The 72,089-nt window shown below is 46.2% G+C and overlaps 1 long non-coding RNA gene across 2 annotated transcripts; it reads right to left on the bottom strand.

Annotated features, from left to right (window-relative positions):
- Window positions 1-19,976: 19,976 nt before the first annotated feature.
- LOC139570889 (uncharacterized) lies at window positions 19,977-42,939 on the bottom strand. 2 transcript variants are annotated; one of them, XR_011674186.1, is made up of 4 exons: window positions 42,779-42,939; window positions 36,154-36,425; window positions 23,595-23,814; window positions 19,977-21,782 (listed from the first exon to the last, which is right to left on the bottom strand). It is a non-coding gene; the product is annotated as an uncharacterized lncRNA (long non-coding RNA). The 2 variants fall into 2 exon arrangements; XR_011674187.1 differs by lacking the exon at window positions 42,779-42,939 and adding an exon at window positions 36,574-36,912.
- Window positions 42,940-72,089: the final 29,150 nt, after the last annotated feature.

Here is a 72,089-nt window from a genome sequence, read left to right as displayed (position 1 = left end):
ACCACGGGGAGAGAGAAGATACTGTAGGCAGGTTAGAGCGTTAGAGGCAGGTTATTGTTGTCTACCACGGGGAGAGAGAAGATACTGTAGGCAGGTTAGAGCGTTAGAGGCAGGTTATTGTTGTCTGCCACGGGGAGAGTGGAAGTTGTACATTAAAGGCTGTTAGACCATGTGCCATGGGTATAGAGGCCATGAGGTGAGAAGCCTGGAGAGGCCTGGCGCATCATGCTCATGTTGATTAATGGACTTCTCTCAGCCTACTGGAAGTTGGAGACTAGAGGCAGGTTAGACTGTGTGCCAGAGGCATTTGTAGAGCCAGGTTAGTGTGGGGCCTCAGGCCCAGGAACGGAGGCCTGGAGCATCATGCTCATGTTGATTAATGGACCTCAGACCCTGAGTGAGCAATTATACCAGGGCTCAGTGTTACTGAGCGAGCAGCAAGCAGCGTCTCCACACCACAGCAACAGCTTACCACCACGCTGGCAGCGGGGCTCCCCATCCAGCTCAGCATCACGCTGGCAGCGGGGCTCCCCATCCAGCTCAGCATCACGCTGGCAGCGGGGCTCCCCATCCAGCTCAGCATCACGCTGGCAGCGGGGCTCCCCATCCAGCTCAGCATCACCTTACAGCTGTTCTGTTATCTGCACCTTTATACCTTTACCTCCAATACACTCAGATCCAGAGGTTTATGATTATGAAATGAAGACAAGCTATTTCACAGGAAGCTTATCTACGATGATGAAACACTCTATAACTCTGGATTTCTGAGAAACTGCTGCTACTGAGGTTGATACGCATCATGATAAACTACGTGTCCCAAATGGCACCCTTTTCCCTTTATAGTGCACTACGTTTGGGGCTTCAACTTATTAGGGATTCTGCTACTGGGAAGAGGAGAGACAGAGAGAGACTGGTGATGCATGCTGGGTGCATGAGTTGAACTGTAGTAGGGCTTCTGCTACTGGGAAGAGGAGAGACAGAGAGAGACTGGTGATGCAGGATACATTCATTGCACAAAGTATTTGTTTGACTGCCCCTGTTCTCATTTAACACTGTGTTATGCATGAAGATGAGCAATGTCCCTAACAAATTCTATTTTATACATATGTATGAATGACTATGCTTCTCCCTAATCCCCATGAGACACAGAGAGAGGACTAGCTGGTTATATCCCCTGAGACACAGAGAGAGGACTAGCTGGTTATATCCTCTGAGACACAGAGAGAGGACTAGCTGTTTATATCCTCTGACACACAGAGAGAGGACTAGCTGGTTATATCCCCTGAGACACAGAGAGAGGACTAGCTGGTTATATCCTCTGAGACACAGAGAGAGGACTAGCTGGTTATATCCCCTGAGACACAGAGAGAGGACTAGCTGGTTATATCCCCTGAGACACAGAGAGAGGACTAGCTGGTTATATCCCCTGAGACACAGAGAGAGGACTAGCTGGTTATATCCCCTGAGACACAGAGAGAGGACTAGCTGGTTATATCCTCTGAGACACAGAGAGAGGACTAGCTGGTTATATCCCCTGAGACACAGAGAGAGGACTAGCTGGTTATATCCCCTGAGACACAGAGAGAGGACTAGCTGGTTGTATCCTCTGAGACACAGAGAGAGGACTAGCTGGTTATATCCCCTGAGATACAGAGAGAGGACTAGCTGGTTATATCCCCTGAGACACAGAGAGAGGACTAGCTGGTTATATCCTCTGAGACACAGAGAGAGGACTAGCTGTTTATATCCCCTGAGACACAGAGAGAGGACTAGCTGGTTGTATCCTCTGAGACACAGAGAGAGGACTAGCTGGTTATATCCCCTGAGACACAGAGAGAGGACTAGCTGGTTGTATCCTCTGAGACACAGAGAGAGGACTAGCTGGTTATATCCCCTGAGACACAGAGAGAGGACTAGCTGGTTGTATCCTCTGAGACACAGAGAGAGGACTAGCTGGTTATATCCCCTGAGACACAGAGAGAGGACTAGCTGGTTATATCCCCTGAGACACAGAGAGAGGACTAGCTGGTTATATCCCCTGAGACATAGAGAGAGGACTAGCTGGTTATATCCCCTGAGACACAGAGAGAGGACTAGCTGGTTATATCCCCTGAGACACAGAGAGAGGACTAGTTGGTTGTATCCTCTGAGACACAGAGAGAGGACTAGCTGGTTATATCCTCTGAGACACAGAGAGAGGACTAGCTGGTTGTATCCTCTGAGACACAGAGAGAGGACTAGCTGGTTATATCCCCTGAGACACAGAGAGAGGACTAGCTGGTTGTATCCTCTGAGACACAGAGAGAGGACTAGCTGGTTATATCCTCTGAGACACAGAGAGAGGACTAGCTGGTTATATCCTCTGAGACACAGAGAGAGGACTAGCTGGTTATATCCTCTGAGACACAGAGAGAGGACTAGCTGGTTATATCCTCTGAGACACAGAGAGAGGACTAGCTGGTTATATCCTCTGAGACACAGAGAGAGGACTAGCTGGTTATATCCTCTGAGACACAGAGAGAGGACTAGCTGGTTATATCCTCTGAGACACAGAGAGAGGACTAGCTGGTTATATCCTCTGAGACACAGAGAGAGGACTAGCTGGTTATATCCCCTGAGACACAGAGAGAGGACTAGCTGGTTGTATCCTCTGAGACACAGAGAGAGGACTAGCTGGTTATATCCCCTGAGACACAGAGAGAGGACTAGCTGGTTATATTCTCTGAGACACAGAGAGAGGACTAGCTGGTTATATCCTCTGAGACACAGAGAGAGGACTAGCTGGTTATATCCTCTGAGACACAGAGAGAGGACTAGCTGGTTATATCCCCTGAGATACAGAGAGAGGACTAGCTGGTTATATCCTCTGAGACACAGAGAGAGGACTAGCTGGTTATATTCCCTGAGATACAGAGAGAGGACTAGCTGGTTATATCCCCTGAGACACAGAGAGAGGACTAGCTGTCATGTCCTCTTGGGTTCGCCTCCTGAAAATTCTCCTGTTTGGAACACAGTGTGAACCAAGACGAGATTAGATAGATGCTATTTCAGAATCATATTAGCCTTTATATGATTGTAATCATTTTTTATCAAAAAGCCATGCGTCAGTTGTGAATAATGTGCTCGTCTAATGTATAATTTGTTGTGATACTGTATGTGTTTGATGCTACATGGATTTAAAATCGGGGAAGTCATTTCTTCAAAAGGTGTGCCACCCACAGGTACAGATAACATTCCATTACAGGACTAAGACCTTTCGAGAAAGATTTGTACAATAACCGCTTTTAAAAACATATGTTTGAAATTCTCTCTCTCTCTCTCTCTCTCTCTCTCTCTCTCTCTCTCTCTCTCTCTCTCTCTCTCTCTCTCTCTCTCTCTCTCTCTCTCTCTCTCTCTCTCTCTCTCTCTCTCTCATTCAATGGGCTTTATTGGCATGGGAAACATGTGTTAACATTGCCAAAGCAAGTGAGGTAGATAATACACAAAAGTGAAATAAACAATACAAATTAACACTAAACATTACACATACAGAAGTTTCAAAACAAGAAAGACATTACAAATGTCATATTATATATATACAGTGTTGTAACAATGTACAAATGGTTAAAGCACACAAGTTAAAATAAATAAGCATAAATATGGGTTGTATTTACAATGGTGTTTGTTCTTCACTGGTTGCCCTTTTCTTGTGGCAACAGGTCACAAATCTTGCTGCTGTGATGGCACACTGTGGAATTTCACCCAGTAGATATGGGAGTTTATCAAAATTGGATTTGTTTTCAAATTCTTTGTGGATCTGTGTAATCTGAGGGAAATATGTCTCTCTAATATGGTCATACATTGGGCAGGAGGTTAGGAAGTGCAGCTCAGTTTCCACCTCATTTTGTGGGCAGTGAGCACATAGCCTGTCTTCTCTTGAGAGCCATGTCTGCCTACGGCGGCCTTTCTCAATAGCAAGGCTATGCTCACTGAGTCTGTACATAGTCAAAGCTTTCCTTAAGTTTGGGTCAGTCACAGTGGTCAGGTATTCTGCCACTGTGTACTCTCTGTTTAGGGCCAAATAGCATTCTAGTTTGCTCTGTTTTTTTGTTAATTCTTTCCAATGTGTCAAGTAATTATCTTTTTGTTTTCTCATGATTTGGTTGGGTCTAATTGTGCTGTTGTCCTGTGGCTCTGTGGGGTGTGTTTGTGTTTGTGAACAGAGCCCTAGGACCAGCTTGCTTAGGGGACTCTTCTCCAGGTTCATCTCTCTGTAGGTGATGGCTTTGTTATGGAAGGTTTGGGAATCGCTTCCTTTTAGGTGGTTGTAGAATTTAACGGCTCTTTTCTGGATTTTGATAATTAGTGGGTATCGGCCTAATTCTGCTCTGCATGCATTATTTGGTGTTCTACGTTGTACACGGAGGATATTTTTGCAGAATTCTGCATGCAGAGTCTCAATTTGGTGTTTGTCCCATTTTGTGAAATCTTGGTTGGTGAGCGGACCCCAGACCTCACAACCATAAAGGGCAATGGGCTCTATGACTGATTCAAGTATTTTTAGCCAGATCCTAATTGGTATGTTGAAATTTATGTTCCTTTTGATGGCATAGAATGCCCTTCTTGCCTTGTCTCTCAGATCGTTCACAGCTCTGTGGAAGCTACCTGTGGTGCTGATGTTTAGGCCGAGGTATGTATAGTTTTTTGTGTGCTCTAGGGCAACGGTGTCTAGATGGAATTTGTGGTCCTGGCGACTGGACCTTTTTTGGAACACCATTATTTTGGTCTTACTGAGATTTACTGTCAGGGCCTAGGTCTGACAGAATCTGTGCAGAAGATCTAGGTGCTGTTGTAGGCCCTCCTTGGTTGGTGACAGAAGCACCAGATCATCAGCAAACAGTAGACATTTGACTTCGGATTCTAGTAGGGTGAGACCGGGTGCTGCAGACTGTTCTAATGCTCGCGCCAATTCATTGATATATATGTTGAAGAGGGTGGGGCTTAAGCTGCATCCCTGTCTCACCCCACGACCCTGTGAGAAGAAATGTGTGTGTCTTTTGCCAATTTTAACCGCACACTTGTTGTTTGTGTACATGGATTTTATAATGTCGTATGTTTTACCCCCAACACCACTTTCCATCAATTTGTATAGCAGACCCTCATGCCAAATTGAGTCGAAGGCTTTTTTGAAATCAACAAAGCATGAGAAGACTTTGCCTTTGTTTTGGTTTGTTTGGTTGTCAATTAGGGTGTGTAGGGTGAATACATGGTCTGTTGTACGGTAATTTGGTAAAAAGCCAATTTGACATTTGCTCAGTACATTGTTTTCATTGAGGAAATGTACGAGTCTGCTGTTAATGATAATGCAGAGTATTTTCCCAAGGTTACTGTTGACGCATATTCCACGGTAGTTATTGGGGTCAAATTTGTCTCCACTTTTGTGGATTGGGGTGATCAGTCCTTGGTTCCAAATATTGGGGAAGATGCCAGAGCTAAGGACGATGTTAAAGAGTTTTAATATAGCCAATTGGAATTTGTTGTCTGTATATTTGATCATTTCATTAAGGATACCATCAACACCACAGGCCTTTTTGGGTTGGAGGGTTTTTATTTTGTCCTGTAACTCATTCAAGGTAATTGGAGAATCCAGTGGGTTCTGGTAGTCTTTAATAGTTGATTCTAGGATTTGTATTTGATCATGTATATGTTTTTGCTCTTTATTCTTTGTTATAGAGCCAAAAAGATTGGAGAAGTGGTTTACCCATACATCTCCATTTTGGATAGATAATTCTTCGTGTTGTTGTTTGTTTAGTGTTTTCCAATTTTCCCAGAATTGGTTAGAGTCTATGGATTCTTCAATTACATTGAGCTGATTTCTGACGTGCTGTTCCTTCTTTTTCCGTAGTGTATTTCTGTATTGTTTTAGTGATTCACCATAGTGAAGGCGTAGACTCAGGTTTTCCGGGTCTCTATGTTTTTGGTTGGACAGGTTTCTCAATTTATTTCTTAGATTTTTGCATTCTTTATCAAACCATTTGTCATTGTTGTTCATTTTCTTCGGTTTTCTATTTGAGATTTTTAGATTTGATAGGGAAGCTGAGAGGTCAAAAATACTGTTAAGATTTTCTACTGCCAAGTTTACACCTTCACTATTGCAGTGGAACGTTTTACCCAGGAAGTTGTCTAAAAGGGATTGAATTTGCTGTTGCCTAATTGTTTTTTGGTAGGTTTCCAAACTGCATTCCTTCCATCTATAGCATTTCTTAATGTTACTCAGTTCCTTTGGCTTTGATGCCTCATGATTGAGTATTGCTCTGTTCAAGTAGACTGTGATTTTGCTGTGGTCTGATAGGGGTGTCAGTGGGCTGACTGTGAACGCTCTGAGAGACTCTGGGTTGAGGTCAGTGATAAAGTAGTCTACAGTGCTACTGCCAAGAGATGAGCTATAGGTGTACCTACCATAGGAGTCCCCTCGAAGCCTACCATTGACTATGTACATACCCAGCGTGCGACAGAGCTGCAGGAGTTGTGACCCGTTTTTGTTGGTTATGTTGTCATAGTTGTGCCTAGGTGGGCATATGGGGGAGGGAATGCTGTCACCTCCAGGTAGGTGTTTGTCCCCCTGTGTGCTGAGGGTGTCAGGTTCCTGTCCAGTTCTGGCATTTAGGTCGCCACAGACTAATACATGTCCCTGGGCCTGGAAATGATTGATTTCCCCTTCCAGGATGGAGAAGCTGTCTTCATTAAAGTATGGGGATTCTAGTGGGGGGATATAGGTAGCACACAGGAGGACATTTTTCTCTGTTAAGATAATTTCCTTTTGAATTTCTAGCCAAATGTAAAATGTTCCTGTTATGATTAATTTAATGGAGTGAGTTAGGTCTGCTCTATACCAAATTAGCATTCCCCCTGAGTCCCTTCCCTGTTTCACACCTGGTAGTTTGGTGGATGGGACTACCAGCTCTCTGTAACCTAGAGGGCAACCAGTGGGTCCGTCTCCTCTATACCATGTTTCTTGCAGGATGACAATGTCTGCATTACCGATTTCTTTGGTGAAGTCCGGGTTCCTGCTCTTTAGGCCAAAGGCAGATGACCTCAGACCTTGGATATTCCAGGATGATATAGTGAAGGCTTTTTGTTCCATAAAGTGTCCAATGTTGTTGGTCGGGGTTTGGCCTCAGGCCAGTAAGTGTGAGCAGAGCCTGCTGAGCATCTGGTACATGCCGTTGGCTTGGGCGAGTGTAAGAGTGGGGGTTGGGCCTGTTTGCCCGCTCACTACCTGGGCGTATGTGTGACTTCCATGTTGATGCCCTCTTTGCGGGGGTGGGGTGCATGGGGTGGGCAGGAGTGGCATGGGTCTGATCTGAGGGGGCCTAAATTGGGTGTGGGCATGGTTGATGTGGGGGGGGTGTGTAGGTCCAGGGGGGGGTCCTGGAGGTCTTGGAGGGTGTCTCGCTGGTCTGGGTGGGGTGTCTATTGATCTGTTGCTCCTGTGTGAAGTGTTGGGGCTTCGTTTGAGAGCGATGTCCTTTAGAGTCCGGGCAAAGGTGGGCACTGCTGCCTTGTAGAGGTGGACCTGGTCATAGAGGCTGTTCAAGTCCAGGGTGGAGTGGTGGGCCAGAAAAACATTTGGTTTTGAGGCACAGTCACGGGAAATGCTTGCGTTTACCCGCTGTATTGTAGCAGGGTGGAAGTCTTTTCGTGGTAGCAGGGTGGAGATGACCACTTGTGCGTTGGGGAAAGTAGAAGAAGCTTTTTCAATCACTCCCTTCAGTGCTGTGGCCACCCTTTCCTGCTGTGCTCTCAGGTCGTTTGTGCCTGTGTGTATTATTATGTGGCTAGGTGAGCCTAGTTTGTCCTCAGACAGAAGGTCTAGGGCGCGCTGGGTGTTTGGACACCAGAGTTTAGACACACTGTGTTTGGGAAAAAGTTTTTTTTCTTCTATATATTTCCCATTTGAGTCCATAAGAAGGACAATCTGTGTCTTGTGTTTGTCCTCAGTGGGTGTGGGGGGGTTGTCAGGAGGGCTATCAGGGTGGCTGACAGGGGGGGTGCTCAGAGGGGGTGAGAGCTGCTGGGCTTGGGGTTTTTCTTTTGTCTGTTCTGTTGTGATGTCGTTTCTATGGTCAGGGTCTGGTGTGGACTGTTCTGCTGTGGTGTCGAGACTTTTGTCGGGTGCTGAGGTGGGCTGTTCTGCTGGCGTCTCTGTGGGGATGGCCACCTCCCTAGTGGGTTGTTCTCTGTCACATGCCATCCCCCTCAACCTCTCCTCCAGCAGTCTGATCCTCTCCTCCATCCCCTTCTCCCTCTCCTCCTGTAGTCTGATCCTCTCCTCCATCCCCTTCTCCCTCTCCTCCTGTAGTCTGATCCTCTCCTCCATCCCCCTCTCCCTCTCCTCCTGTAGTCTGATCCTCTCCTCTAGTGCTCTGTTCTTCTCCTGCTCCTGCTCTTTCTCCTGTTGATGTTGTCTCACCACTGTCCATAGTGCAGATATGTCTTTCTCCACCTCCAGCTCTCCAGGTCTGGTTAAGGGGGTGTTGTTGTGCTGGACTGTTGTCTGGGTCTGTGCTGACTGGAGTGTGATCACATGCTGTTCCAGCTCCACCTGCCTTACCTCCAGCTGGGTGAATTTATCCTTCATTTCAATGAGGGAGAAGTACTCTGTACTGGGAGGTTGACTGTCTGCTGAGGGTTGCTCGTCTGTGGGGTTATATGGTGAAGAGGTTTGGTCTGACCCACTTGGGGTGGGGGTATCTTTATCAAGGGAGAGCTTCTCCTGCTGGGCTAATTCTTTGATTAGGTGAAAGTCCAGCTGAAACTGTTTGTGGTTGCCCTGTACCAATACTGTTCCAGACTTATAGAGATTTATATTAGCTGACTCCTCATCCTCATTGTCAAGAATCCTGAGTTTCCACCCCTCGTTAACCCCCCCTCTCTTAACAGAGGGGTAGTGTGCTAATATAGCACTGTGCCATGCCTGGGGATGGTTTGTGTGGAAGATAAGGTTGCTGATGTTCCCATTTTTGTAATAGTCAGCAAAAAGTGTCTCTTGATTTTCCATAAGGAGCTTCATTTTGTGATCTTTTCTTGTCTTGTCATTTTTTACATGCACAGGGTACTGTATTTTAATTACCTCTGAACAGCAGGAGGGAGCTTCTAAGGCCTCTCCATTTGGTTGGGGTAGACTATTCGACTCTCCTGCCATTGTTGGGCTAATGGGCTTTGACACCTCTCACTTGACACTTAAGTGCTAGTTGAAGCTGTATCAAGCTTGGCAGAATTATATTACTATTCAGTCCTTATAAAGTAGTGTCATGTATTTTTCTTCTTGGCTTTTGGAAATCAAATATAGTTTCAGACTAAACATTACTCACTCAGTTGCAGGTTGGGTGGTGTTCTCAGGTTTCTGTTGTTTTCCAGAGGATTTGCTGAATATAATAATTAATCCTTGGTAGATGTGAACCTTCCAGGTGATTCCGTAAATCCGTCCAAAATCAGGTTGTAGGTTTTGAGTTTTGATTTGAAGTGAAGGTTATGTTGTAGAGGGTAGCATCCTGTATGGGTTCCTGACAAAAAATCCAAGTTTATCTAACTCTAAATTTATCTTTTTTAAAGAAAATGCTGAAAAATGCAGGAGCTCATCTGATCGTGACCCACCTCTCTCTCTCTCTCTCTCTCTCTCTCTCTCTCTCTCTCTCTCTCTCTCTCTCTCTCTCTCTCTCTCTCTCTCTCTCTCTCTCTCTCTCTCTCTCTCTCTCTCTCTCTCTCTCTCTCTCTCTCTCTCTCTCTCTCTCTCTCTCTCTCTCTCTCTCTCTCTCTCTCTCTCTCTCTCTCTCTCTCTCTCTCTCTCTCTCTCTCTCTCTCTCTCTCTCTCTCTCTCTCTCTCTCTCTCTCTCTCTCTCCCCCCCCCCCCCCCCCCATATATATATATATATTGCTCCATGTCTCTATATTGCTCCATGTCTCTATATTGCTCCATGTCTCTATATTGCTCCATGTCTCTATATTGCTCCATGTCTCTATATTGCTCCATGTCTCTATATTGCTCCAACACGGTGAGATGGAAATTGAGTGGGAGGTAGAAGGGCAGGGGAGCCAGGTAAGATGTTAGAGTCTGGAAGTGGACCCCCCCACCCCCATTTTTTTTTTTTACGCCTCTCTCTCTATTTCAACAACAGTATTGTTAAAATATGTTATTTGTTTTGGGGTCCACTTCAACTCTAACATCTTACCTGGCTGTGACAGAGAGACAGAGAGAGAGAGAGAGAGACAGAGAGAGAGAGACTAAATTGAACCAATTTACCTTTCAAGCCAAAGTACCTGTTTCATGTCTCGAGGAACCAGAGTAAAGAGTGAGTTCATTCCCTGGTTCAGAGGAGTATTGATGGAGTTGAGAATGTCTCCAGACTGAACATTAAAAAGCCAAAAGCAGCCAAGGCCATCTTTTAGAAGTCAGAAGAGGCGGAGGCCACTTCAAGGGGACAGAGCTGTTTTTGTGGTCACTGCTTTGTGGTGGCTGTGGGTTTGATCTGAGTCCACGGAACAGATTAGGAGCAAGCCTCTCGACTCGTCATCCAACGGAATTATCTGTCACTGAATCACTTGACTCATCCTCTTTCAGGTGCACTTTAGCCTCAACACCATGGTTACATCTCTAGCCTCAACACCACGGTTACGTCTCTAGCCTCAACACCACGGTTACGTCTCTAGCCTCAACACCACGGTTACGTCTCTAGCCTCAACACCACGGTTACGTCTCTAGCCTCAACACCACGGTTACGTCTCTAGCCTCAACACCACGGTTACGTCTCTAGCCTCAACACCATGGTTACATCTCTAGCCTCAACACCATGGTTACATCTCTAGCCTCAACACCATGGTTACGTCTCTAGCCTCAACACCATGGTTACGTCTCTAGCCTCAACACCACGGTTACGTCTCTAGCCTCAACACCACGGTTACGTCTCTAGCTTCAACACCACGGTTACGTCTCTAGCCTCAACACCATGGTTACGTCTCTAGCTTCAACACCACAGTTACGTCTCTAGCCTCAACACCACGGTTACGTCTCTAGCCTCAACACCACGGTTACGTCTCTAGCCTCAACACCACGGTTACGTCTCTAGCCTCAACACCACGGTTACTGGTGGTTAATCTTTAAACCGATGTATATCACTTTTATCTTTATGAATGTTTATTATGACTATTTCTGTATTTTGAATTTGGCGCTCTGCAATTTCACCGGATGTTGTTGAGGTGGGTCGCTAGCGGAACGCCTATCCCATTACCTCGGACGTCAGCCAGCCTCAGCCCGGTCAATTCCTGCCAGCCTGCTCAGCGTGATATCAACCCAGAGCATATCGGACTGCTTTCTCTACCACATCTCCGGATTCCTACCGCAAGCTCTGAACCTTTACACCGGATAATCCCAGCTAGCTAGCTGCTATCCGAGTGGCTACTCCTGGCTAATGTCTCTGTCCCATCTCCCGGCTAGCCGAAGAGGTCCTTCGGCCATTTCTTGGGCTACAATACCTATTTTGCCAATTGGCCTGGACCCTTTTACTACTGACACGGAGCCGATCCATCACGACTGGTCTACCGACGTAACCGCCCGAGGGGGTTTCAACAGGCTATTCTGTTACGATGCACGATGCACGCTGTGTCCCCTGCTCGCCTAGTGTAGTAGTGACTACCGAATGACACCCTGACTGACCTATTGCTGCTCTTTTGACCCTATGATCACTCGGCTACACAGCTGATGCCCCTGGACTGTTTCAATTACACGGTACCTCATTTTGTTTACCTGTCGGTCCCAGCCTCGAACTCAGGTCCTGTATGTACCTAACTAACCCGCTCTGCCCATTCATTGCATTTACCCGTTGTTGTCTTAGCTCTCCTGATCAACACCTGTGTTTGCTTAATGCCCCTCTCTAATGTCAATATGCCTTGTCTACTGCTGTCTTGGCTAGTCCTTACTGTTTATTTCACTGTAGTGCTCTCAGTCCTGCTCAAAATGCCTTAGATAGCTCTTTTGTCCCACCCCATACACATGCGTAGACCTCACCTGGCTTAACTGGTGCCTCCAGAGATGAAACCTCTCTCATCGTCACTCAACGCCTAGGTTTACCTCCACTGTACTCACATCCTACCATACGATTGTCTGTACATTATGCCCTGAATCTATTCACCATGCCCAGAAATCTGTTCCTTTTATTCTCTGTCCCCAACGCACTAGACGACCAGTTCTTATAGCCTTTAGCCGTACCCTTATCCTACTCCTCCTCTGTTCCTCTGGTGATGTAGAGGTTAACCCAGGCCCTGTAGCCACCTGTTCCGCTCCTATTCCCCAGGCGTTATCTTTTGTTGACTTCTGTAACCGTAAAAGCCTTGGTTTCATGCATGTTAACATCAGAAGCCTCCTCCCTAAGTTTGTTTTATTCACTGCTTTAGCACAGTCTGCCAAACCTGATGTCCTAGCTGTGTCTGAATCCTGGTTTAGGAAGGCCACCAAGAATTCATCCCCAGCTACAACATTTTCTGCCAAGATAGAACTGCTAATGGGGGTGGAGTTGTAATCTACTGCAGAGATAGCCTGCAGAGTTCTGTCATGCTCTCCAGGTCTGTGCCCAAACAGTTTGAGCATCTACTTTTAAAAATCCACCTTTCCAGAAATAAGTCTCTCACTGTTATAGACCTGTTATGCCTGTTATAGAACCCCTCAGCCCCCAGCTCTGCCCTGGACACCATATGTGAATTTATTTCCCCCCCATTTATCTTCAGTGTTTGTACTGTTAGGTGACCTAAACTGGGATATGCTTAACACCCCGGCCATCCTACAATCTAAGCTAGATGCCCTCAATCTCACACAAATTATCAAGGAACCTACCAGGTACAACCCTAAATTCGTAAACACGGGCACCCTCATAGTTATCATCCTGACCAACCTGCCCTCTAAATACACCTCCGCTGTCTTCAACCAGGATCTCAGCAATTACTGCCTCATTGCCTGCGTCCGTAATGGGTCTGCGGTCAAACAACCACCCCTCATCACTATCAAACGCTCCCTAAAACACTTCAGCGAGCAGGCCTTTCTAATCAACCTGTCCCGGGTATCCTGGAAGGATGTTGACCTCATTCCGTCAGTAGAGGATGCCTGGTTATTCTTTAAAAATGCTTTCCTCACCATCTTAAATAAGCATGCCCCATTCAAAAAATGTAGAACTAAGAACAGATATAGCCCTTGGTTCACTCCAGACTTGACTGCCCTTGACCAGCACAAAAACTGGGACACTGTAAAGTCCATGGAGAATAAGAGTACCTCCTCCCAGCTGCCCACTGCACTGAGGCTAGGAAACACTGTCCACCAATAAATCTACTATAATCGATAATTTCAATAAGCATTTTTCTACAGCTGGCCATGCTTTCCACCTGGCTGCCCCTACCCCGGTCAACAGCTCTGCACCCCACACAGCAACTTGCCCAAGCCTCCCCCATTTCTCCTTCACCAAAATCCAGATAGCTGATGTTCTGAAAGAGCTGCAAAATCTGGACCCCTACAAATCAGCAGGGCTAAACAATCTGGACCCTCTCTTTCTAAAATGTTCCACTGCAATTGTTGCAACCCCTATTACTAGCCTGTTCAACCTCTCTTTCGTATTGTCTGAGATCCTTAAAGATTGGAAAGCTCCCTCTTCAAAGGGGGAGACACTCTAGACCCAAACTGTTACAGACCTATATCCATCCTACCCTGCCTTTCTAAAGTCTTCAATAGCCAAGTTAACAAACAGATCACCGACCATTTAGAATCGCACCGTACCTTCTCCGCTATGCAATCTGGTTTCCGAGCAGGTCATGGGAGCACCTCAGCCACGCTCAAGGTCCTAAACAATATACCATAACCGCCATCAACAAAAGACAATACTGTGCAACCGTCTTCATCGACCTGGCCAAGGCTTTCGCCTCTGTCAATCACCGCATTCTTATCGGCAAACTCAACAGCCTTGGCTTCTCTAATGACTGCCTCGCCTGGTTCACCAACTACTTCTCAGACAGAGTTCAGTGTGTCAAATTGGAGGGCCTGTTGTCCGAACCTCTGGCTGTCTCTATGGGGGTGCCACAGGGTTCAATTCTCGGGCAGACTCTTTTCTCTGTATACATCAGTGATGTCGCTCTTGCTGCTGGTGATTCTCTGATCCACCTCTACGCAGACGACACCATTCTGTATACTTTGGACACTGTGCTAACAAACCTCCAGACGAGCTTCAATGCCATACAGCTCTCCTTCCGTGGCCTCCAACTGCTCTTAAATGCAAGTAAAACTAAATGCATGCTCTTCAGCCGATCGCTGCCCACACCTGCCCGCACCTTTGTTTATTCCATGTGTAACTCGGTGTTGTTGTTTGTGTCGCACTGCTTTGCTTTATCTTGGCCAGGTCGCAGTTGTAAATAAGAGCTTGTTCTCAACTAGCCTACCTGGTTAAATAGAAGTGAAAAATAAAAAAATAAAATACGTCTCTAGCCTCAACACCATGGTTACGTCTCTAGCCTCAACAAAACTGTTACATTCTAAATGGCACGTTATACTCTGTATAGTGCTACTTTGGACCAGAACCCTATGGGCCCTGGTAGAAACCCATGGGCCCTGTTAGAACCCCATGGGCCCTCTTAGAATCCCATGGGCCCTGGTAGAACCCTATGAGCCCCGGTAGAACCCCATGGGCCCCGGTAGAACCCCATGGGCCCCGGTAGAACCCCATGGGCCCTGGTAGAACCCTATGGGCCCCGGTAGAACCCTATGGGCCCTGGTAGAACCCCATGGGCCCTGTTAGAACCCCATTGGTTCTATGGGCCCTGGTCAACAGTAGTGCACTATATAGGGAATAGGGTGCCATTTGAGATGCATACCATACATATAAAACGACATCATCACCCCTCTCAGGTCTGTAGTTCCAATACTTTACAGCTCATCACCCCTCTCAGGTCTGTAGTTCAAACACCTTACAGCTCATCATCACCCCTCTCAGGTCTGTAGTTCCAATACTTTACAGCACATCACCCCTCTCAGGTCTGTAGTTCAAATACCTTACAGCTCATCACCCCTCTCAGGTCTGTAGTTCAAATACCTTACAGCTCATCACCCCTCTCAGGTCTGTAGTACCAATACCTTACAGCTCATCACCCCTCTCAGGTCTGTAGTTCAAATACCTTACAGCACATCACCCCTCTCAGGTCTGTAGTCCCAATACCTTACAGCTCATCACCCCTCTCAGGTCTGTAGTTCAAATACCTTACAGCTCATCACCCCTCTCAGGTCTGTAGTTCAAATACCTTACAGCTCATCACCCCTCTCAGGTCTGTAGTTCAAATACCTTACAGCACATCACCCCTCTCAGGTCTGTAGTCCCAATACCTTACAGCTCATCACCCCTCTCAGGTCTGTAGTTCAAATACCTTACAGCTCATCACCCCTCTCAGGTCTGTAGTACCAATACCTTACATCACCCCTCTCAGGTCTGTAGTTCCAATACCTTACAGCTCATCACCCCTCTCAGGTCTGTAGTCCCAATACCTTACAGCTCATCACCTCTCTCAGGTCTGTAGTTCCAATACTTTACAGGACATCATCACCCTCTCAGGTCTGTAGTTCAAATACCTTACAGCTCATCACCCCTCTCAGGTCTGTAGTTCCAATACCTTACAGCTCATCACCCCTCTCAGGTCTGTAGTTCAAATACCTTACAGCTCATCACCCCTCTCAGGTCTGTAGTTCCAATACCTTACAGCTCATCACTCCTCTCAGGTCTGTAGTTCCAATACCTTACAGCTCATCACCCCTCTCAGGTCTGTAGTTCCAACACCTTACAGCTCATCATCCCTCTCAGGTCTCTAACACCATACAGCAATAACTACAGAACATCATCCCTCTCAGGTCTCTAACACCGTACAGCAACAACTACAGAACATCATCCCTCTCAGGTCGCTAACACCATACAGCAACAACTACAGAACATCATCCCTCTCAGGTCTCTAACACCGTACAGCAACAACTACAGAACATCATCCCTCTCAGGTCTCTAACACCGTACAGCAACAACTACAGAACATCATCCCTCTCAGGTCTCTAACACCATACAGCAACAACTACAGAACATCATCCCTCTCAGGTCTCTAACACCGTACAGCAACAACTACAGAACATCATCCCTCTCAGGTCGCTAACACCATACAGCAACAACTACAGAACATCATCCCTCTCAGGTCTCTAACACCATACAGCAACAACTACAGAACATCATCCCTCTCAGGTCTCTAACACCATACAGCAACAACTACAGAACATCATCCCTCTCAGGTCTCTAACACCATACAGCAACAACTACAGAACATCATCCCTCTCAGGTCTCTAACACCGTACAGCAACAACTACAGAACATCATCCCTCTCAGGTCTCTAACACCATACAGCAACAACTACAGAACATCATCCCTCTCAGGTCTCTAACACCATACAGCAACAACTACAGAACATCATCCCTCTCAGGTCTCTAACACCGTACAGTAACAACTACAGAACATCATCCCTCTCAGGTCTCTAACACCATACAGCAACAACTACAGAACATCATCCCTCTCAGATTTCTAACACCATACAGCAACAACTACAGAACATCATCCCTCTCAGGTCTGTAGTCCCATCACCTTACAACACTGAAGACAGACATTACATTACTGTGAGAGAGTAGAGCAGTCAGCTTTAGGCAGCTGTCCTGTCCAGACTGTCAGACTGTCAGATGTAGCTCATCTCATTATGCTGTGTTCTGTTGTTCAGGTTGAAGCACCATGGTTACAGAGAGACCAGGTCACATCTAAACTGACAGTTCCATGGAGGTGGTGACAGCTAGACAGGAAACAGCTGGACAGGAAACAGCTGGACGGAAACTGCCGGAAGACATTTTGAGGCGACCACATTTCGGCCGTCTGAAAGTAATGAGAAATGAATGAGGATATAATAGTAAGCTACCAGTTTTTCTGTTGGTAATAATTCAATATAATGATAGCAGTGATTTTAGACCAATTAGAGCGTGTGTTTGGTGTGATGAGGTTGGATAATAATCCACGCAGGGTGACAAGGTGACGCTATTATGTGGAAGGTATTGATGTGGAAGGACACATATCGTCCAATCAAATTTTAATAAGCTCTGCCCCAAACAACCCATTGGTCGATCAATGATTAAACACGCAATTGTATGACGCATTAAACTATTGGACTGCTCAACACCACCTGTATATTAGGTGGGAGTCATGACAACGGTACACCACCTGTATATTAGGTGGGAGTCGTGAGAACGGTACACCACCTGTATATTAGGTGGGAGTCATGACAACGGTACACCACCTGTATATTAGGTGGGAGTCGTGAGAACGGTACACCACCTGTATATTAGGTGGGAGTCATGAGAACGGTACACCACCTGTATATTAGGTGGGAGTCATGACAACGGTACACCACCTGTATATTAGGTGGGAGTCATGAGAACGGTACACCACCTGTATATTAGGTGGGAGTCTTGAGAACGGTACACCACCTGTATATTAGGTGGGAGTCATGAGAACGGTACACCACCTGTATATTAGGTGGGAGTCATGAGAACGGTACACCACCTGTATATTAGGTGGGAGTCATGAGAACGGTACACCACCTGTATATTAGGTGGGAGTCATGACAACGGTACACCACCTGTATATTAGGTGGGAGTCATGAGAACATTACACCACCTGTATATTAGGTGGGAGTCATGAGAACGGTACACCACCTGTATATTAGGTGGGAGTCATGACAACGGTACACCACCTGTATATTAGGTGGGAGTCATGAGAACGGTACACCACCTGTATATTAGGTGGGAGTCATGAGAACGGTACACCACCTGTATATTAGGTGGGAGTCATGAGAACGGTACACCACCTGTATATTAGGTGGGAGTCATGAGAACGGTACACCACCTGCATATTAGGTGGGAGACATGAGAACGGTACACCACCTGTATATTAGGTGGGAGTCATGACAACGGTACACCACCTGTATATTAGGTGGGAGTCATGACAACGGTACACCACCTGTATATTAGGTGGGAGTCATGAGAACGGTACACCACCTGTATATTAGGTGGGAGTCATGAGAACGGTACACCACCTGTATATTAGGTGGGAGTCATGAGAACGGTACACCACCTGTATATTAGGTGGGAGTCATGAGAACGGTACACCACCTGTATATTAGGTGGGAGTCATGAGAACGGTACACCACCTGTATATTAGGTGGGAGTCTTGAGAACGGTACACCACCTGTATATTAGGTGGGAGTCATGACAACGGTACACCACCTGTATATTAGGTGGGAGTCATGAGAACGGTACACCACCTGTATATTAGGTGGGAGTCTTGAGAACGGTACACCACCTGTATATTAGGTGGGAGTCTTGACAACGGTACACCACCTGTATATTAGGTGGGAGTCATGAGAACGGTACACCACCTGTATATTAGGTGGGAGTCTTGAGAACGGTACACCACCTGTATATTAGGTGGGAGTCATGAGAACGGTACACCACCTGTATATTAGGTGGGAGTCATGACAACGGTACACCACCTGTATATTAGGTGGGAGTCTTGACAACGGTACACCACCTGTATATTAGGTGGGAGTCATGAGAACGGTACACCACCTGTATATTAGGTGGGAGTCATGACAACGGTACACCACCTGTATATTAGGTGGGAGTCATGAGAACGGTACACCACCTGTATATTAGGTGGGAGTCATGAGAACGGTACACCACCTGTATATTAGGTGGGAGTCTTGAGAACGGTACACCACCTGTATATTAGGTGGGAGTCATGACAACGGTACACCACCTGTATATTAGGTGGGAGTCTTGACAACGGTACACCACCTGTATATTAGGTGGGAGTCATGAGAACGGTACACCACCTGTATATTAGGTGGGAGTCATGACAACGGTACACCACCTGTATATTAGGTGGGAGTCATGAGAACGGTACACCACCTGTATATTAGGTGGGAGTCAGGAGAACGGTACACCACCTGTATATTAGGTGGGAGTCATGACAACGGTACACCACCTGTATATTAGGTGGGAGTCATGAGAACGGTACACCACCTGTATATTAGGTGGGAGTCATGAGAACGGTACACCACCTGTATATTAGGTGGAGTCTTGAGAACGGTACACCACCTGTATATTAGGTGGGAGTCATGACAACGGTACACCACCTGTATATTAGGTGGGAGTCTTGACAACGGTACACCACCTGTATATTAGGTGGGAGTCATGAGAACGGTACACCACCTGTATATTAGGTGGGAGTCATGACAACGGTACACCACCTGTATATTAGGTGGGAGTCATGAGAACGGTACACCACCTGTATATTAGGTGGGAGTCAGGAGAACGGTACACCACCTGTATATTAGGTGGGAGTCTTGAGAACGGCCTGGTGCTGTAACCTACAGTATGATTGACAGCACCATACCATACCTCCTAAATAATGATTTCTCTCTTGCTCCCGGTCTCTTTCCAGACCCACCGCTGTACATAAGAGAACCACAGTGCAAGAGAGGTGAGAGGAATGCATTCAGTCAAGGAGAGAAAACCCGAGGAGGAAGATAGCGAGGTTAATAAAATATAAATCACTACATCTTCCATTTTGTTCTTCTTTTTTGGAAGTTGTGAGGACTGGTCTTCAGTCAACGGGACGCCTCCTGATGTTATTTCATTGTGTTGGTGTGTCTGTGCCCGTATCCCGCCTGCTGTGTGGGAGTACATCCTTCTGGGAATGTTCCCCCTTGAGAGCTCAGACAAGCTACAGTTTGTTCCTTTCATGAAGGATTGGTCTTTGATTTAGGAAACTGCTTAAATTGGAACAAACAGAAAATATTTTTGGGGGAGGGACAGAAAAGAGTATTTCACCAGGCGGTACACTTGGTAGTTCTTTATTAAGTAATACATTACACAACGTGAACATAGAAATGGAGTGTAGTCATCTCTACAACAAAGTACTGCGTCCCAAATTGCATCCGACTATCTAAGTAGTGTACAACTTTTGGCCAGGATGCCCAGGGCTCTGGTCTACAGTAGTGCACTGCATAGGGAGCCATTGGGGACGCAGACTGAACCGCACCGATAGTTTCCTCCCCAGCTACGACACCTACAGTATAAAAATATCTTCTGAGCACAATAAATGATAATCCCAATAGACATCATGAAAACAACTCACCCCAGAAATACTGAATAAAAACACCCGACAAAATAACAAATGAATCATACAAAAAAGCACATCTCTTTTCTTACGTATTGGACTGTCAAGGAGCATAAGAACATTGCTGAAAAATACTTTTTACAGATAAAAGATGACGTTTGGAAGAGGGAAGGTTCACCTCGGCAGTGAGGCCAACATGGTACGGTAGTCCAGTCTATGAATGACACAGTTCTGTATCGGACTCAACGCATTTGCTTTTTAGACACTTAAGGAGAACGATGAAAAGAGAGAGCGAGACATACTGTATATACAGGAGAGAGAGAGAGGCTGTATAGTCTATCCTCACAACCTGCCTTGGACCCTATGCCCCCTGCTCAGAAATAGTGCACTATGAAGGGAATAGGGTTCCATCTGGGACACTCAGAGAGATGGAATGATTTTCTGAGGACACAGACATCCTACCACTGTGACTGGTTTGTCATAAAGGTTGGTTTCAGCATGCTCAGTTAGTCTAGTAGTTTCCTCCTCTTATCAGGAGTAGTGCACTATGAAGGGAATAGGGTGCCACTTCACTATGAAGGGAATAGGGTGCCATCTGGGACACAGGCTCTGATCCCTTTTCTATCCAAACCACTATGTTATGATAGGGATTATCAGATTTTATACCTGGTACATTCTGGTGTCATCCTGTAAGCACCTGTTTATTGAGAATTTGGCATGAAAGAGTATGTTGTCTCTCGCTCCGCTCTCATCTCTCTCTCTCTCTGCCCCCCGTATCGGTCCCCCTTCCTCTCTCCACAACAAACATAATTTCCCCTCACAGCCGAGTGTTCCCGGTGGTACAGACTCTTCGCCGGTATGAATACGTTTCCACCTACTCCCTGCGTGATCTTCCAGTTCTCAAAAGGCCACTTGGTGGCATGAACAATGTGTTCGTGTTTGTGCATACATACTGCCTGCTGGGCCCAGCCTACTACCTCTTCCCTCCCCAGCTGGAGCTCTGCATAAACAGCAGCAGGACAGGGTCATGTTCATTAGGGCACACTGTTTCAAGATGTTTTACAACAGAAAAGGAAAATAAGTATTATTGCACAAGGACATGAATTACAGGATTGGTTTCACATGCCTTCCTGCTTGGCTCCAGGGTGCTGATTCTATTGGCTGTAAGGCACAGGGCGGGTCCAGGGTACTGATTCTATTGGCTGTAAGGCACAGGGCGGTCCAGGGTGCTGATTCCATTGGCTGTAAGGCACAGGGCGGGTCCAGGGTGCTGATTCCATTGGCTGTAATGCACAGGGCGGGTCCAGGGTGCTGATTCTATTGGCTGTAAGGCACAGGGCGGGTCCAGGGTGCTGATTCTATTAGCTGTAAGGCACAGGGCGGGTCCAGGGTGTGTGTCTTGTAAGATGGCTGGATCCCAGGTGATCCACCCATGGGAGAGTGTCATACCGGTCCTATTGTTCACAGCTCTCTGTACAGCTGCCATGGGAATGAGAGCAGGTCTGACCTCATGGAGTCACAGCTCTGTGAGAGAGGAGGTATGGAGGACAATGAGTTCTGTTCCTGATACACGGATTACTTCTTCACTGTGTTAGAAATGTTGATTACATAATGTACATTACACATTTAGTCTTTATTCATTAATCTTGATTAATGCGTTATAGTATGCCATGAAACACTGTTTACCTGTCTGGTTAGTGCCAACTTGCTCTGTAATATCATAACATGAAATTGCTAATTGTGTCTTACATGACGCATTAACATACAGTATAAAACATCTACTATGTTCCAATGTTCATACTAGCATAACTTTTAGAACACATGGCCAGGTATTATCCTAGCGTGGACACTGGGACACAGCTGGTGTTCAGAGCGCATGGCCAGGTATTATCCTAGCGTGGACACTGGGACACAGCTGGTGTTCAGAGCGCATGGCCAGGTATTATCCTAGTGTGGACACTGGGACACAGCTGGTGTTCAGAGCGCATGGCCAGGTATTATCCTAGTGTGGACACTGGGACACAGCTGGTGTTCAGAGCGCATGGCCAGGTATTATCCTAGTGTGGACACTGGGACACAGCTGGTGTTCAGAACGCATGGCCAGGTATTATCCTAGTGTGGACACTGGGACACAGCTGGTGTTTAGAACGCATGGCCAGGCATTATCCTAGTGTGGACACTGGGACACAGCTGGTGTTCAGAACGCATGGCCAGGTATTATCCTAGTGTGGACACTGGGACACAGCTGGTGTTCAGAGCGCATGGCCAGGTTTTATCCTAGTGTGGACACAGCTGGTGTTTAGAACGCATGGCCAGGTATTATCCGAGTGTGGACACTGGGACACAGCTGGTGTTCAGAGCGCATGGCCAGGTATTATCCTAGTGTGGACACTGGGACACAGCTGGTGTTCAGAACACATGGTCAGGTATTATCCTAGCGTGGACACTGGGACACAGCTGGTGTTCAGAATGCATGGCCAGGTATTATCCTAGTGTGGACACTGGGACACAGCTGGTGTTCAGAACGCATGGCCAGGCATTATCCTAGTGTGGACACTGGGACACAGCTGGTGTTCAGAGCGCATGGCCAGGTATTATCCTAGTGTGGACACTGGGACACAGCTGGTGTTCAGAGCGCATGGCCAGGTATTATCCTAGTGTGGACACTGGGACACAGCTGGTGTTCAGAGCGCATGGCCAGGTATTATCCTAGTGTGGACACTGGGACACAGCTGGTGTTCAGAACACATGGCCAGGTATTATCCTAGCGTGGACACTGGGACACAGCTGGTGTTCAGAACACATGGCCAGGTATTATCCTAGCGTGGACACTGGGACACAGCTGGTGTTCAGAGCGCATGGCCAGGTATTATCCTAGTGTGGATACTGGGACACAGCTGGTGTTCAGAACACATGGCCAGGTATTATCCTAGCGTGGACACTGGGACACAGCTGGTGTTCAGAACACATGGCCAGGTATTATCCTAGCGTGGACACTGGGACACAGCTGGTGTTCAGAGCGCATGGCCAGGTATTATCCTAGTGTGGACACTGGGACACAGCTGGTGTTCAGAGCGCATGGCCAGGTATTATCCTGGTGTGGACACTGGGACACAGCTGGTGTTTAGAACGCATGGCCAGGTATTATCCTAGTGTGGACACTGGGACACAGCTGGTGTTTAGAACGCATGGCCAGGTATTATCCTAGTGTGGACACTGGGACACAGCTGGTGTTTAGAACGCATGGCCAGGTATTATCCTAGTGTGGACACTGGGACACAGCTGGTGTTTTGGCATCCTTATTACCCCTGAGGTTGTCATCTCTGAAATACTTACAGACAAACATGCGGATGCACATTCCACACATAGCACAGACGTTGGCAATCTGAAGAGCCCTTCCACATTCTCCACTCATCACGCAGTTCCTGGTCTTCAGACAGCACGTCTTACAGCCGCTGTCCCCCCCGTGCTTCGTGTCCCCCTCTCCTTCCCCCTCAGACCCGCTGAAGCAGCAGCCCATGTCCGTCTGGCTGTCCGGCTGGCTGTCTGGTAACCGCTGAAAGAGAGTGAAAAGTGTCCATAAATTTGTTAATATCAAATCAAAACAGTGATCAGCCAATGTCTCAGCTGCCTGGTCACTGCCGAGAGAGAGGGGGAGGGGGGGGCCAGTCACACTGGGACCCTCTACCTAAAGACATGGACTAAACCACACCCATATACGCAGCACCACAACCAACAGAGTTCCCCTCACTGGAATTGAACCCTATACTAACCCTTATCAGGCACAGTATGATGGAGTCATTTACCATGGTAGATAAGTTCATTGTAATAGGATTAGCAGTTCTGATTTGCTGTTAGATCTGGCTACACACTCATCCTTTCATCAAATACCTGTTTGTATCTAAAACTAGGACACAGTTTTTGGAATTACGAGCTGAAGCCACCAGATTACTTTCTAATTTAAATAAATGGGGTAAACATCCCGATTGGCTGCCTGTGCTGTTTAAACATCCCGATTGGCTGCCTGTGCTGTTTAAACATCCCGATTGGCTGCCTGTGCTGTTTAAAATCACAGCTTGTTGTCTTCAAACAGGTGGGGAGAGAAGTTAGAAGAGGAAGGAAGTGTTGCTAAGGATACAACAGATCTTTGTAGAGGGAAGGTGCCCTTTAGTAAAATGGTTAAATAGTCAAAAACAATGAGGACCAAGGTGCTTCATATAATAAAAAAATAGTCTGTTGTAGACTGTGGTGCAGAACGGTACAAGGCTGAGGCACAGTGACATTGTTCATTAAAGAAGAAAACTAAGCAGCTAAAATTAAAACAATTGTATAGTATTGTTATTTCAATGTTTACCTTCAACAAGTTCAACTCCCACTCCTTTATATAAATTAAAATACTTGTAACTTCCTCTTAAAGTAAACTACAGTTTGTTGTTTAAGTATTGTCTTATTCCCAGAGCTGCTCTTGGTGTGTGTGGATAATCATCCTTCCTGAAGTGTCTCTTGACACAGAGTCAAACTGAGGTAACACCTCTCAGAGGTAGATGCCAGACAGGATGGGTGTGTATTCAGGTTTTTCTTCTTTGTCCCAGCCGAGCGCACCGCCCAGTAACACATACCGGTTTTATTCAGTGGAGGCTGGTGAGGGAAGGACAGCTCATAATTATGGCTGGAATCAGACCATGTGTAATACTGTTCCATTTGTACCATTCCAGCCATTACTATGAGCCTATCCTCCTTCATTTAAAATGGCCACCACTGATTCACAGCAGCAAATAGTTCACATTTGACACCAAGGTGAGTGAGTGGTTTATAAACTGCTGTCACTGAGGTTGAGGGACTGGTGGCACTGATGAACACCTGGTGGAAATACTGGAAGGCATGCTGCTAAAGGACAGTCTGGAACAGGGCAGAGCTGCTAAAGGACAGTCTAGAACAGGGCAGAGCTGCTAAAGGACAGTCTAGAACAGGGCAGAGCTGCTAAAGGACAGTCTAGAACAGGGCAGAGCTGCTAAAGGAGAGTCTGGAACAGGGCAGAGCTGCTAAAGGACAGTCTAGAACAGGACAGAGCTGCTAAAGGACAGTCTAGAACAGGACAGAGCTGCTAAAGGAGAGTCTAGAACAGGACAGAGTTGCTAAAGGACAGTCTGGAACAGGGCAGAGCTGCTAAAGGACAGTCTGGAACAGGGCAGAGCTGCTAAAGGACAGTCTAGAACAGGGCAGAGCTGCTAAAGGACAGTCTAGAACAGGGCAGAGCTGCTAAAGGACAGTCTAGAACAGGGCAGAGCTGCTAAAGGACAGTCTAGAACAGGGCAGAGCTGCTAAAGGACAGTCTAGAACAGGGCAGAGCTGCTAAAGGACAGTCTAGAACAGGGCAGAGCTGCTAAAGGACAGTCTAGAACAGGGCAGCGCTGCTAAAGGACAGTCTAGAACAGGACAGCGCTGCTAAAGGACAGTCTAGAACAGGGCAGAGCTGCTAAAGGACAGTCTAGAACAGGGCAGAGCTGCTAAAGGACAGTCTAGAACAGGGCAGAGCTGCTAAAGGAGAGTCTAGAACAGGGCAGAGCTGCTAAAGGAGAGTCTAGAACAGGACAGAGCTGCTAAAGGACAGTCTAGAACAGGGCAGAGCTGCTAAAGGACAGTCTAGAACAGGGCAGAGCTGCTAAAGGAGAGTCTAGAACAGGGCAGAGCTGCTAAAGGACAGTCTAGAACAGGGCAGAGCTGCTAAAGGACAGTCTAGAACAGGGCAGAGCTGCTAAAGGAGAGTCTAGAACAGGGCAGAGCTGCTAAAGGACAGTCTAGAACAGGGCAGAGCTGCTAAAGGACAGTCTAGAACAGGGCAGAGCTGCTAAAGGACAGTCTAGAACAGGGCAGAGCTGCTAAAGGACAGTCTAGAACAGGGCAGCGCTGCTAAAGGACAGTCTAGAACAGGACAGCGCTGCTAAAGGACAGTCTAGAACAGGGCAGAGCTGCTAAAGGACAGTCTAGAACAGGGCAGAGCTGCTAAAGGACAGTCTAGAACAGGACAGAGCTGCTAAAGGAGAGTCTAGAACAGGACAGAGCTGCTAAAGGACAGTCTAGAACAGGGCAGAGCTGCTAAAGGACAGTCTAGAACAGGGCAGAGCTGCTAAAGGACAGTCTAGAACAGGGCAGAGCTGCTAAAGGAGAGTCTAGAACAGGGCAGAGCTGCTAAAGGAGAGTCTAGAACAGGGCAGAGCTGCTAAAGGACAGTCTAGAACAGGGCAGAGCTGCTAAAGGACAGTCTAGAACAGGGCAGAGCTGCTAAAGGACAGTCTAGAACAGGGCAGAGCTGCTAAAGGACAGTCTAGAACAGGAAAGAGCTGCTAAAGGAGAGTCTAGAACAGGACAGAGTTGCTAAAGGACAGTCTAGAACAGGACAGAGTTGCTAAAGGACAGTCTGGAACAGGGCAGAGCTGCTAAAGGACAGTCTGGAACAGGGCAGAGCTGCTAAAGGACAGTCTGGAACAGGGCAGAGCTGCTAAAGGAGAGTCTAGAACAGGGCAGGGCAGAACAGAACAGGAATGAGGCAGGCAAGCCTGGTCCTGGTGCACCGCAGGCACTTCATGTTTTTGGTTCAACTGACCTGGAAGACCAGGTGTGTTGAATTTAGTCAATCACTGAACAGATTAATTAGCTCAGTTGGCCAGGTGGGGTACCTAGCTGGAACAACATCCTGCAGTACCTGTGGCACTCCAGGTACAGGGTTGACTTCCCCTGGTGTAGAAGGTTGGCTCCCAAGTGGTGCAGTGGTCTAAGGCACTGCATCTTAGTGCTAGAGGTGTCAGTACAGACCATGGTTCAATTCCAGGCTGTATTACAACCAGCCGTGATTGGGAGTTTCATAGGGCGGTGCACAATTGGCCCAGCATCGTCCAGGTTTGGCCAGAGTAGACAGTCATTGTAAGCAAGAATTTGTTCTTAACTGACTTGACTAGTTAAATAAAAATTGTATGGGCTACCACAGTTGTGTGTCAGCAAGGACAGAGGATGAGCTGGAGTACAGTTTAAAGGGGAAGGTAACAAATCAATGGCTCATCAACATTGCTAGCTGTTCCAGCTTGCAGATAGCTGTTCAGATGATGGTATTGTTAAGGGTAAGCAGGACATTTTTCTACCAACCTTTACTTAGCGATACTTCCTCAATTCCCAACTTGGCAAGCCACAGCTGTCTTCTAAACATCCATGGCTAGTTGCAGTTGACATGTATACATATTTGCCTTCAGGTGACAGTATTTAAGGTCAGGCTCCACCACTGATTGCCTTCAGGTGAGTGTATTTAAGGTCAGGCTCCACCACTGATTGCCTTCAGGTGAGTGTATTTAAGGTCAGGCTCCACCACTGGGGGAGGAACAGGATTGGGTTGAGGGAAATATGTCACTGGAATGGGCGGAATTCCCTACACCATGGCTACATCCCAAATGACATCCTATTCCCTACGATGGCTGTGTTTACACATATTTTTTCCCCACTAATTGGTCTTTTGACAAATCAGATCAGCGCTGGAAAAAGATCTGATGTGATTCAAAAGACCAATTAGTGGGAAAAAAATATTAGATTTGGGCTGCCTGTCTAAACGCTGCCAAAGTAGACGAGAGAAAAGGGTGCCGTTTGGGGCAAAGGGTGAGGAGGCCTGATGTCAGAGATGGAAACCTGGGGTCTGTTCAGGGCAGTGCAACGGCCTAGCACTTTCAGATAGAAATGTGTTGTGTAGAACGACAGGAGTTTTATCATGTAGAATAGGGAATCGTGTCAGCTGGCTCTATAGCTACATTTCTGCAACATTCAGAATGTTGGTTCACTGCTCGGATACACTGCTGGTGCCTCTTAGTGAAGTGTCATTGTCTTGCCTAGCTAGCTGGCTGAGCCACAGTACAATGTGCTAGCCGCACAACTCATTTGGCCATCTGTGACTGGCTGCTGTTGATAAATGAATACAAGGAAGAGACAAGGTTTTAGTCATTATTGTCAGTGTGTCTTGGGGATCACAGGGCTTAGAGGAGGAATCTGGGCCAGATAGGCCTGCTGTTACTCTATCATAATACTGGAATGCAGGGGCATCAGGGACGGACTGGGACGAGGCATCTGGCAATTCCGGGCATTTCTAACACACCGGCCCATTTGTTTTCCTCAAGGCCCTCGTTGTTGGCCAAATAATGAACGTTCTGCGTTAAACACGATTTCGACAGGCTTGCTGGGCTTAAGATGGACCAGCCCATCTGGCATTTGCCGGAGCTGCCCTATGGTAGTCAGTCTCTTAGTGACATATATGGTATCTTATCAGTGGAATGCAGTTGGATGTAAACAATGGACGAATCTGGAGTGAAGCCACAGCATCACAAAGGCTTGGCCATGCAGATTGTGTAGGGGTCAACCCAGATTAGAGGACATGAAACAGAACTCAAACTCTCTTGGAAGTGGAGTTATTATTTAGTTACTTACATACTACTCAGACCTGGGTTCTAATACTATTTAAAATCTTTCAAATCTTTGAGCATTTTTCTTCCGTGTGGCCAGATTGGTGGGGTTTGTAATTTGGAGACTATTCTATTGGTTAATTAAGCCAGACAGGCTTGATCAGGCACAGATTAAGTATTTGAAATGATTTTGAATAGTATTTGAACCCAGGTCTGACGCTGCACGACTATCCCAAAACACGTTAGATAGCTTCATTCATTCAGCAGTCATTTGATATCATTCCAATTAAATGGGGCAAAACAACTACTTTGCACTATGAGCATTTTCTCAATGATAAGTGCCAATTAAATAAGACAATCTTGTCTTATATATATGTACACTACCGGTCAAAAGTTTTAGAAAACCTACTCATTCAAGGGTTTTGCTTTAGTTTTTACCGTTTTCTACATTGTAGAATAATAGTGAAGATATAAAAACGATGAAATAACACATATGGAATCATGTAGTAACCAAAACAGTGTTAAACACAAATATTTTATATTTGAGATTCTTCAAATAGCCACCCTTTGCCTTGACGACAGCTTTGCACACTCTTGGCATTCTCTCAACCAGCTTCATGAGGTAGTCACCTGGAATGCATTTCAATTAACAGGTGTGCCTTCTTAAAAGTTAATTTGTGGAATTTCTTTCCTTCTTAATGCGTTTGAGCCAATCAGTTGTGTTGCGACAAGGTAGGTGGGGTATACAGAAGATGGCTCTATTTGGAAAAAGACCAAGTCCATATAATGGCAAGAACAGCTAAAATAAGCAAAGAGAAAGGACAGTCCATCATCACTTTAACCTGTTTGGGCTGCAGGGGCAGTATTGAGTAGCCTGGATAAAAGGTGCCCATTTCAAACGGCCTCGTACTCAATTCTTGCTCGTACAATATGCATATTATTATTACTATTGGATAGAAAACACTCTAGTTTCTAAAACCGTTTGAATTATATCTGTGAGTAAAACAGAACTCATTTTGCAGCAAACTTCCTGACAGGAAGTGGAAAATCTGAAATCGATGCTCTGTTCTAGGGCCTGCCTATAAATGTGCTTGATATGTATTAGTATACATGCACTTCATACACCTTCCACTAGATGTCAACAGGCAGTGAGAGAAGAAATGGAGTGTATAACATGATCTGAGGTCGAATAAAAGCTCTTGGCATGACGTGACACCAATTTCCTGTTTTCTGGAACGCGCGAGAAGGGACCTGGTATTGCCTTCTGAAAAGCTGTCGTTATAGACGACTAATATCTCCGGCTTTGATTTTATTTGATAAATGTGACAATATCATCGTAAAGTATGTTTTTTCAATATAGTTTTATTAGATTATTGATTTTTTTTCGGGACGTTAGGCGTATTGCTTTGTCTGCGTTTGTTCACGAAGGAGAGCTTCGTGCCACTTTGCTAGCTTTCTGTGCTAATTGACTGGAGAAGAGGACATTCTAAAACCAAACAACGATTGTTCCCAACAAAGGACCCCTTGTACAACATTCTGATGGAAGATCATCAAAAGTAGGACCTATTTTATGATGCTATTTCATATATCTGTCGAACATGTGTACTATTAGTTTGCGCCCAGATTTTGGGCACTCTCTCGCTATAACTAAGCTGGATGTCGTAATGAAGTTATTTTTAGAATTCTAACACGCCGATTGCATTAAGAACTAGTATATCTATCATTTCCTATACAACATGTATTTTTTAGTAACGTTTATGAATAGTTATTTGGTCAGAATAGTTGAGTGTCATAAAAATATCCGGACATTCTGGGAAAAAGATGCTACGTTAGCACAATGTATAACCACTGATTTCAGCTCTAAATATGCACATTTTCGAACAAAACATAAGTGTATGTATAACCTGATGTTATAGGACTGTCATCTGATGAAGCTTATCAAGGTTAGTCAAAAATTATATATCTTTTGCTGGTTTGTTACGATCGCTAACTTTTGCTGCTGGTAAATGGCTTGTGTTTCTGGCTATTGTGGTAAGCTAATATAATGCTATATTGTGTTTTCGCTGTAAAACACTTAAGAAATCGGAAATATTGGCTGGATTCACAAGATGCTTGTCTTTCATTTGCCCTTACACCATGTATTTTTCAGAAATGTTTTATGATGAGTATTTAGGTATTTCACGTTGGTGTCTGTAATTACTCTGGCTGCTTCGGTGCTATTTGTGATGGTAGCTGTGATGGTAGCTGCAATGTAAAACTGATTTATACCTCAAATATGCACATTTTTCGAACAAAACATAGATTTATTGTATAACATGTTATAAGACTGTCATCTGATGAAGTTGTTTCTTGGTTAGTTTGGTTGGTTCTTGGTTAGTTAGGTTGGTTTTGTGCATGCTACCTGTGCTGTGAAAAATGTCTGTCCTTTTTTGTATTTGGTGGTGAGCTAACATAAATATACGTGGTGTTTTCGCTGTAAAACATTTTAGAAATCGGACATGTTGGCTGGATTCACAAGATGTTTATCTTTCATTTGCTGTATTGGACTTGTTAATGTGTGAAAGTTAAATATTTCAAAAAAATATCTTTTGAATTTCGCACCCTGCACTTGAAGTGGCTGTTGTCATATTGTGCCCGGCTTCGGGCTTGCAGGAAGGTCAGTAAATACGGAAAATTTCAATAACTTTGAAAGTTTCTTAAAGTGCAGTCGCAAAAACCATCAAGCGCGACGATGAAACTGGCTCTCATGAGGACCACCACAGGAATGGAAGACACAGATTTACTTCTGCTGCAGATGATAAGTTCATTACACGGAACCCAAACCGGCTGCGCGCGTGCGCCATCGTGCGCTATCGTGCATCAATTTATTTTGCCCCCCCACACCAAACGCGATCACGACACGCAGGTTAAAATATCAAAGCAGACTCTGAACCAATGACATTAATTTGGGGACAGGTCGAAAAGCATTAAACATGTATGGCAATTTAGCTAGTTAGCTTGCACTTGCTAGCTAACGTTAATTTGTCCTATTTAGCTAGCTTGCTGTTGCTAGCTAATATGTCCTCGGATATATAAACATTGAGTTGTTATTTTACCTGAAATGCACAAGGACCTCTTCTCCGACAATTAATCCACACATAAAACGGCCAACCGAATCGTTTCTAGTCATCTCTCCTCCTTCCAGGCTTTTTCATCTTTGAACTTATATGGTGATCGCATCTAAACTTTCATTGTATTACCACGACTACCGGCAAAACAGTTCGTCTTTCAATCACCCACGTGGGTATAACCAATGAGGAGATGGCACGTGGGTACCTGCTTTTATAAACCAATGAGGAGATGGGAGAGGCAGGACTTGCAGCGCGATCTGCGTCAGAAATAGGAAAGACTTCTATTTAAGCCCTTGGCGCCGCAGACGCTCGTTGGCGTGCGCGAGCAGTGTGGGTGCAATAATTGAATAACATGGATTTCTAAATTTATTTTGTGATGCTCGCGCACGCGACGTGTCCGGTCTGGTCAGCATGTTAGAGTTACCAGCCTCAGAAATTGCAGCCCAAATAAATGCTTCACAGAGTTCAAGTAAGAGACACATCTCAACATCAACTGTTCAGAGGAGACTGCATCAATCAGGCCTTCATGGTTGAATTGCTGCAAAGAAACCACTAATAAAGGACACCAATAAGAAGAAGAGACTTGCTTGGGCCAAGAAACACGAGCAATAGACATTAGACCGGTGTTAATGTGTCCTTTCGTCTGGAGTTCAAATAGGAGATTTTTGGTTCCAACCGCCGAGACGTGGTGTGGGTGAAGGGATGATCTCCGCATGTGTAATTCCCACCATAAAGCATGGAGGAGGGTGTGTTATGGTGTGGGGGATGCTTTGTTGGTGACACTGTCTGTGATTATTTTAGAATTCAAGGCACACTTAACCAACATGGCTACCACAGCATTCTGCAGCGATATGCCATCCCAGCTGGTTTAGGCTTAGTTGGACTATCATTTGTTTTTCAACAAGACAATGACCCAACACACCTCCAGGCTGTGTAAGGGCTATTTTACCAACAAGGAGAGTGATGGAGTGCTGCATCAGATGACCTGGCCTCCACAATCTCCCAACCTCAACCAAATTGAGATGTTTTGGGATGAGTCGGACAGCAGAGTGAAGGAAAAGCAGGCAACAAGTGCTTAGCATATGTGGGAACTCCTTCAAGACTGTTGGAAAAGCATTCCAGGTCAAGCTGGTTGAGAGAAGGCCAAGCGTGTGCAAAGCTGTCATCAAGGCAAAGGGTGGTTATTTGAAGAATCTCAAATATAAATTATATTTTGATTTGTTTAACACTTTTTGGTTACTACATGATTCCATATGTGTTATTTCATAGTTTGACGTCTTCACTAATATTCTACAATGTAGAAAATATAACAAAATAAAGAAAAACCCTTGAATGAGTAGGTGTTCTAAAACTTTTGACCGGTAGTGTATATTTTCTTGAACAAAGCGAAATTCTCAATTTCTCCATTATGCATTTTATGCTACACTGGTATAACAGAGAAGGCTTGATTTTCATCTCTGAATTACAACAACATGTAAATAAACACTGTAGAAAATAAACACATGCAAAAAGATAATCAGCGCTATTACAGCTGCTCAGTAGAGCTGTTCATTATTCTGGTCCTGGTTCTAGTCTCTATAGTAGTGAATCTGTTAGTAGAGCTGTTCATTATTCTGGTCCTGGTTCTAGTCTCTATAGTAGTGAATCTGTTAGTAGAGCTGTTCATTATTCTGGTCCTGGTTCTAGTCTCTATAGTAGTGAATCTGTTAGTAGAGCTGGTCATTAGTCTTGTCCTGGTTCTAGTCTCTATAGTAGTGAATCTGTTAGTAGAGCTGTTCATTAGTGTGGTCCTGGTTCTAGTCTCTATAGTAGTGAATCTGTTAGCAGAGCTGCTCATTATTCTGGTCCTGGTCTCTATAGTAGTGAATCTGTTAGTAGAGCTGTTCATTATTCTGGTCCTGGTTCTAGTCTCTATAGTAGTGAATCTGTAAGTAGACTGTTCATTATTCTGGTCCTGGTTCTAGTCTCTATAGTAGTGAATCTGTTAGTAGAGCTGTTCATTATTCTGGTCCTGGTTATTGTCTCTATAGTAGTGAATCTGTTAGTAGAGCTGGTCATTAGTCTTGTCCTGGTTCTAGTCTCTATAGTAGTGAATCTGTTAGTAGACTGTTCATTATTCTGGTCCTGGTTCTAGTCTCTATAGTAGTGAATCTGTTAGTAGACTGTTCATTATTCTGGTCCTGGTTCTAGTCTCTATAGTAGTGAATCTGTTAGTAGACTGTTCATTAGTCTGGTCCTGGTTATTGTCTCTATAGTAGTGAATCTGTTAGTAGAGCTGGTCATTAGTCTTGTCCTGGTTCTAGTCTCTATAGTAGTGAATCTGTTAGTAGAGCTGTTCATTAGTGTGGTCCTGGTTCTAGTCTCTATAGTAGTGAATCTGTTAGCAGAGCTGCTCATTATTCTGGTCCTGGTCTCTATAGTAGTAAATCTGTTAGTAGAGCTGTTCATTAGTCTGGTCCTGGTTCTAGTCTCTATAATAGTAGTTGTAGTGAATCTGTTAGTAGAGCTGTTCATTATTCTGGTCCTGGTTCTAGTCTCTATAGTAGTGAATCTGTAAGTAGACTGTTCATTATTCTGGTCTTGGTTCTAGTCTCTATAGTAGTGAATCTGTTAGTAGAGCTGGTCATTAGTCTTGTCCTGGTTCTAGTCTCTATAGTAGTGAATCTGTTAGTAGACTGTTCATTATTCTGGTCCTGGTTCTAGTCTCTATAGTAGTGAATCTGTTAGTAGAGCTGTTCATTAGTGTGGTCCTGGTTCTAGTCTCTATAGTAGTGAATCTGTTAGCAGAGCTGCTCATTATTCTGGTCCTGGTCTCTATAGTAGTGAATCTGTTAGTAGAGCTGTTCATTATTCTGGTCCTGGTTCTAGTCTCTATAGTAGTGAATCTGTAAGTAGACTGTTCATTATTCTGGTCCTGGTTCTAGTCTCTATAGTAGTGAATCTGTTAGTAGAGCTGTTCATTATTCTGGTCCTGGTTATTGTCTCTATAGTAGTGAATCTGTTAGTAGAGCTGGTCATTAGTCTTGTCCTGGTTCTAGTCTCTATAGTAGTGAATCTGTTAGTAGACTGTTCATTATTCTGGTCCTGGTTCTAGTCTCTATAGTAGTGAATCTGTTAGTAGACTGTTCATTATTCTGGTCCTGGTTCTAGTCTCTATAGTAGTGAATCTGTTAGTAGACTGTTCATTAGTCTGGTCCTGGTTATTGTCTCTATAGTAGTGAATCTGTTAGTAGAGCTGGTCATTAGTGTTGTCCTGGTTCTAGTCTCTATAGTAGTGAATCTGTTAGTAGAGCTGTTCATTAGTGTGGTCCTGGTTCTAGTCTCTATAGTAGTGAATCTGTTAGCAGAGCTGCTCATTATTCTGGTCCTGGTCTCTATAGTAGTAAATCTGTTAGTAGAGCTGTTCATTAGTCTGGTCCTGGTTCTAGTCTCTATAGTAGTGAATCTGTTAGCAGAGCTGCTCATTATTCTGGTCCTGGTCTCTATAGTAGTAAATCTGTTAGTAGAGCTGTTCATTAGTCTGGTCCTGGTTCTAGTCTCTATAATAGTAGTTGTAGTGAATCTGTTAGTAGAGCTGTTCATTATTCTGGTCCTGGTTCTAGTCTCTATAGTAGTGAATCTGTAAGTAGACTGTTCATTATTCTGGTCTTGGTTCTAGTCTCTATAGTAGTGAATCTGTTAGTAGAGCTGGTCATTAGTCTTGTCCTGGTTCTAGTCTCTATAGTAGTGAATCTGTTAGTAGACTGTTCATTATTCTGGTCCTGGTTCTAGTCTCTATAGTAGTGAATCTGTTAGTAGACTGTTCATTATTCTGGTCCTGGTTCTAGTCTCTATAGTAGTGAATCTGTTAGTAGACTGTTCATTAGTCTGGTCCTGGTTATTGTCTCTATAGTAGTGAATCTGTTAGTAGAGCTGGTCATTAGTCTTGTCCTGGTTCTAGTCTCTATAGTAGTGCATCTGTTAGTAGAGCTGTTCATTAGTGTGGTCCTGGTTCTAGTCTCTATAGTAGTGAATCTGTTAGTAGAGCTGTTCATTATTCTGGTCCTGGTTCTAGTCTCTATAGTAGTGAATCTGTTAGTAGAGCTGGTCATTATTCTGGTCCTGGTTCTAGTCTCTATAGTACTGAATCTGTTAGTAGAGCTGTTCATTATTCTGGTTCTAGTCTCTATAGTAGTGAATCTGTTAGTAGAGCTGTTCATTATTCTGGTCCTGGTTCTAGTCTCTATAATAGTAGTTGTAGGGAATCTGTTTAGATAAATGCATGTCTGAATCCAGCATCCCATCTACAACACAAACCATACACTGTAGGAAGGAAGGAATAAGCAAACAAATGAATGAATTGTTACTCACATTCACATTGGGTCTCTGAGGTCCCAGGTTGTTGTCGGTCTGTTTTGAAGGCGGCGGTGCAGTTCTGTCCGAGGCCGAGGCAGAGAGTAAAGAAGGTGTAGCTACAGTCTGCTGAGCAGCAGGTGAAGCAGCCATCCAGACACACCTGGCAGGTCAGGTCACAGCAGCGGTCAGGACAGAACTCCCAGCTGTGACACTCACACAGGCACCTCTCCCCGGACCCTGCAGCCACCTGGCAAGAATCTGCACATTGTGGACAGCGATCGCACAGCCTGGAGGAAAGCAAACCCATTGGTCAGGCTTCACACAGACACAGATAGAGAGAGAAATAGTCACTAACTTTAGTGGGAAAAAATAATACTTGTGATGACAAAAATAAAAGATCCCTTCTGCTCCTGCCAAAGTAATTCAACATAATACCCCAATGTGCACCGAGCTGCAGTTCCACGACACTTGGTCTGATGACTTTCTCAACCACATCCGACTTCCTCCTCTTCTGCTGACCGGACCAGGCCTTCTTGGAAGTGAGCTTGACTACATAACAACTTGAGTCAGTAGATCAAAGTTCTGACCTCTTCTTTGCTTATGTATGTGCTTCTATTGATATAATTGAATGAGCTGCTCCGTGATGATAACAGCATGTCATACTTTGACCGGGTGAAATGTCCGTTAAGGCGTCCCTCCACAGAGTCAACCTAACTGATAAGAACTCCTGCAACGCTGACACTGTATCCATCAGTGCCCCATGACTAACTGTGATGACACAGACTAGGAGAAGGGGGTAAGTCATCACTGGGATTGTGTTCAATAGTCACCAAACAGAAGAAAACAGACTGAAACAGGGAGGGACTACATGGTCCAAAAAAACATTTAATGTTTTTTTCTTCATTGCTAAACATTTTGACAATTTCTATTGTGTGGCATAATGAACAGGAGCCAGGTGTGACTAACCTCATCTCCACCCTCAACAGCAGAAGAGAGGACGGGTGGAGGAGATTTAAAAGGCCTGACTAACCTCATCTCCACCCTCAACAGCAGAAGAGAGGACGGGTGGAGGAGATTTAAAAGGCCTGACTAACCCCATCTCCACCCTCAACAGCAGAAGAGAGGACGGGTGGAGGAGATTTAAAAGGCCTGACTAACCTCATCTCCACCCTCAACAGCAGAAGAGAGGACGGGTGGAGGATATTTAAAAGGCCTGACTAACCTCATCTCCACCCTCAACAGCAGAAGAGAGGACGGGTGGAGGAGATTTAAAAGGCTTGACTAACCTCATCTCCACCCTCAACAGCAGAAGAGAGGACGGGTGGAGGAGATTTAAAAGGCCTGACTAACCTCATCTCCACCCTCAACAGCAGAAGAGAGGACGGGTGGAGGAGATTTAAAAGGCCTGACTAACCCCATCTCCACCCTCAACAGCAGAAGAGAGGACGGGTGGAGGAGATTTAAAAGGCCTGACTAACCTCATCTCCACCCTCAACAGCAGAAGAGAGGACGGGTGGAGGAGATTTAAAAGGCCTGACTAACCTCATCTCCACCCTCAACAGCAGAAGAGAGGACGGGTGGAGGAGATTTAAAAGGCCTGACTAACCTCATCTCCACCCTCAACAGCAGAAGACAGGACGGGTGGAGGAGATTTAAAAGGCCTGACTAACCTCATCTCCACCCTCAACAGCAGAAGAGAGGACGGGTGGAGGAGATTTAAAAGGCCTGACTAACCCATTGGATGAGCCATTTGGAGCCCTGGGTTTCTAAGAATGAAAACCAACGTCAAAACAACGTCAGTGTTCTTCGAACAGACCCAGCCTTTGTTGATCACAAAACCACCACTCTCTCTACACCAGTGAGGTCTCTCCTCATGTCCCGACGAGTCCAGGGGTGTGTTCAGTAGTGTGAAAGGTTACGTTGGTTCAGATATGTAACGTATGAAATCGTTCGCTGTTGTACAGGACAGAGCTTCATACAAAATGCATTTTTATCTGAACGTTTTTGTTGCAGCCCGCTGAACAGACCCGTTTTGGGCCAAGGCGGGGTTGGTGCAGCTGTGACCTAGATAACACATGGCTTCAGGGAGAGCAAAGAGAAGAGCAGTATCTGAACTAGGTCTATCTCTGTCCCTGTCTATCCCTGTCCATGATTAGGAACTGTATATAGAGTATACTTTGTGTACACACTGTCTGAACTGTCCTGTTACACGTATGGATTTACCCTGTCTGAACTGTCCTGTTACACGTATGGATTTACCCTGTCTGAACTGTCCTGTTACATGTATGGATTTACCCTGTCTGAACTGTCCTGTTACACGTATGGATTTACCCTGTCTGAACTGTCCTGTTACACGTATGGATTTACCCTGTCTGAACTGTCCTGTTACACGTATGGATTTACCCTGTCTGAACTGTTACATGTATGGATTTACCCTGTCTGAACTGTTACACGTATGGATTTACCCTGTCTGTCCTGTTACATGTATGGATTTACCCTGTCTGAACTGTTACATGTATGGATTTACCCTGTCTGAACTGTTACACGTATGGATTTACCCTGTCTGTCCTGTTACATGTATGGATTTACCCTGTCTGAACTGTTACATGTATGGATTTACCCTGTCTGAACTGTTACACGTATGGATTTACCCTGTCTGTCCTGTTACACGTATGGATTTACCCTGTCTGAACTGTTACACGTATGGATTTACCCTGTCTGTCCTGTTACACGTATGGATTTACCCTGTCTGAACTGTCCTGTTACACGTATGGATTTACCCTGTCTGAACTGTCCTGTTACACGTATGGATTTACCCTGTCTGAACTGTCCTGTTACATGTATGGATTTACCCTGTCTGAACTGTCCTGTTACACATATGGATTTACCCTGTCTGAACTGTTACACATATGGATTTACCCTGTCTGAACTGTTACATGTATGGATTTACCCTGTCTGAACTGTCCTGTTACATGTATGGATTTACCCTGTCTGAACTGTTACATGTATGGATTTACCCTGTCTGAACTGTTACATGTATGGATTTACCCTGTCTGAACTGTCCTGTTACACGTATGGATTTACCCTGTCTGAACTGTCCTGTTACACGTATGGATTTACCCTGTCTGAACTGTTACATGTATGGATTTACCCTGTCTGAACTGTTACACGTATGGATTTACCCTGTCTGAACTGTTACACGTATGGATTTACCCTGTCTGAACTGTTACATGTATGGATTTACCCTGTCTGAACTGTTACATGTATGGATTTACCCTGTCTGAACTGTCCTGTTACACGTATGGATTTACCCTGTCTGAACTGTTACATGTATGGATTTACCCTGTCTGAACTGTTACACGTATGGATTTACCCTGTCTGTCCTGTTACATGTATGGATTTACCCTGTCTGAACTGTTACATGTATGGATTTACCCTGTCTGAACTGTTACACATATGGATTTACCCTGTCTGTCCTGTTACATGTATGGATTTACCCTGTCTGAACTGTTACATGTATGGATTTACCCTGTCTGAACTGTTACACGTATGGATTTACCCTGTCTGTCCTGTTACACGTATGGATTTACCCTGTCTGTCCTGTTACACGTATGGATTTACCCTGTCTGAACTGTTACACGTATGGATTTACCCTGTCTGAACTGTTACATGTATGGATTTACCCTGTCTGAACTGTTACACGTATGGATTTACCCTGTCTGTCCTGTTACATGTATGGATTTACCCTGTCTGAACTGTTACATGTATGGATTTACCCTGTCTGAACTGTTACACGTATGGATTTACCCTGTCTGTCCTGTTACATGTATGGATTTACCCTGTCTGAACTGTTACATGTATGGATTTACCCTGTCTGAACTGTTACACGTATGGATTTACCCTGTCTGTCCTGTTACACGTATGGATTTACCCTGTCTGAACTGTTACACGTATGGATTTACCCTGTCTGAACTGTTACATGTATGGATTTACCCTGTGTGCATAATGTCTGTATCTGATCTGTTATTAAGGGACACAAAACATTCCAGAAAAAAAGGTCCATTCCTGGAGTGTTGACAGGCCTGTGGACTCACTGCTAATGGCTGACTTTCTGTACGCTCCCTATCTCAAAGCCATGAAAGACAGGATTGCTTTGGTTGTAAAAACTCTCCAGTAGGTCAATACAGTTGAGAAATGAAAGAGATCTACAGAAAGCTGGGACAATCCTCTCTGTAAAAACACTGCTTGCTTTCAATTATTTTATTTTTTTCCCGCCGCAATTGCATTTGAAATATGATTTCCTAGGTCCCAGAGGGGAAATTTGTCTCGTACAATAAATGTTGTGTAATCATCCTTATATGATCGTTTATGAAATAAAGACGGGGGCACATTCCAGGAAGGTTATAGTGTCACGCCCTGACCTTAGACATCCTTTTTATGTCTCTATTTTGGTGTGGTCAGGGTGTGAGTTGGGGTGGGAATTCTATGTTTTGTGTTTCTCTGATTTTCTATTTCTATGTTTTGGCCGGGTGTGGTACTCAATCAGGGACAGCTGTCTATCGTTGTCTCTGATTGGGAACCATACTTAGGTATCCCTGTCTATCGTTGTCTCTGATTGGGAACCATACTTAGGTATCCCTGTCTATCGTTGTCTCTGATTGGGAACCATACTTAGGTATCCCTGTCTATCGTTGTCTCTGATTGGGAACCATACTTAGGTAGCCCTGTCTATCGTTGTCTCTGATTGGGAACCATACTTAGGTATCCCTGTCTATCGTTGTCTCTGATTGGGAACCATACTTAGGTATCCCTGTCTATCGTTGTCTCTGATTGGGAACCATACTTAGGTATCCCTGTCTATCGTTGTCTCTGATTGGGAACCATACTTAGGTATCCCTGTCTATCGTTGTCTCTGATTGGGAACCATACTTAGGTATCCCTGTCTATCGTTGTCTCTGATTGGGAACCATACTTAGGTATCCCTGTCTATCGTTGTCTCTGATTGGGAACCATACTTAGGTATCCCTGTCTATCGTTGTCTCTGATTGGGAACCATACTTAGGTATCCCTGTCTATCGTTGTCTCTGATTGGGAACCATACTTAGGTATCCCTGTCTATCGTTGTCTCTGATTGGGAACCATACTTAGGTAGCCTTTTTTCAGGTGGGAAGTTGACTTTGTTTAGGGCACATAGCCTTTTGAGCTTCACGGTTTGTTTTGTATTGTTTATTGTTTTGTTGGCGTCATTTCTTTAATAAAGAGAAAATGTACGCTCACCACGCTGCACCTTGGTCCCCATCTTTTAACGGCCGTGACATATAGCCCATTATCGGAGTGATTCCCATCCTTATAATGATCAGCTAATCACCTGTCTCCCTGTAAGAACATATTTTATGACATCACTCTGAGTGGCTGTGGTCTCTTCAATGCCTGTCTCAGTACAATGCATCTTTGGTCTCTTGTACCCTGTGCTATTTGTCATCAAGTTGTCTTCCTATAAAATGTTCCTCTGCACACTATGGTAAAACTGCAGATGCAGAGGGCTCAAGTTCAAAACCTTAAAACATGTTATCATGTTGTCATGTTGACATGTTGTCATGTTGTCATGTTGACATGTTATCATGTTGTCATTTTATCATTGACAGATATAGCCTGAGAAATGTCTCACTTTGGAACACAGATTTCTCTCTCTTAAACTCTGACCCCATTTGTTTATAAAATCCTAACCATTAACCAATTGAAAAACACCATAAACATTCAAACAGTTCAACCCCATGAAGGCCAGAGGTTGAGGTGACAGAGGCCTACTGGGACTTTGAAAAGCTCAAACACAATTAGAATATCAAAACACACCATAAACATTCAAACAGTTCAACCCCATGAAGGCCAGAGGTTGAGGTGACAGAGGCCTACTGGGACTTTGAAAAGCTCAAACACAATTAGAATATCAAAACACACCATAAACATTCAAACAGTTCAACCCCATGAAGGCCAGAGGTTGAGGTGACAGAGGCCTACTGGGACTTTGAAAAGCTCAAACTCAATTAGAATATCAAAACACACCATAAACATTCAAACAGTTCAACCCCATGAAGGCCAGAGGTTGAGGTGACAGAGGCCTACTGGGACTTTGAAAAGCTCAAACACAATTAGAATATCAAAACAATAAAAACAACTTAATCCGTGTATTTTCAAATACATCTAATTTGTTTGTTCATGTCAAAATGTCTCTGGGGAGGACTTCTCACTCAGAATTTTAATTGGAATGTCCGTACTGAGTGCAGAAGAGCGCCACAAGTCTTCCGTTATGGTAGGGCACGCGACCATAACAGGAAGTGACTGGGACGTCACCGGTCGACCATACTATGTAAACACAGCGGCCATCTTTAGTCCTTTGCTAACAAAGGGGCCAAAGCTGTACTGCCTGAGTAAATACTGAAGATACATGTAACCATACCAAAGAGCGAAATATACAGAATGTGTATCATGACTTGTACACATGCATATACCAACAAGCAGCAACATATTATAGTGGAACAAGACATGTAAAAGAATGTAGTCACATAGTAGCATGGAGCTAATAACATGTTCAGATTTAACATACACCAAATTAACCATAACTGGCTATAAGTCCACTTACATGGTTAGAGACACAGTCAACACCAGCTAGGGAGTGTCCAGAGAAATGCTTGTCCATGTTATAAAGACTTGTCCCTGTTAGAAAGGTCTATTGTGAGTTGAGGTGGTGCAGAGTTCTTCTGAGCTGTAGTCTCTCTGTCTGCACCTCTGGAACCAACTGAAGTAGCTTCCAGACAAAACACACACTCACACGTTCAGAGACCTCTGATTGGCTGACCATGGTCAGATGACCCAGGTCAGAGGTCCGGTGGAGCAAGTCTCTCGGGTTGAGTTCTAGAAGGGGTGAGAGTTCAGAGGTGTGACTATGCAGGTATGGGGTTTCTACACTGAGCACATTTGAAGCCTATAGTCTAAGTAGTAAAGGCTATGTTGAACTTTAACTTTAACCAAATAGCACAGAGCTGTTTTTATCATGTACATGAATTAAAGCAGACTGGTAATTTGTATTGTTTATGTTGAGGCAGTTATGTATTTCTTGCTCATTATGGCTAATATTGTAATAGTGCTGGATGGAATTCCTAAAATATTGTGTTTTAATTGATATTATACTGATATTCTCTCTCTCACACACACACACACACACACACACACACACACACACACACACACACACACACACACACACACACACACACACACACACACACACACACACACACACACACACACACACACACACACACACACACACACAGTCCCCTGCACTGGTTTCCTTTTTACAACACGTCAACAGACTGGGGGTGGCACCTCTGACGGCTCCAACAGGCCAGTGACTGTAATAGAAGGCTGTAGAATATGTTATTGTTAGCCCAGGGGCATCCATTAATGAATGACATCACACAGCTGTGAGATATGACTGAGGGGAGGAGGGGGAGGAGGGGGATGAGGGGGAGGAGGACAGGCTGGGAGGAGGAGGGGGACAGGCTGGGGGTAGGAGGAGGAGGACAGGCTGGGAGAAGGAGTAAGGGGGGCAGGCTGGGGGAAGGAGTGAGGGGAACAGGGTGGGGGGGGGAAAGGGGGAGGAGAACAGGCTGGGAGGAGGAGGGGGAGGAGGAGGGGGACAAGCTTGGGGAAGGAGGAGTGAGGGGGACAGGCTGGTGGAAGGAGGGGGAGGGGGAGGGGGATAGGCTCGTGCTTCTACACCTGCATTGCTTGCTGTTTGGGGTTTTAGGCTGGGTTTCTGTACAGCACTTCGAGATATTAGCTGATGTACGAAGGGCTATATAAAATAAACTTGATTTGATGATGATTTGATTTGGAAGGAGCGGGAGGGGGAGGGGGACAGGCTGGTGGAATGAGGGGGAGGGGGACAGGCTGGTGGAAGGAGGACGAGGGGGACAGGATGGTGGAAGGAGGGGGAGGGGGAGGGGGATAGGCTGGTGGAAGGAGCGGGAGGGGGAGGGGGATAGGCTGGTGGAAGGAGCGGGAGGGGGAGGGGGACAGGCTGGTGGAAGGAGGGGGAGGGGGACAGGCTGGTGGAAGGAGGGGGAGGGGGAGGGGGATAGGCTGGTGGAAGGAGCGGGAGGGGGAGGGGGATAGGCTGGTGGAAGGAGCGGGAGGGGGAGGGGGACAGGCTGGTGGAAGGAGGGGGAGGGGACATGCTGGTAGAGGGAGGACGAGGGGGACAGGCTGGTGGAAGGAGGACGAGGGGGAGGGGACAGGCTGGTGGAAGGAGGACGAGGGGGAGGGGACAGGCTGGTGGAAGGAGGACGAGGGGGAGGGGACAGGCTGGTGGAAGGAGGACGAGGGGGAGGGGGACAGGCTGGTGGAAGGAGGACGAGGGGGAGGGGACAGGCTGGTGGAAGGAGGGGGAGGGGGAGGGGGATAGGCTGGTAGAGGGAGGACGAGGGGGACAGGCTGGTGGAAGGAGGACGAGGGGGAGGGGACAGGCTGGTGGAAGGAGGGGGAGGGGGAGGGGACAGGCTGGTGGAAGGAGGGGGAGGGGGAGGGGGATAGGCTGGTAGAGGGAGGACGAGGGGGACAGGCTGGTGGAAGGAGGACGAGGGGGAGGGGACAGGCTGGTGGAAGGAGGGGGAGGGGACATGCTGGTAGAGGGAGGACGAGGGGGAGGGGACAGGCTGGTGGAAGGAGGGGGAGGGGGACACCAGCCTGTCCCCCTCGTCCTCCCTCTACCAGCATGTCCCCTCTGAGGACACCACTATGCCAGAGAGGTGTGTTTAGTGTGAAAATAAATCAGTGATTTCATTCCATTATTCCTGCACTAAGTAGGGCTTCACTTCACCCAGGGCCGTCACACTGTTCACCTTTCAGCTTCTCTCATTACACAGAGCACACTCACATTACTTAACACACAAGCTTTCTCCTCCTCATCCTCCTCTTCCTCCTCTCCCTCCTCCTCTTCCTCTTCCTCCTCTCCCTCTCCTCTCCCTCCTCCTCCTCTTCCTCCACTCCCACATCCTCTCCCTACTCCTCCTCCTCTCCCTCCTCCTCCTCTCCCTCTCCCTCCTCCTCTCATTCCTCCTCCTCTCCTCTCCTCTCCTTCCTTCTCTTTCTCCTTCTCTTCCTCTCCTCTCTCCTCTTTCCTCTCTCCTCTCTCCTTTTTCTCCTCCTCTTATTCTTCCTATCCTCCTCTTCTCTTTCTGACACACAGAACACACTCCCATACAACTACACGCCCAACGGACATTGCAGTTTCATCCCACAACTATTGAATTCCTAAAATCTGGTTGTTAGTAGGAACCAAAAGTTCACAGAATGTTCTGGAGTTCCAGCATGGGAACAAATAATAGCACTGATGTGTATAGTGGCTGGGTGTTCTATAGCAGGCTGGGTGTTCTATAGCAGGCTGGGTGTTCTATAGCAGGCTGGGTGTTCTATAGCAGGCTGTATTGTTAAGGCTGATATGTATAGTGGCTGGGTGTTCTATAGCAGGCTGGGTGTTCTATAGCAGGCTGGGTGTTCTATAGCAGGCTGGGTGTTCTATAGCAGGCTGGGTGTTCTATAGCAGGCTGGGTGTTCTATAGCAGGCTGGGTGTTCTATAGCAGGATGGGTGTTCTATAGCAGGCTGGGTGTTCTATAGCAGGCTGGGTGTTCTATAGCAGGCTGGGTGTTCTATAGCAGGCTGGGTGTTCTATAGCAGGCTGGGTGTTCTATAGCAGGCTGTATTGTTAAGGCTGATTGTATAGTGGCTTGGTGTTCTATAGCAGGCTGGGTGTTCTATAGCAGGATGGGTGTTCTATAGCAGACTGGTTGTTCTATAGCAGGCTGGGTGTTCTATAGCAGGCTGGGTGTTCTATAGCAGGCTGTATTGTTAAGGCTGATTGTATAGTGGCTGGGTGTTCTATAGCAGGCTGGGTGTTCTATAGCAGGCTGGGTATTGTTAAGGCTGATATGTATAGTGGATGGGTGTTCTATAGCAGGCTGGGTGTTCTATAGCAGGATGGGTGTTCTATAGCAGGCTGTATTGTTAAGGCTGATTGTATAGTGGCTTGGTGTTCTATAGCAGGCTGGGTGTTCTATAGCAGGCTGGGTGTTCTATAGCAGGCTCTATTGTTAAGGCTGATATGTATAGTGGATGGGTGTTCTATAGCAGGCTGGGTGTTCTATAGCAGGTTGGGTGTTCTATAGCAGGCTGTATTGTTAAGGCTGAATGTATAGTGGCTTGGTGTTCTATAGCAGGCTGGGTGTTCTATAGCAGGCTGGGTGTTCTATAGCAGGCTGTATTGTTAGGACTTTGGATGCCTATAGGCTTGACTAGGACAGGAGTACTAGTTGGCTAGTTATGAACGCAATATCAGGCTAATTGTAGGTACTAAAGTGATATAGGTGATCATGTATAGGAATGTCTGGGGAATGGGAGCATAACATGTTACCATCTTGGAAGCCAGCAGACTACACACGTAGGCAAACGGGTTGGTTATGTGAACCTGCTATCAGACTTATTGTAGGTAATGAATTGATATGGGTTATAATGTATATGAATGGTATGGAAAAATAGCCTAGCATCACCTTGGATACCTACAGAGTACAGAAGTAGGAGTACTGGTTGGCTAATTGATGATATGGGTTTTACCTTGGATGTCTATAGTAGGACCTGACTAGTGGTTGGCTATATGCTATATGTAACAACAGACTGTTGAACGTCTGTGAACACACTGTCATACATCACTGCAACGAGCCATCACATTAATGAGAAGTGGGACATGGAGTCTGGTAGGTAGCCAGGACTGAGGTAGGTCCAACTGCATTGCCCCCTAGTGGACATAAGCAGGACCATATGTGCATTGTGAATGCAGATATTTTTAGGATAAACGGTCTGTTTAAACGTTAAGAAAATGTTTACATTTGTCATATCCTAATTAATTGATGTGGGTAATAGGCTTAATGTCTGGGAATGGGAGCATAGCATGGTACCCGCTGGTAGGCATGCAGAGTACACACGTAGGTGGACCGGTTGGCTATGTGAGGCTGATATTAGGCTAAATGTAGGTCATTAGTCTAATGGAGAGCAGTATTCACCCCCTGACCTTCACGTGTCTGTCGGTCTGGGTAACGGGAATTAAGACCCCTGGCCTTCACGTTTCTGTCGGTCTGGGTAACAGGAATTAAGACCCCTGGCCTTCACGTTTCTGTTGGTCTGGGTAACGGGAATTAAGAGCTCTGACCTTCACGTTTCTGTCGGTCTGGGTAACAGGAATTAAGACCCCTGGCCTTCACGTTTCTGTCGGTCTGGGTAACGGGAATTAAGAGCTCTGACCTTCACGTTTCTGTCGGTCTGGGTAACAGGAATTAAGACCCCTGGCCTTCACGTGTCTGTCGGTCTGGGTAACAGGAATTAAGAGCTCTGACCTTCACGTTCTGTCGGTCTGGGTAACAGGAATTAAGAGCTCTGACCTTCACGTTCTGTCGGTCTGGGTAACAGGAATTAAGAGCTCTGACCTTCACGTTTCTGTCGGTCTGGGTAACAGGAATTAAGACCCCTGGCCTTCACGTTTCTGTCGGTCTGGGTAACGGGAATTAAGAGCTCTGACCTTCACGTTTCTGTCGGTCTGGGTAACAGGAATTAAGACCCCTGGCCTTCACATGTCTGTCGGTCTGGGTAACAGGAATTAAGACCCCTGGCCTTCACATGTCTGTCGGTCTGGGTAACAGGAATTAAGAGCTCTGACTTTCACGTTTCTGTCGGTCTGGGTAACAGGAATTAAGACCCCTGAACTTCACGTGTCTGTCGGTCTGGGTAACAGGAATTAAGAGCTCTGACCTTCACATGTCTGTCGGTCTGGGTAACAGGAATTAAGAGCTCTGACCTTCACGTTTATGTCGGTCTGGGTAACAGGAATTAAGACCCCTGAACTTCACGTGTCTGTCGGTCTGGGTAACAGGAATTAAGAGCTCTGACCTTCACATGTCTGTCGGTCTGGGTAACAGGAATTAAGACCCCTGAACTTCACGTGTCTGTCGGTCTGGGTAACAGGAATTAAGACCCCTGAACTTCACGTGTCTGTCGGTCTGGGTAACGGGAATTAAGAGCTCTGACCTTCACGTTTCTGTCGGTCTGGGTAACGGGAATTAAGAGCTCTGACCTTCACGTTTCTGTCGGTCTGGGTAACAGGAATTAAGACCCCTGGCCTTCACGTGTCTGTCGGTCTGGGTAACAGGAATTAAGAGCTCTGACCTTCACGTTCTGTCGGTCTGGGTAACAGGAATTAAGAGCTCTGACCTTCACGTTCTGTCGGTCTGGGTAACAGGAATTAAGAGCTCTGACCTTCACGTTTCTGTCGGTCTGGGTAACAGGAATTAAGACCCCTGGCCTTCACGTTTCTGTCGGTCTGGGTAACGGGAATTAAGAGCTCTGACCTTCACGTTTCTGTCGGTCTGGGTAACAGGAATTAAGACCCCTGGCCTTCACATGTCTGTCGGTCTGGGTAACAGGAATTAAGACCCCTGGCCTTCACATGTCTGTCGGTCTGGGTAACAGGAATTAAGAGCTCTGACCTTCACGTTTCTGTCGGTCTGGGTAACAGGAATTAAGACCCCTGAACTTCACGTGTCTGTCGGTCTGGGTAACAGGAATTAAGAGCTCTGACCTTCACATGTCTGTCGGTCTGGGTAACAGGAATTAAGAGCTCTGACCTTCACGTTTATGTCGGTCTGGGTAACAGGAATTAAGACCCCTGAACTTCACGTGTCTGTCGGTCTGGGTAACAGGAATTAAGAGCTCTGACCTTCACATGTCTGTCGGTCTGGGTAACAGGAATTAAGACCCCTGAACTTCACGTGTCTGTCGGTCTGGGTAACAGGAATTAAGACCCCTGAACTTCACGTGTCTGTCGGTCTGGGTAACAGGAATTAAGACCACACACACACACACACACACACATTCTTGCATTCTAACGAGCATACACACACAAACACATGTTTTTTGGTTTCTAACCTGGTTGTGTATTGCTGTAGCCTGGTTTATTTGTGTGTGTTTAAGAGTGTCTAGATTAGAGTCGTTTCTTGTCAGCTATTTAGAGCAGGTGTCTAAAATGTGCTTCCTTACCAAATTGAGTTTATTGAGTTTATTTTATTTTTACAGGGACAGTGCACATTAATCAACGTTTCAGTAAAAGTGCCGGTTTTAGCCAGCCGGCTAATTTTCAACCGCAGTCCCTGGGCAGGTTATTAAAAACAATTACAATATGGACAATAGCAACATAGAACAAGACATAGCATACAGACATAGCAACATAGGACAAGCAAGACGTAGCATACAGACAGAGCAACATAGAACAAAAAGCAGCAAGACAAAATTCATAAAAGCAACAAAGTGTTTCCACACCTCACAGACAACAGACATGGAAAGCGGCAACACACAGCTAGGGATTATGTTCACAAATCTGATTGACCTTAAGCCATGTCTTCAAGAATTTTGTGAAAGTGTGATATGTGGTGCAGTTATGTGTGCCTGATGGCAGTGTATTCCAGACATGGGAAGCTCTCACAGAAAAAGCGGATTTACTAAAGGTGCTTTTCCTTAGGGGAACTACACAGTCACCTCTCATGGCAGACCTTGTGGATCTGCTGCCATATGTTTGGGTTTTCTGTTTAACAAAAATACTGAGTGGAGGGGGAGCCAAGCCATTTAGGATCTTGAATACAAGACATGCATCAGTGTATTGCACAAGATTTTCCCAACTCAGGAGCTCATGCTTTCTGAGGATGTGACAGTGATGATGGCTATTGGGCTTCCTATCAAGCACTTTGAGAGCCTGTTTGTAGACAGACTGAATAGGTCTTACTGTTGTACAGCAAGCTTGGGCCCAACTAGTCAAGCAGTATGTTAAGTGGGGGAGTATCATAGATTTGAAGTACAGTTTTGCTACCTCTGTAGTCAAACAATTTCGAATATATCGGAAATTAGCTAGGTTGAATTTGGTTATTTGAATTACCTTTTTCACATGCTTTTTAAAAGAGAGGTTGGAATCAAGTATGATGCCAAGGTACTTAAAATCAGATACCACCTGGAGCTTCTCCCCTGACACATAGACATCTGGCTCAGTAGCATCTGTTGCCCTCTTTGTGAAGAACATGCAAACATGCATTTTTTTCACATTGAGATGCAAACACGAGTCACTGAGCCACTTTGTAACCTGGACCATTACAGTAGTGAGTTCTTGTGCAGCTTGTTGTTTGCTCTTTGCATGCACATATATCACTGTATCATCTGCATACATTTGAACTTCAGACCCAGTACAGACAGAAGGCAGATCATTAATGTACAGGCTGAACAGGAGGGGCCCCAGTATTGACCCTTGGGGCACGCCCACATCATAGCTAAGAGTGGGCGACAGCTCATTGCTCACTCTGACACACTGAGTTCTGCCTTCAAGGTATGATTTCATCCATCTCAAGGCATCAAAATTAGATTACAATGCTTCTTTCTTATCACACACACTGTAGTACACACACACACACACACACACACACACACACACACACACACACACACACACACACACACACACACACACACACACACACACACACACACACACACACACACACACACACACACACACACACACACACACACACACACACACAAAACACACAAACACACATTCTTGTATTCTCACAAGCATACACACACACGTACTCACACATTCACACAAACAAATGAATTGATCAGTCTTTGATTCTCATACAAGAGTACAAGTAACCAGAGACCCTTAATTGAACAGAGAAGAACAGTGTTCAGAAAGTTGAGCCAGTTACAGTACCAAGGTGAACGGTAGCTCAGTGTTCAGAAAGTTGAGCCAGTTACATTACGAAGGTGAACGGTAGCTCAGTGTTCAGAAAGTTGAGCCAGTTACAGTACCAAGGTGAACGGTAGCTCAGTGTTCAGAAAGATGAGCCCATGCCTACAATCTGCCACTCATGGCCGGTCGATTGAAAGACGCCATATGTCCACAAAATGTATCACACCCTGTCTTGGGGCTTGAGGGCTTCTCCCTGGCTAGGGCTCTGGCAGCAGACAATGAATTACAGTTTAACCAATAAAAACGCTGTGAGATTTAGTGAGGCTGACGCTGGGGGACATGGCAGAGCAGGTTGATATACGACAGGCAGGCAGGGCACTGAGGAAGACAAGGAGGATCAGACCACTCCAGCATTTCATCTGGATTGGCAAAACACTTGTATTTCACCCCCCCCTCCATCCCTCCTTCCCTCCATCACTCCCTCCATTCCTTGAGGGCTGTGCTCCAGCACCTTGTGTATCTCCATCACTCTTATCAATTGGCTGTGACGGACAGACAGACGGAGGGGGGGGGGGGGGTAATAGGCAGTCAGGAGGAAGAGGTAAAGAGAAGGAGCAGAATAGGAGAAGGAGAGAAAGAGGAAAACAATGGGAAGAAGAGGAAGAGAGGAGCAGGAGGAAGAGGAAGATGAGGAAGAGAGTAGGAGAAGGAAGGGGAGGAGGATATAGGAGGAGGAAGATGAGGAGGAAAATGAGGAAGAGAGTATGAGAAGGAAGGGGAGGGGGAGGAAGATGAGGAGGAGGAGGAAGATGAGGAGGAGGAGGAAGATGTTACAGTATGCAGTAGGTAAATGGTAGCTCAGTGGACAGTTACAGTATGCAGTAGGTGGATAGTAGCTCAGTGGACAGTTACAGTATGCAGTAGGTAAATGGTAGCTCAGTGGACAGTTACAGTATGCAGTAGGTAAATGGTAGCTCAGTGGACAGTTACAGTATGCAGCAGGTAAATGGTAGCTCAGTGGACAGTTACAGTATGCAGTAGGTGGATGGTAGCTCAGTGGACAGTTACAGTATGCAGTAGGTGGATGGTAGCTCAGTGGACAGTTACAGTATGCAGTAGGTAAATGGTAGCTCAGTGGACAGTTACAGTATGCAGTAGGTGAATGGTAGCTCAGTGGACAGTTACAGTATGCAGTAGGTGAATGGTAGCTCAGTGGACAGTTACAGTATGCAGTAGGTAAATGGTAGCTCAGTGGACAGTTACAGTATGCAGTAGGTGAATGGTAGCTCAGTGGACAGTTACAGTATGCAGTAGGTGATGGTAGCTCAGTGGACAGTTACAGTATGCAGTAGGTGAATAGTAGCTCAGTGGACAGTTACAGTATGCAGTAGGTGCATGGTAGCTCAGTGGACAGTTACAATATGCAGTAGATGAATAGTAGCTCAGTGGACAGTTACAGTATGTAGGTAAATGGTAGCTCAGTGGACAGTTACAGTATGTAGGTAAATGGTAGCTCAGTGGACAGTTACAGTATGCAGGTGAATGGTAGCTCAGTGGACAGTAACAGTATGCAGTAGGTGCATGGTAGCTCAGTGGACAGTTACAATATGCAGCAGATGAATAGTAGCTCAGTGGACAGTAACAGTATGCAGTAGGTGGATGGTAGCTCAGTGGACAGTAACAGTATGCAGTAGGTGCATGGTAGCTCAGTGGACAGTTACAGTATGCAGTAGATGAATAGTAGCTCAGTGTGAATCTTTCATGGCAGATGTGTCCATGAGTTCTCCTGGTTGAAACACAACTTTGTTCAACTCTTGGTCACACATAAATCTCTCTGTACATTTCACAGCACAACTAATTAGAAAGATATTGGGTACGGTGTACAATACAATACAGTATAATACCATGGTGCTCCCTGTACAATACCATGGTGCTTCCTGTACAATACCATGGTGCTCCCTGTATAACACCATGGTGCTTCCTGTACAATACCATGGTGCTCCCTGTATAATACCATGGTGCTCCCTGTACAATACCATGGTGCTCCCTATACAATACCATGGTGCTCCCTGTACAATACCATGGTGCTCCCTGTACAATACCATGGTGCTCCCTGTATAATACAATGGTGCTCCCTGTACAATACCATGGTGCTTCCTGTACAATACCATGGTGCTTCCTGTACAATACCATGGTGCTTCCTGTACAATACCATGGTGCTCCCTGTACAATACCATGGTGCTCCCTGTACAATACCATGGTGCTTCCTGTACAATACCATGGTGCTCGCTGTATAATACCATGGTGCTCCCTGTACAAAATTATGGTGCTCGCTGTATAATGCCATGGTGCTCCCTGTATAATACCATGGTGCTCCCTGTATAATACCATGGTGCTCCCTGTACAATACCATGGTGCTTCCTGTACAATACCATGGTGCTCGCTGTATAATACCATGGTGCTCCCTGTACAAAATTATGGTGCTCGCTGTATAATGCCATGGTGCTCCCTGTATAATACCATGGTGCTCCCTGTATAATACCATGGTGCTCCCTGTACAATACCATGGTGCTTCCTGTACAATACCATGGTGCTCGCTGTATAATACCATGGTGCTCCCTGTACAAAATTATGGTGCTCGCTGTATAATGCCATGGTGCTCCCTGTATAATACTATGGTGCTCCCTGTATAATACCATGGTGCTCCCTGTACAATACCATGGTGCTCGCTGTATAATGCCATGGTGCTCCCTGTACAATATTATGGTGCTCGCTGTATAATGCCACGGTGCTCCCTGTATAATACCATGGTGCTCCCTGTATAATACCATGGTGCTCCCTGTTCAATACCATGGTGCTCCCTGTATAACACCATGGTGCTCGCTGTATAATGCCATGGTGCTCCCTGTACAATATTATGGTGCTCGCTGTATAATGCCATGGTGCTCCCTGTACAATACCATGGTGCTTGCTGTATAATGCCATGGTGCTCCCTGTACAATATTATGGTGCTCCCTGTACAATATTATGGTGCTCCCTGTACAATATTATGGTGCTCCCTGTACAATATTATGGTGCTCCCTGTACAATATTATGGTGCTCGCTGTATAATGCCTGGTGCTCCCTGTACAATACTATGGTGCTCCCTGTACAATACCATGGTGCTCCCTGTATAATGCCATATTTCTGGATAGGAGTTCGTCATAGCATTCAGAGATACTGTGTACAATACATCGGTGCTCTTTCCTCGACTTTCCTCTTTCCTCGCTCGGGGCTCTGAGAGTTCCTTTCTAATGTATTTTCATGTTTAGTTGGAGATATCATCGCTAAAGTAATCTGTCTGAAGTACTGTATGTGGATAATGGCTTATGAGCAAGATGGGACAAAATATAATGATGATGTTTCCTTCTCTCTGACATTAAATCCATTGAAAGGATGTCACAAAATTATTTTGTATACAGATGTCAAAGCTATTCCAAACATCCTTCCCTCAAAGTGCTTTTTATTTTGGATTTCTTTTCACGAAGATCCAAAACCTCATCATTATCTTTGAGCCTATCGCCCCTGAAACGCCCCGTATAGGAAACAGGTCCAACTAATTCTAGCTTTTTATAAAATTGTGTTTGAGGCATTGAACAACTTTTATATGTGTCAACAAATGGAGATGTTATGAAGGGTGCTCGAGAGACAGTGACAGTCAAGATGTTATGAATGGTGCTGGAGAGACAGTGATAGTCAAGATGTTATGAAGGGTGCTGGAGAGACAGTGTGACAGTCAAGATATTACAAAGGGTGCTGGATAGACAGTAACAGTCAAGATGTTATGAAGGGTGCTGGAGAGACAGAGTGACAGTCAGGATGTTATGAAGGGTGCTGGAGAGACAGTGACAGTCAAGATATTACAAAGGGTGCTGGAGAGACAGTGTGACAGTCAGGATGTTATGAAGGGTGCTGGAGAGACAGAGGGACAGTCAAGATATTACAAAGGGTGCTGGAGAGACAGTGTGACAGTCAAGATGTTATGAAGGGTGCTGGAGAGACAGTGTGACAGTCAAGATATTACAAAGGGTGCTGGAGAGACAGTGTGACAGTCAGGATGTTATGAAGGGTGCTGGAGAGACAGTGACAGTCAGGATGTTATGAAGGGTGCTGGAGAGACAGTGACAGTCAAGATATTACAAAGGGTGCTGGAGAGACAGTGACAGTCAAGATATTACAAAGGGTGCTGGAGAGACAGTGTGACAGTCAGGATGTTATGAAGGGTGCTGGAGAGACAGTGACAGTCAGGATGTTATGAAGGGTGCTGGAGAGACAGTGACAGTCAAGATATTACAAAGGGTGCTGGAGAGACAGTGACAGTCAAGATATTATGAAGGGTGCTGGAGAGACAGTGACAGTCAAGATATTACAAAGGGTGCTGGAGAGACAGTGTGACAGTCAGGATGTTATGAAGGGTGCTGGAGAGACAGTGACAGTCAGGATGTTATGAAGGGTGCTGGAGAGACAGTGACAGTCAAGATATTACAAAGGGTGCTGGAGAGACAGTGACAGTCAGGATGTTATGAAGGGTGCTGGAGAGACAGTGACAGTCAAGATATTACAAAGGGTGCTGGAGAGACAGTGTGACAGTCAGGATGTTATGAAGGGTGCTGGAGAGACAGTGACAGTCAGGATGTTATGAAGGGTGCTGGAGAGACAGTGACAGTCAAGATATTACAAAGGGTGCTGGAGAGACAGTGACAGTCAGGATGTTATGAAGGGTGCTGGAGAGACAGTGACAGTCAAGATATTACAAAGGGTGCTGGAGAGACAGTGTGACAGTCAGGATGTTATGAAGGGTGCTGGAGAGACAGAGTGACAGTCAAGATGTTATGAAGGCTGCTGGAGAGACAGTGTGATAGTGATTCCTTCAGTTCCCTGATATGTTGAAGATAACTAAGACGAGACAAGGAGTCGGGGGTGACAAGGCCTGCGTTCCAAATGGCTCCCTATGCCCTACTTCAGAAAAAGGCCCGTAGTAAATTACTTTTGACCAGAGCCCTATATAGGTAATAGGGTTACCTTACTGTAGTGCTCAAAGTGATGACGTGAGGGTCCAGACTGGATCCATCCCCAGCCCCGTAGAATCATGTTGTGTGTTTGAAGGGGGACTTTAGACCCATGACAACCAGCTCGCAGTGTGTTTCTACTGCAGTATCACAGGCTGAGTCCCACATGGCACCCTATTCCCTATATAGTGCACTACTTTTGACCAGAGCCCTATTGGCCGTTTGGGATGGAGACACTGAGTGGTGTGTGTGTGTGTACAGGGGATCGATTGTGATTGGTTTGCCCATGCAGTGAACTGTTCGATGTGTGGGATTCATGCGTGTGTATGTGTGTGTGCGTGCGTGCATTCATGCGTGTGTGTGTGCGTGTGTGCGTGTGTGCGTGTGTGTGTGTGTGTGTGTGTGTGTGTGTGTATGTGTGCGTGCATTCATGCGTGTGTGTGTGCGTGTGCGCGTGCGCGTGTGCGTGTGCGTGTGCGTGTGCGTGTGTGTGTGTGTGTGTGTGTGTGTCGATATGTGGGATTGACTGGGTAATGTGTGTTGACATGGAGATCAATGGTGCCTTCTGAAGCATCTGCTGTTAATGAGGTATAAAATATCAGCTGTCTGCTAGTATCTGTAGCTCGTTGACGATGTACAGTGTCATTCCCCCTCATTAAACAGATCAGCACTGATGAAACACACCCACAACACACACACACACTGTCATTTCCTCTCATTAACTACAGGAGCACTGATGAGAGTTGTCAGTCACACGGCAACAGCACAGCAACAAAACAGATTTGATTTTATAGAATATCGCAGCAGCAAATCTACTTTCATGCTCAGCTGAACCTCAACGGGTGTTGTTTACAATATCGTGTTCCTAGGTGTTGTTTTTGTGGACTGGTACAGAACTTTCATGCTCAGTGGAACCTCAACGGGTGTTGTTTACGATATCGTGTTCCTAGATGTTGTTTTTGTGGACTGGTACAGAACTTTCATGCTCAGCTGAACCTCAACGGGTGTTGTTTACGATATCGTGTTCCTAGATGTTGTTTTTGTGGACTGGTACAGAACTTTCATGCTCAGCTGAACCTCAACGGGTGTTGTTTACGATATCGTGTTCCTAGGTGTTGTTTTTGTGGACTGGTACAGAACTTTCATGCTCAGTGGAACCTCAACGGGTGTTGTTTACGATATCGTGTTCCTAGATGTTGTTTTTGTGGACTGGTACAGAACTTTCATGCTCAGTGGAACCTCAACGGGTGTTGTTTACGATATCGTGTTCCTAGATGTTGTTTTCGTGGACTGGTACAGAACTTTCATGCTCAGCTGAACCTCAACGGGTGTTGTTTACGATATCGTGTTCCTAGATGTTGTTTTTGTGGACTGGTACAGAACTTTCATGCTCAGCTGAACCTCAACGGGTGTTGTTTACGATATCGTGTTCCTAGATGTTGTTTTTGTGGACTGGTACAGAACTTTCATGCTCAGCTGAACCTCAACGGGTGTTGTTTACGATATCGTGTTCCTAGATGTTGTTTTTGTGGACTGGTACAGAACTTTCATGCTCAGCTGAACCTCAACGGGTGTTGTTTACAATATCGTGTTCCTAGATGTTGTTTTTGTGGACTGGTACAGAACTTTCATGCTCAGCTGAACCTCAACGGGTGTTGTTTACGATATCGTGTTGTTTTTGTGGACTGGTACAGAACTTTCATGCTCAGCTGAACCTCAACGGGTGTTGTTTACAATATCGTGTTCCTAGATGTTGTTTTTGTGGACTGGTACAGAACTGTCATGCTCAGTGGAACCTCAACGGGTGTTGTTTACGATATCGTGTTGTTTTTGTGGACTGGTACAGAACTTTCATGCTCAGTGTAACAGCATCAAGATCAGGTTTATTATGATACGTTTCTTTGTCTTGGATTGTGTGGACGAGCTAGTATAGCAGATCTATTTTCATGCTTAGTCGAACGTCATCTAGATTTTGTTTATCATTTCATGTTGCTTCTTCTTTTAGATTTGGTGGAAAAGTATCTCACTTTCCTGCTTGGTTGGACTAGTTGTTGTTCTGTGGTCGTGAGGCAGCGTTGTTTACAGGAGTGTTGTTGTGAGCAGGGCCGTCTACCAGTCGTGTAGTGGCTCATAGAGGATCTACTTAAGAAGCAAGGCTTTGAAAAAGGACCATTGTGTCACACTCACATTTGTCTCTTGTGACGGCCACTGTGCCTGTCAGATGTCCTTCTGGCTGCCGAGATTCCACTCCACTTTTTAATGAAAGAGCACCATGAGTACTGTGTGTATATATAAATATATCAATCCAGAGCACTATGAGTACTGTGTGTATATATAAATATATCAATCCAGAGCACTATGCACTAAAACATACATCCAGGTGCTGAGGGTCCATATTTTGTGGAGTTGCTATCTAGGACTACTAGCAGTATCCTTCAACAGATAAAGTACTCGAGTCCCCACTATAACCTGCCAAGTTGATCTATGTATTACTCTAGGCATGCGTCCCAAATGGTATCCTACTACCTTTATAGTGCACTACTTTTGACCAGAGCCTATGAGCCCAGATTAAAGGTAGTGCACTATATAGGGAATATGGTACCATTTGGGACGCAAATATAGCAGTCCATCAGAGGTTCGGCCTGATCCCACAAGTCAGCAGAGGATTTTTCTTTTAGGAAGCCTAGCGGTTAGAGCGCTGGGCAAGTAACTGAAAGGTTGCTGGTTTGAATACCCGAGCCGACAAGGTGAAGAAAATCTGCCAATGTGCCCTTGAGCAAGGCACCTAGCCACCGTGCTTCTACGTCAGCATTGCTTGCTTGCTCTTTGGGTCATTAGGCTGGGTTTCTGTATAGCACTTTGTGACATCTGCTGATGCAAGAAGGGATGGATGAAAACATTTAATTGATTGAATTATTTAACCCTAATTTGCTCCAGGGGATTGTGTCGAACTATGGCTGACGCTGTAAAACAACACATTTCACTGTACACATAGAGAGTAGGCAGTACATCAGAGAGTCGGCAGTACATCAGACCAGAGCACACTGAGAGTAGGCAGTACATCAGACCAGAGCACACTGAGAGTAGGCAGTACATCAGACCAGAGCACACTGAGAGTAGACAGTACATCAGACCAGAGCACACTGAGAGTAGGCAGTACATCAGACCAGAGCACACTGAGAGTAGGCAGTACATCAGACACACTGAGAGTAGGCAGTACATCAGACCAGAGCACACTGAGAGTAGGCAGTACATCAGACAAGAGCACACTGAGAGTAGACAGTACATCAGACCAGAGCACACTGAGAGTAAACAGTACATCAGACACACTGAGAGTAGGCAGTACATCAGACCAGAGCACACTGAGAGTAGGCAGTACATCAGACCAGAGCACACTGAGAGTAGGCAGTACATCAGACCAGAGCACACTGAGAGTAGGCAGTACATCAGATCAGAGCACATAGAGAGTAGGCAGTACATCAGACCAGAGCACACTGAGAGTAGGCAGTACATCAGACCAGAGCACACTGAGAGTAGGCAGTACATCAGACACACTGAGAGTAGGCAGTACATCAGACCAGAGCACACTGAGAGTAGGCAGTACATCAGACCAGAGCACACTGAGAGTATGCAGTACATCAGACCAGAGCACACTGAGAGTAAGCAGTACATCAGACCAGAGCACACTGAGAGTAGGCAGTACATCAGACCAGAGCACAATGAGAGTAGGCAGTACATCAGAGCAGAGCACACTGGGAGTAGGCAGTACATCAGACCAGAGCACACTGAGACTAGGCAGTACATCAGACACACTGAGAGTAGGCAGTACATCAGACCAGAGCACACATAGAGAGTAGGCAGTACATCCGACACACTGAGAGTAGGCAGTACATCAGACACACTGAGAGTAGGCAGGACATCAGACCAGAGCACACTGAGAGTAGGCAGTACATCAGACCAGAGATCACTGAGAGTAGGCAGTACATCAGACACACTGAGAGTAGGCAGTACATCAGACACACAGAGTAGGCAGTACATCAGACACACTGAGAGTAGGCAGTACATCAGACACACAGAGTAGGCAGTACATCAGACACACTGAGAGTAGGCAGTACATCAGACACATAGAGAGTAGGCAGTACATCAGACCAGAGCACACTGAGAGTAGGCAGTACATCAGACCAGAGCACACTGAGAGTAGGCAGTACATCAGACCAGAGCACACTGAGAGTAGGCAGTACATCAGACCAGAGCACACTGAGACTAGGCAGTACATCAGACCAGAGCACACTGAGAGTAGACAGTACATCAGACCAGAGCACACTGAGAGAAGGCAGTACATCAGACCAGAGCACACTGAGAGTAGGTAGTACATCAGACCAGAGCACACTGAGAGTAGGCAGTACATCAGACCAGAGCACACTGAGAGTAGGCAGTACATCAGACCAGAGCACACTGAGAGTAGGCAGTACATCAGACCAGAGCACACTGAGCGTAGGCAGTACATCAGACCAGAGCACACTGAGAGTAGGCAGTACATCAGACCAGAGCACACTGAGAGTAGGCAGTACATCCGACACACTGAGAGTAGGCAGTACATCAGACACACTGAGAGTAGGCAGTACATCAGACCAGAGCACACTGAGAGTAGGCAGTACATCAGACACACTGAGAGTAGGCAGTACATCAGACATACTGAGAGAAGGCAATACATCAGACCAGAGCACACTGAGAGAAGGCAGTACATCAGACCATGTAATATCTTAGCAGTCCCAGTACACTTCTAGCAGAAAGCTCTATTTTTCATTCCCATTGAACCACATTGTAGACGTCGATATTCCACTAAGAAATTGATTGGTTAACACATATAACAGTTTGTTTGTTTCCACTGCCTGGATAGAACTTAGTCTTGGATGTAAGCTACAGTAACACTTCACCTTGGCACGCTGAACTGTACAAACATGGAGGACATATAGATGCAATAAAGAAAAGGTGTCAACCTATCAGCAACAAGCCCATCCCCATCATTATCGATCCAAGGTCAAGAGCTCTCCTCAAACCTTTCCACATGGAGTACTCTGGACAATGTTCACATGTTTAGAACCATCTAATGTTAAAAAAACAACACATCCACGATGTATAGGTTCAGCTCGAAAAAAGGGGTCAACCAATCAGCAACAAGCCCACACCACTTTGTACATCTACAGCACCCCGTGTCACAGGAAGGCCAAGACGATCAAGAAGATCATCTAGGACCTCAGTCAGTCGAGCCAAGGCCTGTTCACCCTGCTACCATCTAGCAGGCAGAGACAGTACAGGTTCATCAAAGCTGGGATTGAGAGACTGAAAAACAGCTTCAATCTCCAGGCCATCAGGGCTGATAAACAGACACCACTAGCCGGCTTCTACCCAGGACCCTGCCCCTAACATAGACACTGTTCTAGCTGGCCTCTACCCAGTACCCTGCCCTGAACATAGACACTGTTCTAGCTGGCCTCTACCCAGTACCCTGCCCTGAACATAGACACTGTTCTAGCTGGCCTCTACCCAGGACCCTGCCCTGAACATAGACACTGTTCTAGCTGGCCTCTACCCAGTACCCTGCCCTGAACATAGACACTGTTCTAGCTGGCCTCTACCCAGGACCCTGCCCTGAACATAGACACTGTTCTAGCTGGCCTCTACCCAGGACCCTGCCCTGAACATAGACACTGTTCTAGCTGGCCTCTACCCAGGACCCTGCCCTGAACATAGACACTGTTCTAGCTGGCCTCTACCCAGTACCCTGCCCTGAACCTAGACACTGTTCTAGCTGGCCTCTACCCAGGACCCTGCCCTGAACATAGACACTGTTCTAGCTGGCCTCTACCCAGGACCCTGCCCTGAACATAGACACTGTTCTAGCTGGCCTCTACCCAGTACCCTGCCCTAAACATAGACACTGTTCTAGCCGGCTTCTACCCAGGACCATGCCCTGAATTTAGACACTGTTCTAGCTGGCCTCTTCCCAGGACCCTGCCCTGAATTTAGACACTGTTCTAGCTGGCTTCTACCCAGTACCCTGCCCTGAACATAGACACTGTTCTAGCTGGCCTCTACCCAGGACCCTGCCCTGAACATAGACACTGTTCTAGCTGGCCTCTACCCAGGACCCTGCCTGAACCTAGACACTGTTCTAGCTGGCCTCTACCCAGGACCCTGCCTGAACATAAACACTGTTCTAGCTGGCCTCTACCCAGGACCCTGCCCTGAACATAGACACAGTTCTAGCTGGCCTCTACCCAGGACCCTGCCCTGAACATAGACACTGTTCTAGCTGGCCTCTACCCAGGACCCTGCCCTGAACATAGACACTGTTCTAGCTGGCCTCTACCCAGGACCCTGCCCTGAACATAGATACTGTTCTAGCTGGCCTCTACCCAGGACCCTGCCCTGAAGTTAGACACTGTTCTAGCTGGCCTCTACCCAGTACCCTGCCCTGAACATAGACACTGTTCTAGCTGGCCTCTACCCAGTACCCTGCCCTGAACACAGACACTGTTCTAGCTGGCCTCTACCCAGGACCCTGCCCTGAACATAGACACTGTTCTAGCTGGCCTCTACCCAGTACCCTGCCCTGAACATAGACACTGTTCTAGCTGGCTATTACTGTTCTATTAATGTTCTGTATTATGTCATGTTTCAAGTGTTGTGTGGACACCAGGAAGAGTAGTTGCTGCTTTTGCAACAGCTAATGGGGATCCTAATAAAATAAAATAAAAATAGCACACAGTACTCTACCCCACACCTTAGTGACTGCCTTATGTACATAGTCATTGAACACTGATAACTTTAATAATGTTCATATAATGTTATTTTTCGGAAATCTTTTCTGTAGTTAGAAACTGCAACATTATTTCGTTGAAATTGAATTTGATCTCTGCAAAATTATATTTAATAACCTCTTAATCTTAATCTGTCTCTGAAATCGGGCTCTGGAATTACTTACAAATACTACTCACTATAATACTAGTATGCTACTTCTCACTATGATACAACTCACTATGGTACTATTCACTATGATACTACTGTCTATGATACTACTCACTATGATACTACTCACTATGCTACTACTCACTATGATACTACTCACTATGGTACTACTCACTATGATACTACTCACTATGCTACTACTCACTATGGTACTACTCACTATGATACTACTCACTATGATACTACTCACTATGATACTACTCACTATGCTACTACTCACTATGATACTACTCACTATGGTACTACTCACTATGATACTACTCACTATGCTACTACTCACTATGATACTACTCACTATGATACTACTCACTATGGTACTACTCACTATGATACTACTCACTATGATACTACTCACTATGATACTACTCACTATGATACTACTCACTATGATACTACTCACTATGATACTACTCACTATGATACTACTCACTATAATACTAGTATGATACTACTCACTATGATACAACTCACTATGGTACTATTCACTATGATACTACTCACTATAATACTAGTATGCTACTTCTCACTATGATACAACTCACTATGGTACTATTCACTATGATACTACTCACTATAATACTAGTATGCTACTTCTCACTATGATACAACTCACTATGGTACTATTCACTATGATACTACTCACTATGATACTACTCACTATGATACTACTCACTATGATACTACTCACTATGATACTACTCACTATGATACTACTCACTATGCTACTACTCACTATGATACTACTCACTATGGTACTACTCACTATGGTACTACTCACTATGATACTACTCACTATGATACAACTCACTATGGTACTACTCACTATGATACTACTCACTATGATACTACTCACTATGATACTACTCACTATGATACTACTCACTATGCTACTACTCTCTATGGTACTACTCACTATGATACTATTCACTATGCTACTACTCACTATGATACTACTCACTATGGTACTACTCACTATGGTACTACTCACTATGCTACTACTCACTATGATACTACTTACTATAATACTAGTATGCTACTACTCACTATGATACTACTCACTATGGTACTACGCACTATGATACTCCTCACTATGATATCTTCCCATAGCTGTGATTGTGGATCCTCTTCTGCTGCAGTTTCAGTTCCTGATGAATTGGCAGCCAGTCAGAGCTTGTCTTCTCTATAGCTCATTCATCACCATGTAGTGCAGGCCTAGACAGCCCAGGGTCCTATTCATTAGTACAAAATGTTTTGAACAGAAAAAAAAACATGTTTCTTATTGGACAAATTCAGGTAGGTGCCTCCCCATTTGGGACAGTTTGCATTGTTTAGTTCCAAGTGAATAAGACCCAGTGCTGTCGCTCATTCTGTTAGCTAGAGGATTTACACACCATGGAGAACAGGTGGAGAACTAGCCAGATTTATGAACACGGAGACCCTACTGAGATGGCAAGCCAGCTGCTATTTGACATTTGCACATGGAAAGAATGACAGAGTGAGAGAGAGGGAATGAGAGAGATAGAGAATGAGAGAGAGAGAGAATGCAAGGAAGAGAGGAAGAGAGGAAGAAAGAGAGGGAATGAGAGAGAGAGAATGAGAGAGAGAGAGAGAGAGAGAGAGAGAGAGAGAGAGAGAGAGAGAGAGAGAGAGAGAGAGAGAGAGAGAGAGAGAGAGAGAGAGAGAGAGAGAGAGAGAGAGAGAGAGAGAGAGAGAGAGAGAGAGAGAGAGAGAGAGAGAGAGAGAGAGAGAGAGAGAGAGAGAGAGAGAGAGAGAGAGAATGCGAGAGAGAGAGGGAATGCGAGAGAGAGAGGGAATGAGAGAGAGAGAGGGAATGCGAGAGAGAGAGGGATGCGAGAGAGAGGGAATGAGAGAGAGAGGAATGGGGTAGTGGAAGAGAGATACAAGTAATAAGGAAAAGAGAGGGTGTGCGACAGAATAAGAGAGGATGGAGAGATAGAGGGACGGAGAAAGTGAAATAAGCAAGAGGAGAGATAGAGGGAGGGGGAAAGAGGAATAAACGAGAGGAGAGATAGAGGGAAGGGGAAAGCGGAATAAGCGAGAGGAGAGATAGAGGGAAGGGGAAAGCGGAATAAGCGAGAGGAGAGATAGAGGGAAGGGGAAAGAGGAATAAGCGAGAGGAGAGACAGAGGGAAGGGGAAAGCGGAATAAGCGAGAGGAGAGATAGAGGGAAGGGGAAAGAGGAATAAGCGAGAGGAGAGATAGAGGGAAGGGGAAAGAGGAATAAGCGAGAGGAGAGATAGAGGGAAGGGGAAAGCGGAATAAGCGAGAGGAGAGATAGAGGGAAGGGGAAAGAGGAATAAGCGAGAGGAGAGACAGAGGGAAGGGGAAAGCGGAATAAGCGAGAGGAGAGATAGAGGGAAGGGGAAAGAGGAATAAGCGAGAGGAGAGATAGAGGGAAGGGGAAAGCGGAATAAGCGAGAGGAGAGATAGAGGGAAGGGGAAAGCGGAATAAGCGAGAGGAGAGATAGAGGGAAGGGGAAAGAGGAATAAGCGAGAGGAGAGATAGAGGGAAGGGGAAAGAGGAATAAGCGAGAGGAGAGATAGAGGGAAGGGGAAAGTGGAATAAGCGAGAGGAGAGATAGAGGGAAGGGGAAAGAGGAATAAGCGAGAGGAGAGATAGAGGGAAGGGGAAAGAGGAATAAGCGAGAGGAGAGATAGAGGGAAGGGGAAAGAGGAATAAGCGAGAGGAGAGATAGAGGGAAGGGGAAAGCGGAATAAGCGAGAGGAGAGATAGAGGGAAGGGGAAAGCGGAATAAGCGAGAGGAGAGATAGAGGGAAGGGGAAAGAGGAATAAGCGAGAGGAGAGATAGAGGGAAGGGGAAAGCGGAATAAGCGAGAGGAGAGATAGAGGGAAGGGGAAAGCGGAATAAGCGAGAGGAGAGATAGAGGGAAGGGGAAAGCGGAATAAGCGAGAGGAGAGACAGAGGGAAGGGGAAAGTGGAATAAGCGAGAGGAGAGATAGAGGGAAGGGGAAAGAGGAATAAGCGAGAGGAGAGATAGAGGGAAGGGGAAAGCGGAATAAGCGAGAGGAGAGATAGAGGGAAGGGGAAAGCGGAATAAGCGAGAGGAGAGACAGAGGGAAGGGGAAAGTGGAATAAGCGAGAGGAGAGATAGAGGGAAGGGGAAAGAGGAATAAGCGAGAGGAGAGATAGAGGGAAGGGGAAAGCGGAATAAGCGAGAGGAGAGATAGAGGGAAGGGGAAAGAGGAATAAGCGAGAGGAGAGATAAAGGGAAGGGGAAAGCGGAATAAGCGAGAGGAGAGATAGAGGGAAGGGGAAAGAGGAATAAGCGAGAGGAGAGATAGAGGGAAGGGGAAAGCGGAATAAGCGAGAGGAGAGATAGAGGGAAGGGGAAAGCGGAATAAGCGAGAGGAGAGATAGAGGGAAGGGGAAAGCGGAATAAGCGAGAGGAGAGACAGAGGGAAGGGGAAAGTGGAATAAGCGAGAGGAGAGATAGAGGGAAGGGGAAAGCGGAATAAGCGAGAGGAGAGACAGAGGGAAGGGGAAAGTGGAATAAGCGAGAGGAGAGATAGAGGGAAGGGGAAAGCGGAATAAGCGAGAGGAGAGACAGAGGGAAGGGGAAAGTGGAATAAGCGAGAGGAGAGATAGAGGGAAGGGGAAAGTGGAATAAGCGAGAGGAGACAGAGAACAAGGAAGAAGAAAAAAAAAAAGAGGTGCATCATCTCTAGATTTAGAAAACGTCACCATGCGTACAATCTGAAAAACAGGAGAAAAAATAAGGAGACATGGAGAGATGAACTTCTCTGTTCTTTTCACGGTGTTCCTCCATCGGTCACGGACCATTGACGAAGAAGAGATGTGTGAGCCTGCAGCAGTAACACTCTGACTGCCTCTCCCTAGTGTTAGAGAGGTGTGAGCCTGCAGCAGTAACACCCTGACTGCCTCTCCCTAGTGGTAGAGAGGTGTGAGCCTGCAGCAGTAACACCCTGACTGCCTCTCCCTAGTGGTAGAGAGGTGTGAGCCTGCAGCAGTAACACCCTGACTGCCTCTCCCTAGTGGTAGAGAGGTGTGAGCCTGCAGCAGTAACACCCTGACTGCCTCTCCCTAGTGGTAGAGAGGTGTGAGCCTGCAGCAGTAACACCCTGACTGCCTCTCCCTAGTGGTAGAGAGGTGTGAGCCTGCAGCAGTAACACCCTGACTCCCTCTCCCTAGTGGTAGAGAGGTGTGAGCCTGCAGCAGTAACACCCTGACTGCCTCTCCCTAGTGGTAGAGAGGTGTGAGCCTGCAGCAGTAACACCCTGACTGCCTCTCCCTAGTGGTAGAGAGGTGTGAGCCTGCAGCAGTAACACCCTGACTCCCTCTCCCTAGTGGTAGAGAGGTGTGAGCCTGCAGCAGTAACACCCTGACTGCCTCTCCCTAGTGGTAGAGAGGTGTGAGCCTGCAGCAGTAACACTCTGACTGCCTCTCCCTAGTGTTAGAGAGGTGTGAGCCTGCAGCAGTAACACCCTGACTGCCTCTCCCTAGTGGTAGAGAGGTGTGAGCCTGCAGCAGTAACACCCTGACTGCCTCTCCCTAGTGGTAGAGAGGTGTGAGCCTGCAGCAGTAACACCCTGACTCCCTCTCCCTAGTGGTAGAGAGGTGTGAGCCTGCAGCAGTAACACCCTGACTGCCTCTCCCTAGTGGTAGAGAGGTGTGAGCCTGCAGCAGTAACACCCTGACTGCCTCTCCCTAGTGGTAGAGAGGTGTGAGCCTGCAGCAGTAACACCCTGACTGCCTCTCCCTAGTGGTAGAGAGGTGTGAGCCTGCAGCAGTAACACCCTGACTGCCTCTCCCTAGTGGTAGAGAGGTGTGAGCCTGCAGCAGTAACACCCTGACTGCCTCTCCCTAGTGGTAGAGAGGTGTGAGCCTGCAGCAGTAACACCCTGACTGCCTCTCCCTAGTGGTAGAGAGGTGTGAGCCTGCAGCAGTAACACTCTGACTGCCCCTCCCTAGTGGTAGAGAGGTGTGAGCCTGCAGCAGTAACACCCTGACTCCCTCTCCCTAGTGGTAGAGAGGTGTGAGCCTGCAGCAGTAACACCCTGACTGCCTCTCCCTAGTGGTAGAGAGGTGTGAGCCTGCAGCAGTAACACTCTGACTGCCTCTCCCTAGTGTTAGAGAGGTGTGAGCCTGCAGCAGTAACACCCTGACTGCCTCTCCCTAGTGGTAGAGAGGTGTGAGCCTGCAGCAGTAACACCCTGACTGCCTCTCCCTAGTGGTAGAGAGGTGTGAGCCTGCAGCAGTAACACCCTGACTCCCTCTCCCTAGTGGTAGAGAGGTGTGAGCCTGCAGCAGTAACACCCTGACTGCCTCTCCCTAGTGGTAGAGAGGTGTGAGCCTGCAGCAGTAACACCCTGACTGCCTCTCCCTAGTGGTAGAGAGGTGTGAGCCTGCAGCAGTAACACCCTGACTGCCTCTCCCTAGTGGTAGAGAGGTGTGAGCCTGCAGCAGTAACACCCTGACTGCCTCTCCCTAGTGGTAGAGAGGTGTGAGCCTGCAGCAGTAACACCCTGACTGCCTCTCCCTAGTGGTAGAGAGGTGTGAGCCTGCAGCAGTAACACCCTGACTGCCTCTCCCTAGTGGTAGAGAGGTGTGAGCCTGCAGCAGTAACACTCTGACTGCCCCTCCCTAGTGGTAGAGAGGTGTGAGCCTGCAGCAGTAACACTCTGACTGCCCCTCCCTAGTGGTAGAGAGGTGTGAGCCTGCAGCAGTAACACTCTGACTGCCCCTCCCTAGTGGTAGAGAGGTGTGAGCCTGCAGCAGTAACACCCTGACTGCCTCTCCCTAGTGGTAGAGAGGTGTGAGCCTGCAGCAGTAACACCCTGACTCCCTCTCCCTAGTGGTAGAGAGGTGTGAGCCTGCAGCAGTAACACCCTGACTCCCTCTCCCTAGTGGTAGAGAGGTGTGAGCCTGCAGCAGTAACACCCTGACTGCCTCTCCCTAGTGGTAGAGAGGTGTGAGCCTGCAGCAGTAACACCCTGACTGCCTCTCCCTAGTGGTAGAGAGGTGTGAGCCTGCAGCAGTAACACCCTGACTGCCTCTCCCTAGTGGTAGAGAGGTGTGAGCCTGCAGCAGTAACACCCTGACTGCCTCTCCCTAGTGGTAGAGAGGTGTGAGCCTGCAGCAGTAACACCCTGACTGCCTCTCCCTAGTGGTAGAGAGGTGTGAGCCTGCAGCAGTAACACTCTGACTGCCCCTCCCTAGTGGTAGAGAGGTGTGAGCCTGCAGCAGTAACACTCTGACTGCCCCTCCCTAGTGGTAGAGAGGTGTGAGCCTGCAGCAGTAACACCCTGACTGCCTCTCCCTAGTGGTAGAGATAAGTAGACCTGTATATCACTGCAACACCATGGAGGACTACAATAATATGGAGCGGATGGCTCAGAAATAACACATCATTGTACATGGTTCGTCAGCACCTCCAACAGCCGAAGCTAAGTAGTAACATTAACATAATGCCTTCTAATTGCAGTCGCTGTATTCATAATATACAGGAGAACGATCGCCTTACGGCGAGGATAGCTGTGCTGCAAGCCCAGCTTCAGACGCAATCGTTAGGCAAGGGTAATTTCAGTGTAGGAAAGGATGAAACAGCGTCTGTGCCACCAGTAAGTACAGATAGTAGTATAAATCCCCTCGCACAGTCCCTGCAGCCGGACAACTTTCTCATAGCTTCTGGAGGGAAATGCTGTAGGAATGCTCAACCGGTGTCGCTCATTCAGCCGACAGAAACTTTCAACCGGTTCTCCCCATTAAGTAGCGAGTCGGAGTCAGAGGCCGAGCCTTCTCTGGTCTCTACTCCTCCCGTTACGGGGTCTGAGACACCGAAGCCTCCCACCATTAGCTCTGACAAATTGAAAACCCTAGTCATTGGCGACGCCATTACCCGCAGTATTAGACTTAAAACGAATCATCCAGCGATCATACACTGTTTACCAGGGGGCAGGGCTACCAACGTTAAGGCTAATCTGAAGATGGTGCTGGCTAAAGCTAAAACTGGGGAGTGTAGAGAGTATAGAGATATTGTTATCCACGTCAGCACCAATGATGTTAGGATGAAACAGTCAGAGGTCACCAAGCACAACATAGCTTCAGCGTGTAAATCAACTAGAAAGATGTGTCGGCATTGAGTAATTGTCTCTGGCCCCCTTCCAGTTAGGGGGAGTGATGAGCTCTACAGCAGTCTCACAACTCAATCGCTGGTTGAAAGCTGTTTTCTGCCCCTCCCAAAAGATAGAATTTGTAGATAATTGGCCCTCTTTCTGGGACTCACCCACAAACAGGACCAAGCCTGGCCTGCTGAGGAGTGACGGACTCCATCCTAGCTGGAGGGGTGCTCTCATCTTATCTACCAACATAGACAGGGCTCTAACTCCTCTAGCTCCACAATGAAATAGGGTGCAGCTGTTAGCCAGCCTGCCAGCTTAGTGGAGTCTGCCACTAGCACAGTCAGTGTAGTCAGCTGAGCTATCCCCATTGAGACTGTGTCTGTGCCTCGACCTAGGTTGGGCAAAACTAAACATGGCGGTGTTCGCCTTAGCAATCTCACTAGGATAAAGACCTCCTCCATTCCTGCCATTATTGAAAGAGATCGTGATACCTCACATCTCAAAATAGGGCTACTTAATGTTAGATCCCTCACTTCAAAGGTAGTTATAGTCAATGAACTAATCACTGATCATAATCTTGATGTGATTGGCCTGACTGAAACATGGCTTAAGCCTGATGAATTTACTGTGTTAAATGAGGCCTCACCTCCTGGTTACACTAGTGACCATATCCCCTGTGCATCCCGCAAAGGCGGAGGTGTTGCTATCATTTACGATAGCAAATGTCAATTTACAACAAAAAAATATGACGTTTTCGTCTTTTGAGCTTCTAGTCATGAAATCTATGCAGCCTACTCAATCCCTTTTTATAGCTACTGTTTACAGGCCTCCTGGGCCATATACAGCGTTCCTCACTGAGTTCCCTGAATTCCTATCGGACCTTGTAGTCATAGCAGATAATATTCTAATTTTTGGTGATTTTAATATTCACATGGAAAAGTCCACAGTCCACAGACCCACTCGGAGCCATCATCGACTCAATAGGTTTTGTCCAACATGTCTCTGGACCTACTCACTGCCACAGTCATACTCTGGACCTAGTTTTGTCCCATGGAATAAATGTTGTAGATCTTAATGTTTTTCCTCATAATCCTGGACAATCGGACCATCAAAAGTCGTGCTATAAATTCTCAGACAACACAAAGATTCCTTGATGCCCTTCCAGACTCCTTCTGCCTACCCAAAGACGTCAGAGGACAAAAATCAGTTAACCACCTAACTGAGGAACTCAATTTAACCTTGCGCAATACCCTAGATGCAGTTGCACCCCTAAAAACTAAAAACATTTGTCATAAGAAACCAGCTCCCTGGTATACAGAAAATACCCGAGCTCTGAAGCAAGCTTGCAGAAAATTGGAACGGAAATGGCGCCACACCAAACTGGAAGTCTTCACTGCAGCTCGATCATCCTATTTTTCCAACTTAATTGAGGAAAATAAGAACAATCCAAAATGGCTTTTTGATACTGTCGCAAAGCTAACTAAAAAGCAGCATTCCCCAAGTGAGGATGGCTTTCACTTCAGCAGTAATAAATTCATGAACTTCTTTGATGATCATGATCATTAGAAAGCAAATTACGGACTCCTCTTTAAATCTGCGTATTCCTCCAAAGCTCAGCTGTCCTGAGTCTGCACAACTCTGCCAGGACCTAGGATCAAGAGAGACACTCAAGTGTTTTAGTACTATATCTCTTGACACAATGATGAAAATAATCATGGCCTCTAAACCTTCAAGCTGCATACTGGACCCTATTCCAACTAAACTACTGAAAGAGCTGCTTCATGTGCTTGGCCCTCCTATGTTGAACATAATAAATGGCTCTCTATCCACCGGATGTGTACCAAACTCACTAAAAGTGTCACGTTCCTGACCTATTTCTGTTAGTTTGTTGTATGTGTTAGTTG

This window comes from Salvelinus alpinus, chromosome 1, assembly GCF_045679555.1.
Source record: "Salvelinus alpinus chromosome 1, SLU_Salpinus.1, whole genome shotgun sequence".
NCBI classification, from domain to species: Eukaryota; Metazoa; Chordata; class Actinopteri; order Salmoniformes; family Salmonidae; genus Salvelinus; species Salvelinus alpinus.
This window is presented reverse-complemented; position numbering and strand designations above follow the sequence as displayed.